The sequence below is a fragment of the Ursus arctos genome, unplaced genomic scaffold (genome assembly GCF_023065955.2).
Source record: "Ursus arctos isolate Adak ecotype North America unplaced genomic scaffold, UrsArc2.0 scaffold_2, whole genome shotgun sequence".
NCBI classification, from domain to species: domain Eukaryota; kingdom Metazoa; phylum Chordata; class Mammalia; order Carnivora; family Ursidae; genus Ursus; species Ursus arctos.
In genome coordinates this window covers 41,123,825-41,194,431 of record NW_026622874.1, presented here as the reverse complement: position 1 = coordinate 41,194,431, position 70,607 = coordinate 41,123,825, and the positions used below count along the sequence as shown (strand labels likewise).

Sequence of the window (70,607 nt, the reverse complement as noted above, 5' to 3'; positions counted from 1 at the left end):
TCAAAGAAGCACTATGTTAATAAGATTTATTAAGGGCTAACAGAAAGAGGATAATTGCTTGTTAATTATTATTTGTATGTTTGCCCACAGTATATTATACTATACCGTATACTTTTAAATAATAATGGCCTCATTTGCAACTTCAATATTATTTCTAATAACTCTGAAAAACTGATGTTATCATCCTTTTACGAGAGAGAAACTGAGTCTCAGAGGAGTTAAGTGTCTTGCCCAAGGTCATATATTCACACCCAGGTTTCTCTCAGCCCAGTGCCTTCCTACCACGCCTAGAGCCAGATGGAACAGCTGCCCAAGGTGCCCTATATAGAGAACACAAAGGCATTGCTGAAATGATCAGAAATATGGTGCCTGTTATCTCAATTTTGCCCATGAGACAACTTACATTACCGCCCAATGCTAATTGTCTACTGAAATAGATAGTATCTTCCAGTGGACATTTAAAAACATGCCTCCCAGGCGCCAGTCTATCCCTGATGGTATCTTTGCAACATAATTACAGGCAACAACACCAACCCTGAGATCCGCCAGCACCAGAGGACAGTCTCCTGAAATCCGCTCTCCTTCAGCTAAAATCCAGAAACTGACTAATGGACAGTGTCATGCTGCTGACCGCACTATACTGCATTTTATTACGTTATCTAGATATAAAATCTTTTCATGTGGTTCCCAAGAAAATGACTGGCTTCGGGAAATTAAAAACAAACAAACAAATTGAAAGAAAACAGAAATTGCAGAAAAGTGAGAACAGTTTGGCCAGCCAGAAAAGATTTTTTTAACCATAATTTGAAAGACTTTATGGCAATATTCACGTTTAGTTAAGTGTGAGTGACTAATACTGTCGAGCTATTGGTGACTTTTTAAAAAAAGTTAAAATAATTCCAAATGAGTTTAAATGTTATGTCATACTCCGTGCATGGCAAAAAAAAAAAATCCCTTATTTTGAACATTATTGAAATTATTTTCTCTTAACTCCTATCAAAGGAATGCTGAAGAAGTAGATAAAGAACGTTGCGTTAAGGGAGCTCTAGGTTGCGGTCGGCTGGGACTACCGCATGTTTTTCTGTCCTCCACTCTGCCACGGACGGTCACGTGTGAGTTTCAAGTACATTACTAAAGTTGTTGACTACCTCACAGATTATTCAGAAATGAAGTGTTTGGTTTTTAAGAGCTAGAAACCTGTGAAAAGAAGCGAAATAAATCCGTCAAAGACAAATACCATGTAATTTCACCCGTATGTGGAATTTAAGAAACAAAACAGATGAACATCGGGGAAGGGAAGGGAAAACAAAACAAGATAAAAACAGAGAGGGAGGCAAAGCATAGGAGACTCAACTGTGGGAACAAACTGAGGGTTGCCGGAGGGGAGTTGGTGGGGCAATGGGGTCACCGGGGGACGGGCATCAAGGAGGGCACTTGATGCAATGGGCACTGGGTGTTGTATGTAAGTGATGAATCACTAAATCCTACTCCTGAAACCCAATACTACACTGTATGTTAACTAACTTGAATTTGAATTTTAAAAAATATATAAAAGAAAACAAAAAAGAAAGAACTCTGTGGAAAGAAAAACTAAAGTTTCAAAAGAATAAATACCCTGTTAAATATGAAATATTTACTAAGATCTCCTGATTGCCAGGCCAAGATCCAAACCGTCCTTCTGTCTAGGTTCAGGAAGGTTGGGGTGGAAAAATGTCCCCAAGGCCTGAGGTACTCCTGGGGGAAGCTTGGAGCGCAGGAGCCACTGATCCTTCTCCCTGTAATTCCCAAGCTGTGGAGGACAGAACAAGTCATCGTGTGCCCACCTGTGCTTCTACGTTCCGTACGTCTTGCTCTGCTTAGAATCTGGGTTATCTTCTTCCTGTATCCGGGTCAAAGATGGCGGTCAGGATCATTTGGGACATCCTAGGGCATCACTGGAATTCTCCTGCTCCCACTGGGCATGATCGCCAGGCTGCTTCTCCAAGCAAGGCAGATTCTTCCTCTTTGACCTCAATAAGTAAGAATCCCCATGTCCACTTTCAGAATGAGGCAACTTAGAAAACTCTTCTTCTGGGAAGTCTCCGTAAGTCTCCTCATGGAGCTTAATTATTAAAATAATAACAATTAAGGCGCCTGGGTGGCTCAGTTGGTTAAGCATCTGCCTTCGGTTCAGGTCATGATCCCAGGGTCGTGGGATTGAGTCCCGCATCCCCGGCTCCCCACTCAGTAGGGAGTCTCCTTCTCCTTCTGCCTCTCCCCCTGCTCATTCACGCACACGCACACTCTCTCTCTCAAAAATAAATAAATAAAATATTTAAAATAATAATAATAAGCACAAGCTTTAGAGATACACAGACAAAGATTTGAATCCCACCTCTTTCAGCTGGTGGTCATAATTAGCCTCTTCTGATCCCCCAATTGTCCCATTTATAGAATAGGACAATAATGCCTTCTTCGTGGGGCTGTTGGGCACACAGAAGATTCAATAAACAGAAGCTTTTATTATTATTATCTAATGTCAATTGAGTTGGTGGTATAGCAAAATGAGAAGAGAAATACTCAGAATACAGCGTTTGGGATGATAGGAAGGACTAGTGAATCAAGAAGCTAACAGACCCAGGTCTGTCCTGGGTCTCACTCATCAGTGACACGGGTGCGGCTGAAGTCGGACAGAGCTGTGCAGTGAGGAGGACCCGCTGGCTTCACGGATAGGTCTCCACGGGGTGAACACACCTGCCCCTGAGCCTGGCTTCATCCTCAGAGGCTCAGAAACTCACTCCCTTCCAGAAATCATCTCAGGGAGGTTGACTTGGACCCACAAACTCATTCAGGCCTGTGCCTAAGACCAAATGGGCCCAACAGACATGTCCGCCTACCCAGCACATTCGCTCCCTGGGGCAAGCTACACGGGAAGCCAGGTGATCAGAAGGTACCCAGGGAGGTTAGAATCCTAACGGACAAGTTAGTTTTAGAACTTGAAGATATAATGGTACCAGGTCTAGTTATTCAGTGGCACAAGTCTCCATAATAGGGATACCTGGCAGCCAGCCAGATATTCCCCGAAGATTCTGGTGTCCACCAGACCGAGCCCAAAGAGGTGGGGCCAGCATACTGTCCGAGTCTCCTCTCTCTGCCTCTGAGGTTGACCCACTTCCCTGCAGATGCCTTCAGCCAGTCTCCTGCCTGGGGACTTCTCATTAATGATCATGTTAGAGCTTAACTCCGAGAGAGCTACGGACACAATAGTATTTCCAAGTCTTTGTGGAGAGGCAGGGATTGTTGGTGGGCAGCGAAGGATGGCCTTTAGGTACAATCATCTCTGCCTTCCTCCCCTCTCGCAGAGCTAAAAAGACACAGAAAATTAGAACAGAATCATTTGTGTTGGAAGGGAACACCTTCATTTTACCTAAGCGACTTCCCCAGAGCCACATGGACAGTTGGGACCACACCCTCAGTTCTTTAAACCAAAATTTCCCCTCTGGCTTCTGCCCTTTTTCTATCTTCTTTCCCTGGTCCTTATTTGCAGTGGAAGGGAGGGGATCCTTTCAAGGAGGCAAATGTGGCAACAAAACTGTAAAAACTAGAGTTCGGTGTTTTCCCTTGATGCACCCAGGTGCAAAGTTAACCCCAGACTCAGGGCACAAGCCCGTGGAGGAATGAGCGGCACGTTGCTCTTTGAGCCTCCCAGCCTCTCTCTAGAGGGTTCCCTAGGGGACCTCGGTGTGAAGCCTTCCGGCTGAATGCTTAGCTGGGTCACAGGCACCTCACCAAGCTGCTTCCTGTGCCCAAAGCAATCACCAAAAAGTTAGGATTATTTATTTCCTTATAAGATTTATTTCTTTGAGAGAGAGTGCATGCACAAGCAGGGGGAGGGGCAGAGAGAGAGAGAATCCTCAAGCAGACTCCCCACTGAGCGTGGAGCCCTACATGGTGGGGAGGGGGAGGGCTCATCCCAGGACCACTTCCCCACCGAGATCAGAACCTGAGGTGAAATCAAGAGTCGGCTGCTTAACCAACTGAGCCACCCAGGTGTCCCCATAGTTATGATTATTTAAAGGAGCATGGCGTTTGGGGCCGAGGAACAGCCAGAGCCCCATGGTGTCACCTTTCCCTGGGTCTGTACACCCCCCCGCCCCCCCGCTGCTGGGCCACTTGCTGTGTCACTTCAGGCTGCATTTTAGGTCACAAAGCATTTTCCTCTCTATCCTGGCACAGTGGTGGAGGCTCTGGAGACCATATAAACCCTTTGCTCTTTTTTTTTTTTTTTTTTTTAGGATTTTATGTATTTGACAGAGAGAGCACAAGCAGGGGGAGGGGCAGGCAGAGGGAGAAGCAGGCTCCCCACTGAGCAGGGAGCCCAATGTGGGGCTCAATCCCAGGACCCTGGGACCATGACCTGAGCTTCATCGGCTGAGCCACACAGGTGTCCGAACCCTTTGCTCTTCTATTTGACGTCAAGCTCCCGAGTCCTCAGGTGATTGCCTGGTGCTGGGTCACCTCTTTCGCAAGTACTTACCGATTCATACTGTAGGTGTCCCCAGCAGGCACCTGCAAGTAGTGATGGAATACATCCTCTGTGTAGGGCTCTGGCCAAAAAATGTTCTTCCAGAATCTAACCTTGAAAAAACAAACAATCCACACTGTGAGATTGTGTACAAGACAATGGCCTGGACTCTTTAAAAAGAAAGTCAATGTTATGAAAAGCAAAAAAAGATTACAGACTGATGCCGTCTGACAGAACTGTCTGGGACGGTGGAAACAGTTACCTCTAGGCTCTTCGCTAGCCAGGTGTGGCACCTGAGCACCTCGAAATCTGGCCAGGATGACTGATGAGCTGATTTTTAAATGTACTTAATTTTAATTAATTTATATGTAAATAACCACACATTGTTACTGGGTCCTATACTGGACACAGCATAGTTCTACGTTAAAAAAAGATGAGGGGCGCCTGGATGGCACAGCGGTTAAGCGTCTGCCTTCGGCTCAGGGCGTGATTCCGGCGTTATGGGATCGAGCCCCACATCAGGCTCCTCCGCTATGAGCCTGCTTCTTCCTCTCCCACTCCCCCTGCTTGTGTTCCCTCTCTCGCTGGCTGTCTCTCTCTCTGTCGAATAAATAAATTAAAAAAAAAAATCTTAAAAAAAAAAAGATGAAAGAGGGGCGCCTGGGTGCCTCAGTCGGTGAAGCGTCTTCCTTCAGCTCAGGTCTTGATCCCAGAGTCCTGGGATCGAGTCTCACATCGAGCTCCCTGCTCAGCGGGGAGCCTGCTTCTCCCTCTGCCTCTGCCTGCCGCTCCCCCTGCTTGTGCTCACTCTCTCTCTCTGACACATAAATAAATAAAATCTTTTTTTAAAAAAATGAAAGAAATAAAACAACCAACCACAATGCATGAACTTTGTATTTGAGATCAGAGGCAGGAAAAAATATTTCAAAGGCTATAGAAATCTGTAAAGTACACCGTGTACGAGATTCCTGAACTAAGGTTAATTTTCTTAGGTGTGATCATGGTATTTGGGTTTTGTAAGCAAATGTCATTCTTAGGAGCTGTGGGCTGAAGTATTTAGGGATGAAGTGTGTACTACTTCCCTTCACGTGGTGCCATACACACGAAGAGATAAAGCAGATGGAGCACAGTGTTAGTCACTGAAATCCAGCTGAAGGGCGGACTGGTAGGCATTGTACTCCGTTTTTAACTTTTCTGTGGGTTTGAACATTTTCAAAATAAAAAGTGAGAAGGAAAAAGTAAAAAGGAGGGAGGCAGACAGCCATAGGAAGTGTGATAGTAACAAAGCAAGGCTTACCACTTTCCCCAGCTTCCAAACAACCGTGTTCCCAACACGCATATGCAAATCAGTTGCTTGGCTCTCTGAATGGGCTTTCCCTGCCTCTTATTCCTAACTGCCTCTCTGGGAAACTGCAACTTACTGTTGAAGAAACGCTCCCGGCCCCCAGCAAGGGAACTGTCCCTCCTTGGATAGAAACTCTGTGATTTGGGGGGACACCAGGAACTTGCTAATCTTCACTCTTACATCTTTGCTCCTCACATTTCTGATTTGGGAAACTTCGGGGAAGTTTTCTCACGGACAACAGGGCCCCAAAGCAAAACTTCGTATTTGAAGTCCTTGTTTACTTTGCAACATGCTGCTTGCTTGTAAGTTACATCATGATAAATCGGTCACATAGGGGACTACAAGTCAAGCAGTTCATAATGCTACAGGTTTTGAGGGCTGCAGTGACAAAGGAAATGTTCACGGAGGAGTTGACCCTTAAGTCAGGCCTTCCCAGCATTTCTCAAAGTGGAATCTGGTCTAGGAATCCCGTTGGTACTACACAACAAGACAGATTCCCCTGGATCAGAATGTCCGTATTTAACAAGTGCCTCGGGTGACTCTTACACACATGGAAGTTTGAGAACTTGAATCCAGGGAAGAGAGGTATGTGAAGAGCGGCCTGAAGGGTATTCTGACAGCTCAGGTACCCTGGGCAAAGGTGCAAATTCAGAAACGAAATAGGGCTTCTAAAGAGTGTAAGGAACTGTACGTTGTTGAAGGGGGAAACTCCCATTTGAGATCAGGTGAGATAAAGTTGGTTAGGGAGGGTGGGGCTGGCGCGTACAGGGTTTGGGACGGCAGCTCAGGGAGGCTGCCAAGTGATTGGATACTTGCAAGGCAGTTGAAGGAACAAACAGTGATGTTTTAGAGAAATCATTCTGGCCAGTGTGTAAGATAAACTGAAGATAAAAGGAACTTGAATCAGGGAGACCAATAAACAGGTTATTGAAGACGATCCAGGTGTGAGGTAATGAAAGCTAAGCAGGGAAGGGACACTGAATATGAAGCAGAAAGGCCGGTGGAGAAACGTTTTCTAAAGGAGAATCAGAAGACGTGGTGACAGGGGCACCTGGGTGGCACAGCAGTTAAGCGTCTGCCTTCAGCTCAGGGTGTGACCCTGGCGTTATGGGATCGAGCCCCACATCAGGCTCCTCTGCTATGAGCCTGCTTCTTCCTCTCCCACTCCCCCTGCTTGTGTTCCCTCTCTCGCTGGCTGTCTCTATCTCTGTCGAATAAATAAATAAAATCTTAAAAAAAAAAAAAAAGAAGAAGACGTGGTGAACGACTTTTTTCAAAAGGAGGGGGCTGTAAAGTGATGTGTGTAAAGTCAGTGTTCATAATGCTCGCCCGCAATAGCGAAAAACAAAAATAAAATGAATAGCATGATTAAAAAATGGGCTAAGGATGTGAACAGACATTTCTCCAAAGAAGACATACAGACGGCCAACAGGTAGATAAAAGAATGTTCAATGTCACTCATCATCAGGGAAATGCAAGTCAAAACCACAGTGTGATATTATTTCATACCTGTCGAGATGGCTATTATCCAAAAAAAAAAAAAAAAAAGACAACTGTTGGCAAGGATGTGGAGAAATTGGAACCCTTGCACACTGTTGGTGGGAATGCAAAATGGTGCAGCCACTCTGGAAAATGGCATGGAAGTTCCTCAAAAAATTAACAACAGAACTGTCATATGATCCAGCAATCCCACTCCTGGATAATTATGCAAAAGAACTGAAATCAGAATCTCAGAGAAATATTAGCACTCCCATGTTCATTACAACTCTATTCACAAATAACCAAGACACGGAAGCAACCTAAATGTTCACTTACAGACGAATAGATAAGAAAAGTGGTATATGCCTACTGTGGAATATTATTCAGCCTTTTATAAAAATGGAAATTCTACGGTAAGCAACCTTAAGGACATTATGGTAAATGAAATGACCAAATCACAGAAAGACAACTACTGCATTATTCTATTTATATGATATCTAAAATAGACAAATTTAGGGGTGTCTGGGCATCCAGCTCTTGGTTTTGGCTCAGGTCATGATCTCAGGTGGTGGGATGGAGCCGCCAGTCGGTCTTGCCTCCCCCCGCCAAGAGCTCAGCAGGGAGTCTGCTTGAGATTCTTTCTCTCCCTCTGCCCAATCCACGCCCCACCGTGGGCGTGCACACACACACACATGGCTGCTCTCACGAGCTCTCTCTCTCGCTCTAGATAAATACATCTTTACTTATTTTTTTTAAGATTTATTCATTCATTGAGAGAGAGAAAGAAAGAGACAGAGAGAGCACAAGCAGGGGCAGAGGGAAAGGGAGAAGCAGGCTCCCTGCTGAGCAAGGTGCCTAATGCAGGACTCGATCCCAGGACCCCAGGACCACGACCCGAGCCGAAGGCAGACACTCAACCAATTGAGCCACCCAGGCGCCCTAGATAAATGCATCTTTAAAAAAAATTAAAATATGGGGCCCTTGGCTCCCTTCAGCCCAGGTCATGATCTAAGGGTCCTGGGATCCAGCCCTATATCAGACTCATCAGACTCTGCTCGGTGGGGAGTCTGCTTCTGCCTCTCACTCTCCCTCTGTGGTCTCTCTCTCAAATAAATAAATAAAATATTTTAAAAAAATAAAAATAAAATAGACAAATTTATAGAATCAAAGAGTGGAATAGTGGTTGCCAAAAAATGGGGGGGGGATGGGAGTTACTAACCAATGGGCCTAAGTTTCAGTTAAGCAAGATGAGTAAGTTCTAGAGATCTGCTGTAAAACATGGTACCACTATTGCACACTCAAACATGTGTATTTTTTGTATTGCATCACACATTTAAAAATTTGTTAAGACAGTAGGTCTTATGTTAAGTGGTCCTGCCACAGTGAAATAAAAATTTTTAAACGCTGAAGGTTCAAAGCCTGAGGGGCAGGAAGAAACAATGAGACCAGTGACAAAAATGGGGAACCTGAGAAAAGGAGCTGTTTTGTGATGAGGTAGTAAGAAGGAAGCTGTGAAAAGACGTCCAAGTAGAGGCACCTTCATGGTAGTTGAACAAAACTGATTGGAGATAAAAATATAAATAAAGTCAACACTAACAGATACAGGAAGCCAAGGACAATTCAGTAAGGAGTTTAAAGAATGAGGGACGCCTAGGTGGCTCAATCGGTTGAATGTCTGACTCTTAATTTCACCTCAGGTCCTGATCTCAGGGTCAGGAGCTCGAGCCCCACCTTGGGGTCCACTGTGGAGTCGGCCTGAGAGTCTCTCTCCCTCTCCCCCTGCCCCTCCCGCTAGTGTGCACACTCTCCTCTCTCTCTTTCTCTGCCTCTCTCAAATAAGTAAATAAATCTTTAAAAAAGAGAGAGAGAGAGTTTAAGGAATTAACTCAGGGATCGAGAATCAAGTCTTAGAAAATAGCCCGTTCTGGGGGCAATGGGATGGAAAGAAACCATAAAAGCAAAAGGTGGTTATCATCAGACAAATAGGAGGACGAACAAGAAAGTCATGTGAGAAATAAACGTCAAAGAGTAGTTAACTATGTCACAGCCAATGGGAACTGAGAAGAGACCACTGGAAAGGGCTCTCAGACATCTGGGAAATGGGTAGCCAGCCTGACCTCCCATACCTGGGTAACAAACATTTTGGGTTAAACACCTTGAGAACCATGCTGATATTCTTTCCTCAAAGGGTATAAGTTATAGCCTCTCTATCAAGAGACCTGGGCAGAGCTGTGTTTCCCATGGCCTTGCTGTTTTCTCATCTCTTCCTGGCAAAAGCCCAGAAAACGGAGCTATTTTGCTTGCCATGAAACTCACGACCCCTTAACTCTTTAACTCATGATGGGACAGGTCAGAAAGGTTATAGGCTGAAGATTTTAAGTCATTTGCCAAACTGTAGTTTAACGATTACTTATGAACAACGCAGCAGCTGACGGAGGAGGACTCCCAGTGTCCTCCAGGTGACTTCCAGCTCAAACGATAGACTGGGAATAGTGGAAGTGAGAAGGAAGAACTGTCTCTTGTTTTCTACCTCTACTGCTGTGGCCAGTTATCAAATGATAATAACTGACATCTAATGGCATGAGTTTTTCTAAGAGTCAGTCTCTCCATCAGAGTGTTCCTGAACCTGACTGATACTGGGTCATATGGCAAATAAAAGAGCTAGCCTTCATATTCATAAGAGCCTAGGTTTGTCTGTCAAATTGAAGACATAGCAAACGGACTTCGCTAGGAGCATGAAGGATGAGGCTTGAGCTTCTATTAGTAGAATAATATATGGAATCTATGGAATAATTTTTCGTCTTAGTTCCATAAAACCTTTAAAGAATGAGAAATCTATCTGGGGAAGGATTTAGGCAGGTGAAATTATGTGGAACAAAGAGTCTCCAAGGGAGCTTTCTATTCCAGAATTACTTTAAAATAAGATTCTGAACCGTTGAAGGAGTTTGAAAACCTTGAAACTTTGCGCAGATTAAATTAAAGACAGAGTTCATAAACTACATTTCCCAGGAGGCCTCGCGGGCGAGTTTCTGCGCTCTGCTAGGTCTCTTCGCCGCGAGGTAAGCTGGAAAATGTAGTGCGCCAAGCCGCCCGGCACGTCACGCGTGCCGAGGAACGGGGACCGAGCGGCCCGGGGCGGTCCGGGGTCCCGGGAATCCAAGTGTGAGCCGCTCTTTCCCCCGAATTTGGTTTGTGCCCTGCGGGGAAGACCCCACCATCTGAGCCCGACTGTGAAATGAGCTGGTCGGGGTTCGGTCGTTCTCTGGCCCCGCTCCGGGGAAGCCCCGGTGGGCGAGGCACCGCTGCGTCGCGTCCCGTTTCTCGGCAGCGGGGCGGGGTGGGGGAGAAGGTGCAACAGCCGGGGGGTTCAGAGCTCGCGCCCTGTGCCCCACCCAGGCTGCGGCCGCGCGGGGAGGAAGCGCGTAAAGGTTGAGTGCAAAGTTTCCCTTTCTGCTTTCTCGTCAGAACAGCCTCAGCCGGCGGTGGGCTACAATGCCGAACTTCAGTTTGTAGGGGTCCGGAGCGAAAGGGGTTAAAACAAGAGACTCCTTCCCCACCCACCCCCCCATCCCGCCGCCTCCTTCACAAGTCCAGCCCGCCTGCCATGGGCGGCCGCGATCACCTGTTCAAAGTGCTGGTGGTGGGCGACGCCGCGGTGGGCAAGACGTCTCTCGTGCAGCGATACTCCCAGGACAGCTTCAGCAAACACTACAAGTCCACGGTGGGAGGTGAGATGTCGCCGCGAGGGCCGGGTGGACCCCAGCGGGTTGGGGCCGGGGGCCTCCGTGTCCTTGGGTCGTTCCTCGGGTCAGGAAGTAGGTGTCTGGGATCTTGGAGGGAGGACTTGCCGGGTGTTTGATTTGCACATGTCTCTTGCGTTTCCCCAATTCGGTTCACCCTGTCCGAGCTGACCGCCTGGAAAGATATTGGGCCGAGGTGTGAAGAGGAGGAATGGGGAAGGGAGGTTGAGAAAATACGCAATTGTTGCGTTTCTCGGGGGAACTGTGAACTCAGGTCTCCTCCTGCAACCTTCCAAGCGGTCACCCGCCAATCTCTGAGATCAGCCGAGGCCGCTGGGACCCCTCCGGGAGGCCCGATTAAGTGCCAGCTGGGGCTCTTGGTCTGCCTCTCACAGCTGATGAAGGAACGGAAAGGTATTTAGTCTGGACTCAAGGATCCTACCTTTGTTTTCGGGGATGCCTGAATGGGAGAGCCCCTGAGCCACACAATCCGATGCTCAGCAAGGCTGATGAGCTGTGTGTATTTTTGTCCACGGATTGCCTAAATAAAGGCAGCTAGAAATTATTCAAGGAGTCTGACCTATCTTCCCACCCCCCTTTCTCTCAAGCTGACGAGGGGGAAAAGGAACACCAAGAAGTTCATACATTTCTTTCTAGGGATGACCTTGGGCTCAAGTTTTTTGTTTTTTGTTTGTTTCTTGTTGTTGTTGTTGTTGTTGTTGTTTTTCCCAGAAGTAGAAATGCGTTTTTGTTAAGGTCCTTAGCTGGGAAGAGCTAAGGACCTTAAGGTGAAGGTGAAGAGGGAGGGTTAACAAACAGTAAGAGAACTTTTTTTAGGGGATAAAAACCTGCACTGATGTAAATTTTGAAGGTGGGTGCTGGTGTTCATTATGAAATTTTTTAAAAAAATTAACAAGCATTAACATTGCAATGAAAACATCCTCCTTGAGAACATCCAGCAACATTTAGGGTTTAAAGTTTCAAAGACTATTTCCCTGCCATTCTGTCCCCCACTCCTAAATAATAGGAGGGCTCCTATTTCATGGGTTTGGTTCAAAGCGTTTCGCTAATTAGTTTTTAGCAATTGCTCTCCTTTAACTTTAGTAAAGAATAATGGCCCTGGCTAATTTTTTTTTCAGTGTTTATTCTAAATTCCCCCTAGCTTTCATTTATGACACAGATGTGGAAAAATGTATTTCCAAATCTGGGAAGTTACTCTGTTTCTCTCCTCAAAACGTTTCCCTCCCGGCCTACTCTTTCAGGCTTAGCTCCTGGAGTCTTAGCATCTACAGATTCCAGCACTGCTCTCAAGCACCGTCCATACCTTGTCTTCTTCCTTGGAAGAACCTCTTCCCTTAACCCTATTCCCACCCAAAATAATCCCTACAGCCTTATGGAAGGTGTAGAATCCCCCCCCCCCGCAGTGTTTTTCTCATAATACAATTGGATTAGAAACCAACAGTGAAATTGAATGTGGAAGATGCAAAAGCCACCACACTTACCTCATTTCCCCCTTTTGCCCTATCATCCCTTCCCCTAGAAAACCCCCTAGACCTTCCAGAAGCTGTTTAACTTGAAATTAGGAGTTGTTTTCATAATTGCTCCCACCCTTCTATCCCCAGCCTTAGAGACAAGCAGTATCAAATAAATCAGTTTGTCAAGAGCGTGAAAGCTGAAGACCCCATCAGAGAGTGGTGATGAATTATCTGTGCCAGAGGCACCGGGAGGCACCTGGCTGCCCCAGTCAGAAGACCATGCAAATCTTGAGCTTGGGGTCGCGAGTTCGAGCCCCACCCTGGGGGTAGAGTTCACTTAAAAAATAACAATTATGATAATGATAAAATTTTAAATGTTTTTTAAAAAGGGGGCTCCTGGGTGGCTCAGTTGGTTAAGTGACTGCCTTCGGCTCAGGTCTTGATCCTGGAGTCCCGCATCAGGCTCCCTGCTCAGCAGGGTGTCTGCTTCTCCTTCTGACCCTCCCGTCCTTTGTGCTCTCTCTCTCTCTCTCTCTCATTCTCTCTCTCTCTCTCAAATAAATAAATAAAATCTTTAAATAAATAAATAAAATGTTTTAAAAAGAAAGAATTGGCTGTTCCACACTTAATGCGTGCGTGTGGGCTCATCTCAACCCATTGAGAGCTTAAAAATAAATAGATACATAGGATGGGAGTGGTGTGTCTCTAGGGTTATAACTGCATATTTGATCTGAGCTTATTCGTGGATTTTATAAAGGTAAGTTTTATTCAATTGTACGTGTGTTTTCAGTGGATTTTGCTCTGAAGGTTCTCCAGTGGTCTGACTCAGAGATGGTGCGGCTGCAGCTGTGGGACATCGCAGGTAGGCGGGGAAGGCGGGAGAGCCGCAAGGGAGGAAATTTTGGTTTAATCAGCAAGCTCTCAGAAAAAGTGGAGTAGCAAAACCAGAAGTTTGTTTTTTGGGGTTTTTATTTTTTAAGATTGTATATATTTATTTGAGAGAGAGAGAAGCACGAGCGGGGAGAGGGGCGGAGGGGCAGAGAGAAGCAGACTCCCCACTGGGCAGAGAGCCTGATGAGGGCTCGATCCCAGGACCCTGGGATCATGACCTGAGCCGAAGGCAGACGCTTAACCTGCTGAGCCACCCAGGTGCCCCAAAACCAGAAGGTTTTTTCTGGAGCTGGAATGATTGAGTTGTTCAGAGGATTCGTAAGCTGGGCGGTTGTAGAGTGCTTGTAGATATTGTCCGTAGATGTTTTGCCCTGGATGAATGGGGGGGGGGGCGGCTAGCAAGGTGGTAGACTGTCCAGACCATAGATGGGTGCTCTCACAGCAGAGGGAGGGTGCTTTTTCCAGGGTTCCAGCTGATCTTGGGGAGAAACAAGATCCCCGGAAAATAGATACAATAATAATAATAATAGGTGGTGTTTACTACGTGCTAAGCACTTTCCTGAGCATTTGAGATTCAGTGAGTCATTAATCCTCATCACAACCTTGTGAGAAAAGCTACTGCTTCTATCCCCGCTCTACCGATGAGAAGTCTGAAGCACTGAGAGCTTCACTTGCCCAAAGTTCATAGAGATAGTAAATGACAGAGCAGGGATTTGGAATTGGGCGGTCTGGGTGCAGAATCTGGACTCAGCCACGGTGCCTAATGCCCTCCCCAACAACGAGGTAGAAAGGGCAGGGTATCCGAAGCGGTTCTGAGACTGGTTCTTGGTATCCCCTTCTCGGGGGCTCCCTCCTTTCTTCCCAGGGCAGGAGCGCTTCACCTCCATGACTCGACTGTATTATCGGGATGCCTCAGCCTGCGTTATTATGTTTGATGTGACCAACGCCATGACCTTCAGCAACAGCCAGAGATGGAAACAGGACTTGGACAGCAAGCTCACGCTGCCTAATGGAGAGCCCGTGCCCTGCCTGCTCTTGGCCAACAAAGTATGTGGTCAGTCTGGGAAAATGGCCCCTGGCCTCTCTCTGTGGTCAGAGAGTGAGCATGTCTAAAATGCTCTCTGATTCCGGGCATCCATTTCCCCTTCTCAAGTTGGCAAAATCATCTCTACCTTCTTTCAGGGGATGCTGGGACTTTCTTTGGGAAGAATGTTGGCCAGATTTTAGATGCTGGTGTTCTAGCCATTGGTGGAAAGGTTTTACATCCAGAAGTGTCTGAGCAGTGTTACTATTCTCCAGAAGTTTATGGTGTTGCCTTGTATGTACTCTCTTTGCCAGTGTGACCTGTCCCCTTGGGCAGTGAGCAGAGACCAAGTTGACCGTTTCAGTAAAGAGAATGGTTTCACCGGTTGGACGGAAACATCAGTCAAGGAGAACAAAAATATTAATGAGGCCATGAGGTGAGTAGTGCGTGTTCTAGGGCTAGACACACAGATTTACTTATCTTCTGCCACGCCCCGTGGACCTTCTTTTCTTGTTTCTGGGCAAACGAGAGCAGACTGAGCCCCTGGAATGCCAGCTCCTGAAGGTCAGGGATGCTCTCCTTTCTCCCGAGATAACTGGGGACAAAGGGGCATTTAAACCTCCTGGCTTGACTGAATGCCATCTGGTGATAAGACAACGTCTGCCATGTCTCCCTTGGTTCCATCCAGTTTATCAGTCTTTTGTTTGTTTGCTTTTTAGAGTCCTAATTGAAAAGATGGTGAGCAATTCCAGAGAAGATATGTCTTTATCCACCCAAGGGGACTACATCAATCTACAGACCAAGCCCTCCTCCAGCTGGGGCTGCTGCTAACAGTGTCTGGCTTGTTCTCCCTCCTGCGTTTAGGAGGCCTTTTCATCTCTTCCCTTCGGATGCCCACCCAGCAATCTTACTAAGTACATTTGAACTGTCTTCTGCCAGCTGTCCAGGGAGGAGGACTGTCGTCACTAAGGAAAGACCTGGGACTCGTGTGTGTCTCTGCATCTCTCCCAAGTTCTTACTTGCTGTTGGCTCCCGTGGCTCAGTGCCTTCTGTATAAGAAAGATCACCTTATCCCTCATCTTGTGATCTAGGATTTTGTGGGAAGCATCAGAAGTCAGCACCTGTGTTTTAAGGATCGTAATTCTCACCTATTTTTGTGTTTCTTTTTCCATTTGATGTGTGTGGATATGTCAGTCTGATCTGACTTTGGAATGCGAGGAAAATGAGAGCAAAGGGCATTTCCCAAAGTCATCATAGGTTATTGCTTTCAGATTCTTTCTGTCTTGGACTTTGAATTGAAACCTGTGATTCTGAGATGGGCAAGGAGTGGGGCTGGATATCCGTGGGTTCTGGGTCACAGGAGGTAACCCAAAAGTCACTCTAGTTTTGAAGCTTCTAAAGTCATAATTGGCTTTCTCTTGTCTGGGCTTCAAGAATAGTCAAGCTTTTTAAACTACCTGTTGCGTGTGACGAGAGCCTTTCTTTCCTCAAAGAAGCAGTTGTCCCATTAGGGTTTTCTAGTATCTCCCTACCAGTGGGGTGGGAGCGGGGTTCACAGGGTTTCTGGGTTGATGTCTTGATGCCTAATGCTGCAGGTGACATCGCTTGGCTGTGGTACCCTGAAATAGGTCTGTTCCTTACAGCCCTGGGGGTCTGAATGGAAGAGGGAGAGGTTAGCAGAACAAAATCCTATGGGGCAACTTGCTTCTGAGCACTTTGGTGCCTAGCACTTACCAACCACAGGAAACAAATTTTATGTACAGACCTTCACCTGAGTGGAGAGAGTAGAGAGACAGAAAATCATTAAGTAATTTAAGTGCTAAATCGGGTAGGTTTTTTAGTATCAAATCACTTCTAGACAGCTTCATTTGTTGAATTCTCACAGAATGGTGATTTATAACCTACCCAAAGTTATGAATATTCTTCGTGAACTCCGAGACCTAGAGTTCTTTGAAAGACACTTTAAGTACGTGTCCTAAGAAAGATTCCCAAATTGAACTTATCAGAACCTCCTGGGAAGTTTGTTAAATTTTTTAAAATAAAATGTGTACGTTTTAAGATTTCTGGGTCTGAAACTCGAGCCTACCAAATCAAAACTTCCAGGGGTGTGGTATGGGAATGTACTGTTGTTGTTTTTCAAAGCTACCCAGGTCATTTGACCAGCCTGGTTTGGAAAACATTGCTGGAGAATTTGGTAAAGATGCAGGATCCAGGCACTCCCTATGTAAATGATCCTGGGTTTCCCTATGCGCTGTTTGCTCTCCAGGCGGTTTTGATACACCCCAGACTTTGGAGACTACTCTCCTAAGAGAATGATCAGAGGCCAAATGTCAGAAATAGACAGGAGCCAGGCCTTCAGGGGTTGGTTGGTTTGTCCATTTTTAATGCCAGTTACTAACTTTTGCACAGTGTTTGAAGACCTTGAAGTTCTCTTTTGTGTTACCCTTTTCAAATAGGTTTTTATTACAACGATTCTGAAAATAAAGAGTGGAATAGCAAATTCCCTTTATGTGAAAAGAAAATGGATTTTTATTTACTGGTTTAAACCTCTGCAAAAGTCACAAATAAAGGCAAAATAAGTCTTGTATTCATGGTAGTTACTGGCTTTTAATGTGAGTTTATTAAAATACTATTTTATACTAATAATTTAAGAGTATCAGGGAAATGGAGACTTTGTTTTTTATTTATCTAATTTTTTTAAGATCTTATTTATTTGACAGAGAGAGAGCACAAGTAGGCAGAGCAGCAGGCAGAGGGAGAGGGAGAAGCAGGCTCCCCGCCGAGCAGGGAGCCTGATGCAGGACTCGATCCAAGGACCCTGGGATCATGACCCGAGCCGAAGGCAGACACTTAACCGACTGAGCCACCCAGGCGCCCCTATTTTTTAAATACCTTCTTTAAAAATGAAGGTAAATGTTATTTTATCTATTAATTTACTAGTATCAATTGCCTAATACTAATTGAGTACTTGATACGAGATTCCAAATACTGCTTGGAAATGTGAGCATTGTGACAAACTGAAGACATTTTCTTTTCCTGTGCACTGGTTCAGGATTTACCTGCCTTTTCAAGCCTTGCTGGAGGCTGGCCCTTCTGGATTTTCGCTCATAAGTGGTGAGTATTGTAGGGCTGAAACTAATTAAAGAAGAAATTGAAATATAACTAATTCCTCTTTGTGTCCCTATCCATAAAGAAAAGGGAAAACAATTGAAGATTTTTTTAAAAGGGGAAATATTTACATGATTAGAAACATCATTATACAAAAAATAATTATATCCTATCATTTGGATGCTATGTCTTGGTACAATTGTTTGGAATATGAATATTGTTGTAGCCCTTCCCTAGAGAAGTTTCCATTTTTGAGACAAGATGCCCCTCCAGCCACTCAGCTGGTCTTTGGACAAAAAGAAAACATAAGCATTTCCTGCAGAGTGTTTTTAAGAGACCCAAGTAAGGGCTGAGAACAGAGCTGTGGGATTGTGACTGCCCTGGCTTTGGACTTTTTTTCAATTTTTTTTTAAAGATTGATTTATTTATTTGAGAGAGAGGGCATGAGAGGGGGCGGGGAGACTCCTCACACAGACTGCCTTCCAGACGTGGAGACTAGTGCGGGGCTTATTCCAGGACCCCGAGATCGTGAACTGAGCTGAAATCAAGAGTCGGACCCTCAACCAATTGAGCCACCCAGGCCCCCCTGCCCTGGCTTTGGACTGAACAGAATAGCTGAGTCACCAAACAAGCAGAGAAAAAGAGACTACAGGTCAAGGAAGGCCCCTCCACAGTAAGTGATGATTTGCTCTTTTGTTACTATTAATGAGCCAGAATTACTCCCAAAATGATTTCCCAAATTCATTTGCCTTAGCTATTACTAAGGTATATTTGGGTTCCTCGTTTTGTCCTATCATCTCCGGGGACACCTGGGTGGCTCGGTGGGTTAAGCGTCTGCCTTCAGCTCAGGTCACGATCCCAGGGTCCTGGGATCAAACCCACATTGGGCTCCCTGCTATGCAGGGCACCTGCCTCTCCCTGCACTCCTGCTTTCCCTCCGCTAGTACTCTCTCTCACTCTCTCTCTCTCAAATAAATAACTAAAATCTTACCAAAGAAGAAAAGAGAGAGAGAGATTTCTCTGTCCTATCATCTCCAGATTTAATTCTTCTTTAAGTGGTCTGTCTTCTGTCCTCAGGACAGTGTCCCATCTAACATGAGCTTTTTCCGTCTGTTGCTGCCCTTTTGTAAGCAGTAGTCTGCTTTTGACATGATCTAAGGCTATGGTTAGAAGATGTAAACATCTCCATGGTATTCTATAAGATCCATTGACAGATTGCCCAAGGACACAAACCTCAGTGCCCTTTTGCCCTCTACCCTCTTGGTTCACTGTACTCTCTTGAAGAAGCTTCAGCTATATAAGTGATTCATTTATTAAAGCCAAGTAATCCCCAAAGGTGCAAGTTGGAATAGGTAGGAAGCCACTAGAAATTGCTGTGTGTTGGAAAGTACTACATGTATTTTTGCTTCAGCCATAAATACCCAAGACTTGAGAATATATCTACATATGGCCCTCATTGGTGGAAAAACCCTGCCTTCTCTCTGGCTTTCAAGCATAATTTGAATCCTCTTAAATTTAATCTGCAGAGTTTCAGGATATAACGGTATTGCTCTGCATTAGGATTCTCCAGGAAAACACAACTAATAGGAGATATGTATGTACATAAAGGGATTTATTATAAGGAATTGTCTTGGGCAGCTGTGGAGGCTGGCAAGTCCACCATGCAGACCTGATGTTCCAGTTCAGTCTCAAGGCCGGTAGGCTGGGGGAGCTGATATTCCAGCTTGAAGGCCATCACCCAGGAGAATTCTCTCTCACTCAGAAGAGGGTCAGCCTTTAGGTCTCTAGGCCCTCAACAGATTGGATGAGGCTCATCCACATTATGGAAGGTAATCTGCTTTACTAAGTCTACTGATTTCGGTGTTAATCTCATCCAGAAACACCCTCACAGAAACACCCAGAATAATGTTTGACCAGATATGTGGACACCCCATTGCCTAGTCAAATTGACTAACTATCACCTACACTTCACAGTACTTCATTGTGTGATGGTAATTTTTTGAATCATTTAAAGATGTATTTATTTATTTGAGAGACAGAGTGCGGGGTATGGAAAGGGCAGAGGGAGAGAGAGAATCTTAAGCAGACTCCCCGATGAGTGAGGAGCCTCACATGGGGCTCGACCTCACAACCCTGTGATCATGACCTGAGCCAAAATCAAGAGTCAGACACTCAACCAACTGAGCCACCCAGGCACCCTACTGAAATTTGATTCACACTCAGAATCTATGTGATTAGGAACTAACTACACAGTAATGAGAATAAAGAGGAGAGAACAGATAGGAAGAGCAAGGAGATAAGCATTTTATGATTTATCGTGATGTGAGGAGGGCAGCCCAGTAGCACTGACTGCTAATATCTAATTTGATATAAACTCTTCCCTCAGGTCTGTGAGTTGCCTATGCTTCTTACGCTATCTTTGAAATAAGAAAGCAAATAGTTCACATTTTATGTTTGAGGGAACAATGTCTCAAAATTTGGCTGAAAGGCAGACGGTTGAATTTGTAATAAAGTCAAGACGTAACTGCAAGTCTTCGAATTTCCCAACTCCATTCTGTCATTTAGGTTTCTGGGAAACATTTGACCTGAAAAATGTATTTTAGAAAATAAGGCCAAGGGTGCCTGGCTGGCTCAGTCCATGGAGTGTGCAACTCTTGATCTCAGGGTTGTGCGTTTGAGCCCCATCTGGGGTATAGAGATGACTTAAAATTTTTAAATACTCTTTAAAGAAGGAAAATCAGTCCAAACATTTAGAGAAACAGAACTGACCCTTTTGGGGTTTGGGACTTCTGGTTTGCGTTAGCTTTTAAGACCATGTTCATGTATGGAATGGAGACATGCATGCTTCCGTATTAAATTCGGGGCCCCAGTAAGTGCAGTTTGAGTAGCATGCAGTGCATTGTATCCTAAGATGTGTACTCAGCAAGTTCCACTTTCTAAGATATGTCACCCAAATGCAGTGACTATCGTTTAATTTTGAATATCAGCTCTCTTATTTGCAAGTACAGGGATTTTAACCACCATTCCATTTTCAGCTGTTGTCGCCAGGAACTAACATTTGAGCGCTGCTATAAGCTAAGTATTCCCCTAAGCACTGCTCATGGATTATTCTTATTTTCACAATGACCCTGTGATAGGTATATATATATGGAAATGGAGGCAGAAAAAAATTCAGGCTTTGCCTAAGGTTAGACAGCTAGCAAGTGGCAAACTGATTTTTAGCCTCAAGCAGTGTGACTCCAGAAAATGACCCTTTACTACAGAATACACTGCTTCTCATTTGTGTGTGTGTGTTTTGGTGGTGACATCCTTGAATTTTTTCCATATAACGAATGCTTAGTATGACAGAAACGAAGAGTCATTTATTAAGTGGGTCTACAGATTTTTTATTTTTTTATTTTTTATTTTTATTTTTTTTTAAAGATTTTATTTATTTATTTGACAGAGAGAGACAGCCAGCAAGAGAGGGAACACAAGCAGGGGGAGTGGGAGAGGAAGAAACAGGCTCCTAGCGGAGGAGCCTGATGTGGGACTCAATCCCAGAACGCTGGGATCATGCCCTGAGCTGAAGGCAGACGCTTAACGACTGTGCCACCCAGGTGCCCCGGGTCTACAGATTTTTTAATACTTTAATGAAAAATTTTAAATCTCATGAAGGAAAATGAAGAAGAAAAATCCAATCCACGCATAGTCCCACAACCCAAACAAAATCTCTATTTACAGAAATCCACCTAACCTTAGCTCTTAACACTCTTTAAAGTAGAGAGGAAGATAGAAATCTGGAACAGAAGGAATATACACAAGAAAATGAAATTAAACATTTAAATTGATTGTGGACCAGTCTTTTTCTGGCTGTGATCTGAGGGCAGGGGAGCATCCTCCTTAACCATGAACCTATCTCCAAGGCTACTCAGCCTCTGGGGTTGTAGAAAGATGAACCAGACGCATAGCCCTTCTGTCCCATCCTTTCTTATGAGTATGGTGGAGCAGAGAGTCAGCAGATTGGAGGTAAAAGTTTTATTTTTTTAAAGATTTTATTTGATTAGAGAGAGAGAGAGAGAGCACAAGCAGGAGGAGCAGAGGGAGAGGGAGAAGCAGGCTCCCCGCCAAGCAGGGAGCCCGATGTGGGGCTTGATCCCAGGACCCTGGGATCATGACCTGAGCTGAAGGCAGATGCTTAACCAACTGAGCTACCCAGGTGCCCCAGATTGGAGGTAGAAGTTTAAAAAAAAAAAAAAAAAAGGCTAGGGGCGCCTGGGTGGCACAGCGGTTAAGCGCCTGCCTTCGGCTCAGGGCGTGATCCCGGCGTTATGGGATCGAGCCCCACATCAGGCTCCTCTGCTATGAGCCTGCTTCTTCCTCTCCCACTCCCCCTGCTTGTGTTCCCTCTCTTGCTGGCTGTCTCTATCTCTGTCGAATAAATAAATAAAATCTTTAAAAAAAAAAAAAAGTCTAGGAGAAGTTTTTTTTAACTTCTTGGGAGGGTCTTCAAAGACAGGTGGCTTGCTATGCTCCTGCGGTCAGTAGAAGTTGTGTCTGTCTTTAGTTCCAGTTGGATGACTTTCATAAAGTCACAGAAGTACAAGTGCCCAGCATAGAGTAAGTGCCCAAAATTTGTTATAAATCACCCAGCTATTATAGCATAGCCTTGAAGGAAATGGGTCTTTGTTAGGGACGGGGAAGAGTCCTCAGTTCGCCACCCCAGCACTGCCACTTCTTAGCGTCTTAAACCCTAAGGGGAGAAGGAAAAGACTGCTTCCCAAAATATAACTAAAATAGTAGGGAAATTAAGAATTGAGTTTAAAAGGCCCATTAAATCTCATTTCCAGGGAAAAGAAATGACTGCCTTTTCTGTCTCCTTAGCTTTTTTGTTTTCATAGTTTTTCATAGTTTTATGATGTGTATTGTCCGCTCAGCATTGTCTGATGGTGCTTTTACAGTCTAGCCTATCGTATGATGTCTTCAGTTTCCACAAACTGCTTGTGGTTGAGACATGTGCCTAGGGCAGAGCATTTGGGGATGAACAAGAGGGAACTGACCTTGAAGACTGCATTCCACATTCTGGGAGCCCGGGAGACAGTACTGGAGCTCCTGAAGGCATAATTCAGTACTTGTCCACTAAAAAGTAAACTAGAAGTTCAAATCTTCAGTTACTTTCTTCTTAAGAGACAGTGTTTGTTGAAATATTTAGTGAATGAACAAGCAAATGGAGGGAAGATGTTAGCTGAAGCTGAAGTGGGGAGAGAGTAAGGTATGACCCTCACCTTGGAAGAGGAAGAGCCTTAATTCAGTGGCCGTCTATCAACTGGCCTTGAACTAAACTAGATGGGCAAGGCCTGGAAGACCGTCCTGAACTTTCCACCTGCCTGGACATGTTGACTATGGCCAGTTCGTTTCATTACCTAATAAATGAGTAACAAGAATCTCTCTGCCTCATCTCACAATACTAAATAAAGCCATTTTCTAAAACAATAGCAATCTTCCCTAATAGAACAACCTTCAGCAAAGTCACTGATGATCACTGCACCACCCCAGTCTCTGCACTGGCATTTTGACATTCATGCTTGACTATATACTTAGTCAAAATATATTCGGACACTGATTCAGGATGCTTACTACCGAAAAACCAGAAGTGTTGGCAAGAATGTGGAGAAACTGGAGCCCTTGCGCAGTGTTGGTGGGGATGAAAATGGTGCAGTTTCTGTGGAAAATAATATGGAGATTCCTAAAAAAATTAAAAACAGTATGACCATATGGTTAGCAATTCCACTTCTGGGTGTATACCCCAAAGAACTGAAAGCAGGGGCTCAAAGAGATATTTGTACACCCATATTCACACCAACATTATTCACAGTAGTGAAAATCTGGAAGCAACCCAAGTGTCCACTGACAGTTGAATGGGGAAACAAAATGTGGTATATACATACATTGAAATATTATTCAGCCTTTAAAAAGTAAAACATTTTGATACATGCTAAAACATGATTGAACCTGGGAGACATTACGCTAAGTGAGATCTGTCAACACAAAAGGATAAACACTGTATGATTCTACTTATATGAGGTTCCCAGCCCAATTCATAAAAACAGAAAGTAAAATGATGGGTGCCAAAGTCTGGGGAGAGACGGAATGGGGAATTCGTGTTTAATGGTACAGAGTCTCAGGAAGGTGAAAATGTTCTGGAGATGGATGGTGGTGAAAGTTGCACAACAATGTCAATGTACTTAATGCCACTGAAGTATACGCTTAAAAATAATTAAAATGGTGAATTTATTGTTTGCACTTTTTTACTACACACACACACACACACAAATTCAGGGAAGAAAGGGTAGAGTGACATGGCTAAAGGGAAAAGATAGTTTGTTTAATGCTTCACTGGTGGACTATGCCATTCCCTTCCTTTAGAGAAGCCAGATTTTATAAGGGGAGATTTTTGGGAGGCAGACAGTGTTAGGTTTGTTTGTTTATGGAGTGTATCTTCAGTTGGTTATTAACAGGCTGTCTGTGGCAGGCACTGAAATTTATTTTACAATGGTGGAGTAAACCTTAGTCATTCCCATAGGGATCCTCAGCTCTAACTCTGAGAATTTTAGGCATTCAACAAACGTTCATGAGTTTAAATGGAATGATCTAAGTGACCCTAGGTTGTTTGTCTTGAGTCTTGAGCCCACTCCTACCCAAGATCAGGTCATCTTTCAAATTCTGAATATAACAAATACTTAGACACTGCTTACTGTGCACGGTGACCGTCCTGGGGGTTTCTCATACTTCAACTCATTTAATCCTAATAACACTATGAGGTAAGTATCTTTGTTCCCCATTTTACACTTGAGAAAACGGAGGCACAGTGAGGTACAGTTTTACAACTACTAAGCTGTGGACCTGAGGTTCAAACCAAAACACGCTGTGGCTGCAGAGCACATGCTTCTAATCATTATTAAGCCCCTGAAGTAATGTCGGAGACTGGGACTCTAATGACCCTGAAGTGGATCTCAAGGTCCAGAATGGAGAATGAAAATTGGGAGTGAAGTTATTCCTTGATTATGATCCTGCCTTTCTGCTCCAACAGTGGCTGGCGCCCCTGAGGGCTAATGCTGAAGCCAGGGGTAAGGACTTAACGCGTTTAAGGTCAAAAATTTTGAACCTATGGAATTTCCCTCCAATTCTGAAGCAGCCCCTTAGTGACGAATCAGCTGCCTATCCCACGGGTTTTTCTATTAGTGCAGATTCTAGATGATCAAGGCAGGCAAAATGAAGCATCATTAAACTACCATTAAATGACGTTGAACCCTATGTAAATCTTTTTTTCTAGTCGTTCCAAGATGCGACCCAAAACGAATCTGCAATTCCGGAGTGGAAACCAGGGGGCGGGCCAAGCAGCGACCATTTTTGTTTTGCGGCCGTGCACTCTCAGAGCATCTTGACTAACAGGACCCCACGGAGGAGGCGGGGCCTATCAGTGCGCGGGGCGGGGTCTGGGAGACGTGATGATTCAAACGGACTAATGAGCTCGGCGCATCTGGCAGAAACCGCCAATGACCGGGAGTGATGGGGCGGAGCCCACAGGCTCTAGTGGGTTTGGTTGCACCGCGGCTTTGGCGCATTTTCGGCTGGTTTGATTCATCCATTTTGAAGAGACGGGGGAGCGGGGGGCTCGTCTGATTAAGGGGCCCTGAACCAAGAAGCAGCAGAGTTTGAGAAGCCAGCAGCTCGGGGTTCGGCGGCAGCGGCCCCATCGGCCGAAGTTGGGGGGGGTGGGGCGCCGAGCGCGCGGGGTGGGGGGGGTCCTGGTCTTTGGCTTCTCGACTCGGTCCTGTTTCGACAGCGAACATGTCTCGGCCTGTCAGGTCAGTGCGGAGTCCGAGGCCTGGAGCGGGATGGAGGGGGTTGGGGGTGAGTGGTGAAGGACTGGGGGACAGAAGCCTGCAGTCGGCCCTCTCCGGTGCCACGCGCGGCCTCCTCCCTTTCGGGGCCCGCGCGCGCCCTTGAGCGTGGGGGGCCTTGCTGGCGCGCGGGGCTGCGCGGGGGTGGCGGCCGCGCGCCCATGCGCGCGCTCCTCCCCGCCCCACGCCGCTGCAGGGCTCCGGGCTGCTTTGCTGCCTCCCCCACCCGCCGCACTGGAGCGGGCGGGGTGTTCCCTGAACCGCCAGCGGCCGGAGGGGGAGGGGTGTGAAGTCAGCGTCCCCACCAGGCCCCACCTCCTCGGGGCCAACCCCTAGGAGCCCGCGAGGGGACCGGCCGAGTCGGACTCGGGCTCGGCTCCCCACCCCACCTTAAGTGAGGAGGGGCTAAGATGCCCGTGTGGCCCCTTGTCCCCTCTGCTTGCGTGGGGGTGAGGGAACTCAGCTCTCTTTCTCTAGCGGACGGGGGTGTTCCATACAAAGGGGGAGGGGCAGCACTGCCACCCGGCCCCGCCTCTGTCCTCCAGGGTCGCTGCAGGGCCCCGCCTCCCGGATTGGGCCGGGCGTGGGCGGGACCCGTTCTTTTCCCCTCCGGCAAAAGTGAGAGCTCGGGACTGGGCCCTGGAAAATAATGACTGCTGCTTCCCCCCCCCCCAGCTCGGAGTTCGGAGCGGGTTAACTGCTCCCCTCCCCCACAGCGAGCTCGCTGTTTCCCTCCGACTAGAAATGTCCTTCCTCGGGGAAATGTCCCTGCTCAGGAAGGTGCGGGTTAACAGCACGACCCAAATCCCGTGTGGTTCTCGTTCCCGCTGCCTGTCTCTACGCACACTCGGCGTACGTGTCTCGGATGTTTTTGTAACCCTCTCTTATCCCCCAAATAACCGAAATAATAAAGGGACTAGATTCAGGCAACCAATAGACTTGATTCTGAGAATTTCAACAAGTTTGCTGTTCCCCAGCGGACGGTGGAATCGCCCTTTGCCGTCCTCCTGGCTATTGTATGGAATGTGCCATTTGTGGAGGGGTGTGGCTTAATCCAATGTGTTGAGGCCTTTAAAAGGAGAGCTGTTGCAAATAACTTACTTTTAATGTATGTCCGTGACGCTTTCGATGTAAGGAATTGGCTGCTTCGCATAGTGTTTTCTAGATAAATAGGTAAAGGTTTAGATTTAAAATGTTTTAACAGTTGTTGCTTCCCCTTCTTCATTCCAAGTTTTGTGAGAAACGGAAGTATTTTGACCTAGAGCTCTAAAGAGAGGTTTGGAACCCGGGAAAGGGTTGTGTTCCACACCGTTGTATCTCCTGACTAGATCATCCGTCTCCAACTGGTGGTGGTATGGGACTGCATACTTCTACGCTCGGGGTGGGCATGAGGAGAGTGCTAACTAACTACCTGACTGCTTTTCTGCCTTCTAATTTCTACCCGCATCTCTGATAACTCATCATCGCCACCGGGAAGAGTTTTGCCCACTTTCTGGCAAGGAGTCTGAATAGATTTTTCACATTATAGTATGCATACTTTTTTTTGGCATGAAAATTGATCAATGTATCCCATCAATTTATGTAGAATATTTTCTTTAGGATCAGGTTAAGTAGACAATATCGTAATAAAGATTTGATTCATCTGGATTGGATCTCCTGTCTCTGGAAGTAAATTACTGTGTGGTGAAATTGGACTATTTTTTTATACCTTTCAACTTCGGTTCACTAGGTTTTGATGACTTTTTATCTTATTGTTGTGACTTTATTATACTCATCTGCCTGAATTTGTGTTCCCAGATTTAAATATTGGAGCACGAACAGAACCTTTTTTTACTTGAAAACCTTGATTTTTTTTTTTTTTATATCACCAGGTGGGGTTATATTGAGCATGGGTCTGTCCGTTTTTTGGAGGCCTTGTGACTTCACAAATTTTTTCTTGTTCATTATGTTGTTAAAAGTATTTTCAACTGTCTATTTGCCCCTAATTAAAGAATGAAATTAATATATTGGCTTTTGGGGTCACTTTCATATTATTAATTTTAAAGCAACTTGGTTTCTGATTATATATCTTAGTGATTAAAGTCTTTGTAACTTTTTAAAAAGTTTTTAATATACTCATGACCAATAATAAAGCAGAAATAATTAAACTTGAGTTTGGTGGTTTGTTAAATTTTGCAATAAAAAAGTCCTGTCTTAGGGAAGTGCTTTTGTTCCAAGGTGTAAAATGAAAAATCTCTATACCTGAGGGCATTTAACAAAAAATTAATGATAGACATTGACCAGATATCAGAATGATCAACCTGTTTAAAAACAAACCCAAAAAAACACAAGTTGAAAAATAAGTGTCAGCGCATCTTCTTTTGGGGCATGTTTCTGCCCTTTAGGGCCTATATATAATTTTGGAGATGTTTCTTGTGTTCATATTTACTGTAAGTATTATTCATTTTCATTTTAATACTAACCTGAGCATTGAAAGAAGAGTTAGAAATGTACTAATGGCTACTTGACACCAATTTCCATGTCTAGGGAATGATGAACTGATAAGCAGGAGCAGGTTTTTGCATAGAGGTGTGTGCAACACACCTAAGTAGTTTTGTTCACACAGAATTGCTGTTCTACCTTTTACAGCATCTGACTCATTGTGTATAAATGAGAGCTCAAATATTTTAGGCCTTGGGTTCAATTTTATAGCATAAAATTATAGTCTTGGAGCGAGAAAGAAATTTAGGCTAATTCATTTTACAAGTGGCTTAATGGGGACCCAGACAAGTGAAGTGCCTTGCATCATACCCTGGATGCAGAGGCTGGGCCTCGAACCTAGATTTCTTAATTCTCAGGCCTGCTTATCCTCACCCTTTCTGAATAATAATCGCTTTACCTTCGGCCTGGTAAGTATTGATGCTGTTGTAGTGTACGGCACTTTTTTAACTTTTCAAAGTACTTTTCGTGATTCTTGTGAGGAAGGAAGGAAAATGCTATTACTTGTAAAAGATGAGAAAGAAAGCTTAGAGATTTACTGACTTGCCCAGACTAGAAACCAGGTTTCTCGAAATTCAGTTTAGTATATTCTCCAAAGATCCTCCTCCCTTATTGAAAATGATCCAAGTCATTCAGATCAATGTTTGCTCCTTTCTTCGGACCATAAATGTACTTGATATCTGGTGGCTTTTGTTTAGTACTTGAGATTGCAAGGAACCTTTAACTTTGAAAGTTTAGATGTGAAAGCATAGGTTCGTGCTGGTTAATATGAAATTATTTTAAATAAATGTTTTAAATAAGAGCAGTTCTGTTCAACTCTATTTTCAGAGATACTTTTTAACTAAATGTATGTTTTTGAAAAACTGAAAAGAACTCATAAGTCCAGTCCCTTCAATTTACCAGTGATGACTTTGGAGCCAAAGGAATTAAAGTATAGAAATAGTAGCAAAACTGTATTTAAACTGCATGAGTTTTAGCTATTCTCCTTTCTACTAGATTTGCATTTACTATATTTGATTCCACATAGAATGTAGTATAGGTCCACAGTCCCTGTGTAGTTTGAAATCACTGGGGCCATGTTTGTTTTGGAAGTTCAGTTTTTTCAAAAATTTTGAAAGTAATGGTGCCTGTACTGTGCATTAACGGGCCATCACCAGTGAATTCCACAGTAGTACTTTTGTAATCAAACACCTTAATATCTCTGTAATAAAACTGAATTTTCACACTAAAAAAAAAAAGCAACTAAAAAGCCCTCTCATTGTTCAGGTAAACCTGAAATATTTGGTTTTCAGAATTTTTTGAATTCCTAAATTGTGGATTAGAGATTGTGGACCTTTAACAGAAGTACTTTTTCAGCCTTCAATCTAGAAAAGATAAAATCACATCAAAACTCAAAAGAACTATTACTGAGCAACTTTTTGTGCCAAATTTTCTGTCAGAAACTTTACACATATTTCACATTCTTCAAACAACGCTTCAAGCAAGATGCATGTTACTCCCATCTCATCTGTAAGGTAGCTGAGGCTTGGCTAAGTTAACAGGCCCGGTTCACCTATGAAGAGGTGAAGCAGGAATTCAAATCCAAGTGTGACCAACCCACAACCAATGTGATCTTCCCCATGAGACACACTACCACAGGGTGTTATTCTTTCTCATGGTAATAGTGCATTTTGCCGTCTTTGGAAGGGGTTACAGTTCATAATAGGACTTTGATGGGGAGGACCAACTTTAAAATGGGGGACAAGGGAGAAAAATTCTTTGGAAGGAATAGGAGAATATGTGACAGAGTTAAAGGAATATAACTTGAGTGGGAAAAGCAGTGAAATAGTGTGACACTTGGAGGAAATGTGAACGTTGCTTTCAGTGTGTATACATTTTGTAATACAAGGGCATTTAATCTCCCTGACTAAATTAAGTGAACAGATTTCAAAGCCACCTGAAGGACACTACAAAAAAATTAATGGACCCATTTTACATACAAGTATAGATGCAAAAACGCCAAACAGTATTAGCTAACCAAATCCAATGTGTATTAAAAATAAGTATGATCAAGTAGGATTTGTCCAGGAACGAAACTTAAAATCTATAACTGATACATCACATTAAAAGACAAAAAGAGGGGGCACCTGCCTGACTCAATCAGTAGAGCATGTGACTCTTGATCTTGGGGTCATGAGTTCACGCCCCACATAGGATGTAGAGCTCACTTTAAAAAAAAATAAAGGTCAAAGAAAAAACATGGCATATGGAAAGTTAACACCCATTATAAAACTTAGTGTGTTAAAATTAGAAGGAAAATTAAGATTGATTAAAAATTGGAGTTGATTTAACTTGACAAAAGTTACAAACTAAGGTAAGTGGTTGAATTTTTAGTGTTTTAAATAAAACTAATTGTTGGGGGGCGGTAACGTGGTGCAGAGAAAGAAACCCGGGGATCAGGCAATGTAGGCTCTGGTCTTAGGTTTATATAATGGAGATATGTTGAACTCCATTAGAATAATAGTAGCTTGCCTTTACGAAGCATTTTACAGTTTTCATAGGTTTCTTTCAACTCTAGAAATAAAATTAATAAGGAAAAAGTAATTTTGAATAAAGAGAGGGCAATGGGTTTTATTTGTTTTTGTATATGGCCTGTCTTCCCCAGACATACAAAACAAGGTCACCACTGTACTGTGTAATTCTAGGACACGACTCATAGTCCTGTGATTGGCGCTCCTCTGGAGGTAGTAAGAATTAGAGCCTGCATGCGCAGCCAGATGGATTCCTTTGCAAACTTTGACTACTTGAACTTAATAATAATGAAGCTATTGAGTATGCTGTGAAGTGTTACTTCTGTTTGCATCTTTAAATTCTCAGCTGCAAAGATAGAAATAAATATGACCTCATTACTCCAGATTATGAAGAAGTAACTTCTGGGATTGTTGAGACTAGAGCTAGCACTTAACAGACCGCCATGTTGTGCACAATAGAAAACACTGGATTTAGCATAGAGCCACTTTGGTCAAACTGGGGCATCCCTTTGTTTTGTTTTGTTTTGTTTTTTAAACTATTTCTATCTAGATTCTGAGTAGAACTGATGGTTAGAGAATTGCATTGCCATATTTTTAGATAACTACTATCTAAATAGCCATAATTACAGGTCTTTGAAATACTTCAGGCAAAGAGACCACAGGTTGCCAAAGAGGGTTTGTGCTTCGTGTTGCATATTTTCAGGTGCTGCTTCGTGCACGTCTGTTTTTTGAATTGTGCACCTCTCCAGTTACTTGCTAAGCAAGGTGATCTTCAAGGAGATTTCATCTGTCAAGCTAAAATGACCCAGAAGATGAACTACTTGAGAAAGTAAACATTAGCTCTACCTAGAAATAAAAAATCCACTCTGCCATTCATTGGGCTGGGATAACAAACATGGCTGGCTGTCTTCCACAGATAAGTTGTAGCTGTAAGACTTAAAACAATCCTCCTTCAAGTGACTACTGCTTTCCTCCTAAGAAATGATTCTCTCAAAGCAGAGACTATCAGAAACTTTGCTGTTTGAAAGTAGTAAGAATGAAACACCACACTTCCGTCAGAGCTAGGTCCCTTTGACTTGGAGAACTCAGTTTACACCTTCAGAGCCTCAGATGAGGAGCTCCTGGACCCAATTCCACAGCCAGCTTAACTTCCCTGCCAAGAAATAGGACCCACTTGTGGTCAGACCAGATGTTAACTCCATTAAACACATTTTCCCTGTGCTTTGAGCCTATCAAGATACTGCTTCGTTTAAATTTCCCCTAAAATCTACCTTTCCCCAAATGCTTTTGTTTTCCTCTGTATGGTGAGGTACTTCACACTTCTGATGGGCCATTGCCTTCATTGTAATAAGTCACTAAACCTGATAGATTTGTGCCTGGTGGTTGAGTTAAGACAACTGCAAGAGTCCACTGAGGTTCCCGAGACACTGCTGCAGACAGGACTCTACTGGGTAGTGTGCGCATCTGAGGCCCCTTCAGTCTGACCGCCTTGAGGTTTCTCTGACCTAAATGCATAGGTTTTACACTCAACTTACATGTTGGGAAAATTCTAGCCCATTTTATTTATTATTTTATACTCCCTGAAATTTGCGTTTGTGACCTTTAAACAATATTTTCCTATATGGAGAGAGTATGGTGGAACTTGAGTATTTTTTGGGAATAAGTGTCATATAAGAGTTAGTATTTATTCATCTAGACTGCAACATGAGCAAGTGGATAAAAGATTTGGTAGGGGAGTATGACAGTGACCTAATAAACACCTGCCTGGCTCATCCTCCAAAACGCCGTCACTCCCCTTTTCTGCAGAAATTAGAAACACCATCTGAAAAACCTAGGAGTGCTTTCCTATAATGTTCACTTTATTTTACTTATTGTTTTCTTGCATCTTGTGACTTTTTGAATTTTGCGTTTAGTTGTAACAGAACGATAACAAGATACAATCAAAGGAATAAATCTTAGCCAAAAGGAACTTGAAACTTAAGATGAATGAAACAATCATAAGAAGTTACCCTTAATTGCGTTCAGGTATCCTGACTTTTATGAACTAATGTTCTTAATGTCCTGAGAAAATTTGGCATATGAATAACCTTTGAGGAATAGAAGAATGGAGAGAGACAAATGTCCTAAGTTTTAAGGGGTAGTGTGGTGGTACAGGAACCTTATGTAGATAGGAGAAGCTTCGTGGTCTCCATTCTATAGAGGAGTTTGATTTGTGAACGATCAGGAAGGGAAGGTTTGAGAGGTGGTACAGGTAACAACAGTGCCTTGTGGAGTATTGGTTCAGATGGGCTGGAGTTGGAAAATTGGCTTTACTACTTAATAACTTGCAGTGTTAGGAAAGTTACTGAGCCTATTTGAGCATTAGATTCTTCAGATAAAATTGAATTCACGTTTATTAGCTCTTCTTGTGAGATTGTGAGGATTAAATGAGAATTGAGGTGAAGTATCTGGTGCATCATACTAACTACTGTTGTGATGATTTTAAATTCAGCGTGGGTTAACAAAAACCCAGTCTCGGGTCAGTAGTCTTCCTAATGCTGGCTTTCGGGGATATCTCAAGCATTGGATTCACATTTTGTTTTTAAAATATTGGTAATTTTAGAGACGAAATTTACACAGGTTTCTTTAATGCAAGACTTTCAGAGCTTTCACTTGTTTAAGGAGGTGATAATATCCAAATTGATCTGGCCAGGAAATCTTTAGAAAACCTGTCTTGACAGAACACAAGTTGGGAAAATCTATAATGAGAAAATTCTTTAAATTTGTAATTATAAGACAACTTCATGCTCTTGTAATGCTGCTTTTACTTTTTACTAGCTGTGTTTTATTTTGTGGTTCCTGGGAATATTTCGGTCAAACAAAAAAGGTTTATTTTTTAAAAGCTTAACTATCATTGGTTTAAACGAACCCATTTTTTTTTTAATTAGAGTAAAAGAATACTGTAAAAATACTGTGTTTCTCTTTTTTATATAAAAATTTTTAAAAGATTTTATTTATTTGTCAGAGTGAGAGAGCACAAGCAGGGGGAGCAACAGGCAGAAGTAGAAGCAGACTCCCTGCTGAGCAGGGAGCCCGATGTGGGACTTGATCCCAGGACCCTGGTATCATAACCTAAGCTGAAGGCAGACGCTTAACCTACTGAGCCACCCAGGTGTCCCTCTCTCTTTTTTTCTCTTTCTTCCCTTTTTAGAGAGTGAGTGGGCAGGTCAGGGGAGAGGCACAGAGAATCTTAAGCAGGCTCCACCCCCAGCCTGGAGCCCCAACTTGAGACTCAATCTCATGACCTGAGTGGCAGTCAAGACTTGGAACCCTAACTGACTGAGCCACCCACGAGCCCCCTTTCACGAGTTTTTCTTTCACCAGGGATTTGGACGGAGTTTCACATGAGGTCCTTATGGGGAAAATGAAGAAATGTAGGCAGAATGCTCGTTCACTGTGAAGGACTTGGACCTCAGTACCCATACCCAGAGAAGGCAGATGAATAGATTGAGGTGTGCCTGAAAGAATATTTCCACTAATGCCTTAAAGGACTTTGTTCTTGGCCTATGTTGAGTAAGTCTGCAGATAATGGGAAGTTGAGAAATATAAATAATATGTTGAAGTACAAAAAGGTTTTAGATCTTGAGAACAGGAGGCTTTAGTTAATGGAATTGCAACATCCAGTACATGGTGTGATATAACAGCCCAAAAGGCAATTGAGATCTTGGATTGCATTAGTATGAACACGGAGTAGGGTAGGAGGAGGAAGTTTGTAATCCTGATCTCCCTCTGTCCTCCACATACACCTTTGTAAACCATATTATGTTGTTATGATTAGGTTGGGGCGCTTCTTGATAGACTTTACTAAATCCCGGGTGGTATGCGGGGTAACGACTAGGTCAGGAGTATGCTTGGAATAAGTCATGAGGAGGAGCTGAAGGAACCCTAGTATTGAGCCTTGAAGAAAAAGTGGAAACTGCCGTATAAAGTAAGGGCTACTCTGGAGGAGGCGTTAGATTTAAACATGGTAATCCAGGAGGTAGACATGACAGAACTGGTGAGTGGACTTTACAGGCAGATTTCACCTTCTTGAAGTATTTATTATTGGAGTTTCTTAGAATAGGCTGCCTTGGAAGGTCATGAGAGGTTCTCAGGATTCCCTTCTAGGGACATTTGTTGCTAGGATAACAAGTTTGGGATAAGATTGGATTAGATTGTCTGAAGTCCAGTAGTTCTAGTACATATAATACACCTGGTGTCGTCATCATCACCATATCACCATACCTCCTGCCCTACCCCTGGCCACCAGACTTAGATAAGTTTTATGAGTGCTTAAGCTTGAAAAAATAAGTGTTTTAAAAAGATAGGAAATTAGGGGTGCCTGACTGGCTCAGTTGGTAGAGCATGCAATTCTTGATCTCCGGGTTGTGAGTTCAAGCCACACATTGAGGGTAGAGATTACTTAAAAAATAAATAAAACCTGGGGCACCTGGGTGGCTCAGTCGGTTGATTTCAGCTCAGGTCATGATCTCAGGGTTATGGGATCCAGCCCCGAGACGGGCTCCTTGGGCTCTGCACTGGGCTTGGAGCCTGCCTAAGATTCTCTCTCCCTCTCCCTCTGCTCCTCCCCACACAACCGCCCTCTCTCTAAATCAGTCAATCAGTCCTTTAAAGGGGGCGGCGCCTGGGTGGTTCAGTCAGTTAAAACTCTTGGTCTCGGGGCGCCTGGGTAGCGCAGTCGTTGAGCGTCTGCCTTCCACTCAGGGCGTGATCCCGGCGTTATGGGATCGAGTCCCACATCTGGCTCCTCTGCTGGGAGCCTGCTTCTTCCTCTCCCACTCCCCTGCTGTGTTCCCTCTCTAGCTGGCTGTCTCTCTGTCACATAAATAAATAAAATCTTTAAAAAAAAAAAAAAAAAAACTCTTGGTCTCAGCTCAGGTCTTGATCTTAGAGTCATGAGTCAAGCCCTATGTTGAGCTCTACAGCCAGCGTGGAGCCTGCTCAATAATTTTTTTAAAAAGGTAGGAAATTAAAATAGGAAGGGATGTTATTCTTTTGCTGCCATGGATCATTAACAACTTGTTTTTTGTAAAGGTAAAAATAATAAGGACTTTAGAAATCTCTTTTTGCAATCCACTTTTTATTCTAAAACAGTGGGTCTCAAACTTGTTTGATGAGGTCACTACACACAAGAACACAAACACCTGAAACAAGCTTCAGGAACTTACTGTTATTTAAGTACAGTTTTCTCTGATGTTTTTGATTTGCTTTGTTGTTTTAATGCTGGTTATACACCAATAAATTTCAGGACCCAGTCGTGGGTTGTGACCTATCAATTGAAAAACATTGTTCTACAGGATCTCATTCATCTGACTGAATGTGATGTTTACCACCCAGGTGATTAGTGAAAAGAGCAATGTTGGTTATTTTAGGTCTCTCAAAACTCAAATTTCAAATGTGCCTAATGAGGAACTTGTTAAATTCTAGAAAGTTAGCAAGGTGGATTGGTTTTTTTTATTCTTCTTCCCTGCATTGACCAGAACTACTTCAGGGTAAAAATGAGAGTATATTCTGTTGATGGAGCTTAATAATGTAATAGATGTACTAAAAGACTCCCCAGTTTGCCTTGAGAAAATGGTTTTGTGCTTTCAAGTAGTATGAAGCTTAGGGTGTCAATAATTTAGTTATATTTGGAAGTTCTGCTTCCTCCCCCAGAACTTCCTTGTTACCCATCTCCATATTTTGATGCGCAGGCTTGTTATAAATTAGAGCTGGATTATGTGGTTTTAGTTTTCTCATCTGTAAAGTTAAGAGGCTTAAGGGCACCTGGCTGGCCCATTTGGTAGAGCATGCAACTCTTGATCTCAGGGTCATGAGTTCAAGCCCTACGTTGGGCCAAGAGCTTACTTTTAAAAGGAGGGGCGGCGGTGCCTGGGTGGCTTAGTTGGTTGAGCGTCAGACCGTTGATTTCGACTCAGGTCATGATCTCAGGGTTGTGAGATCGAGCCCAGCATCAGGCTCGTTGGTCTCCACGCTGGGCATGGAGCCTGCTTAAGGTTCTCTCTCCCTCACCCACTCCCTCTCCCCATCCTCACTTCTCTCTGTCTCCGCCTCTAAAAAAAAAAAAGAGAAGGTTAGGTAACATCTCAAAGTTGTGATAATTTTCAACTCAAACACTGATCCTTGACTTTTTAGAATGTTGGTTGGAGGTACCTCTTGTTTCACGAATATCATTGTTTTGGTCTTAGACAGTCGCTGCTATAAGAAAGAGCATTTGGGTGTAGACTTCTCAGTATTTAGTAGAAAGAAGTTGATGAGTAAGAGAGTGGAAGAAACCTATTGCTTCTCAGTTGCTTGAGTTACCCACATTTGGTGCCAAAACCGGATCTTTTCGTGTTCTTTGTTTGGCTTCCCACTTTACCCTTGGTTTTTGCGCTTTAACCTGAGGCAAAAGCTGGGACTTCTCATCTCAGAGCCCTCCGGTGATCATGCCGGAATTGGTTTATTGTGAGCAAGGGACATTTAGAATCTAGACAGAGCATGTACGTTTTTAAACTAAGAGCAGGCACTTAACTGAAGTTTTTGTGTTCCTATACAGTTGACCCCTTGAACACTGAGTTTGAACTACGTGGGTCTACTTTTATGCAGATTTGTTCAGTAAATACAACACGATACTATAAATCTATTTTCTCATCCGTAGGATTTTCTTAATAACATTTTCTTTTCTCTAGCTTACTTTATTGTAGGAATACGTATGACATACGAAATATGTGTTCATCGGCTATGTTATTGATAAGGCTTCCAGTCAACAGTAGGCTATTAGTGGTTTAGTTTGGGGGGAGGAGTCAAAAGTTACACACGGATTTTCCCTAGGACATACATATTTTAAAACAGTAAATCATCATGTTCAAATAATTAAAAGTGTTACTTGTGTATGTTCAAAACTGCAGTGGTGTTCTGGTGGAACAAGTTAGTGCTTGCAGGTAATGATAGCTGCTCTCTATTGCTTGGCTCTGTAGCTGGCCCTCACAACAATCTTGAGAGATAGGTGTTATTCCAATTTTCCGGATGAGGAAACTGAAGCTCAGTGAGGGGAAGTAACTTGCTAGAGGACATACAACTAGTAAGTGGCAGAGCCAGGATTTAAACCCACTTCAAAAATCTGTGTTTTTAACCTTCTATGCTATAGTGAAAGTTTGCGTTGTCCTCCCAGTTCTAGTTGTTGTCCTAGTTGTTGGTGCTCATTTTACACTGAAGGATTGGTTTAATTTCGGCATTTAATTCCAGGAATGGTATTTTGAGGAAGTAAGGATGTTTTTTTGTTTTTAACTCGAAGTAGAACTTCTCATGCCTGTAGACTTAAATATTACTCATAAATGTTGTGTTTCCATCCTATTATATCTCCTCAATTTTTAGTGTACGTTCATTAAAAGTGATTTCCAGCCTAAGCAAGGTAAATCTGCAAGTAATGGAATAGTATTTCTACTCTTGTTTTGAAGCATCTTTAGAAAGCAGGAAATGAACCAAATTATTATTATAAATCATTATAATGAGTTATTATGAATGACCCTTGTTATCACAGATCCTTTATTTAAATTATTTTTTTCTTTTTCATCTAACATTTATAGATGGATGCATTCTTTTTTTTTTTTTTTGGCCTCGTTATCCTTAAGATAGATTTACTTCTATATTTATGTTTTGCTTAACTTGGATTTTATAGTTTCTGTGATAAATGACATTTATTATGTTCATCAGCTGATTCTGATAATTTTGGCCATTTTCACATAATTGCAGGTAAAATATTTTGTGTTTCAAATGAGGGAGTGGCCTCTGAATTTAATTTTGAAAAATTTATATTTGATTACTTCTATAATATCAGTATAGTCTACATGGCTTTTTTTTTTTGGTAGGTCTGCTTGTTGAAAACTAGAATAGGAGAAAATGTACTAAATAGTTGCCTTTTTAATTTCTTAGGTTTAATATAACTAGTTTTTTCATATGGAGGAAACGAAATTTTCTTTTGTTGTTAAAGGCAGTGGGAAATAAGTGTCTGATAGGCTGAAGCCTGCCACATACATCCTGTCTCATGATACCCTTTCCCACCCTGACCCTTTGCAGATGCCAAGTCCATTTGCTCATCAAATGCATTTCTTGATTTTGGTGTTGTGAATGTAGGAGAGACAACCCCCGTCCTCAAGAAGTTCACATTTAGCTAAGACAGAAATTCAGTAGATTGTATAGTTATACTATCAGTAAAGGATTAAAGTGTTGAGAGGGGCGAGGTTGTATCCTGTATGAGTGGGAGTGATGCAAGCAGCAATGTAGGCCAAGGAGAAGCATGACCAACTGGTATGAAACAACCTGACTGGAGGAATTACAAACCTCTGGGTTGCTTGATTAAGTGGCAAAAGATAAGGCCTTCAAAGACTTTAAGGAGATTGGATATTATCCTCTCAAGTATCTTATAAAATTAGATTTCTTTTTTTTTTCTTTTTTCTTTTTTTTTAAGATTTTATTTATTTATTTATGTGACAGACAGCCAGCGAGAGAACACAGCAGGGGGAGTGGGAGAGGACGAAGCAGGCTCCCAGCGGAGGAGCCCGATGTGGGACTCGATCCCGGAACGCCAGGATCATGCCCTGAGCCGAAGGCAGACGCTTTAACGACTGCGTTACCCAGGCGCCCCTAAAATTAGATTTCTAACAGAGCTCTTAAATTTGGCCCTAAGAGCAAAAAATTAGAAATATTTGAGTGTCTGCTTTTTACCTTGCTCTGTGGTTAAAAAAGGAGGGAGGGAGGGAGGGAGGGAGGGAAGGAAGGAAGGAAGGAAGGAAGGAAGGAAGGAAAGAAAAGAGAAAAATGTGGGGGGGAAATGGACATAAGACCATTCAAGAAGGTCAGATTAGTGAAGAAAACAAATGGTACAGTGATATGAGTTAAGATGTGTGATACACAGAATGATAGTTGACCATTTGCAATTGAGGAAAACTTTTTCCTTGAACTACAATAATAATTTTATTTAAATTTATGGCATAGGGGTGCCTGGCTGGCTCAGTTGCAAAAGTGTGTGACTCTTGATCTCGGGTTTATGAGTTCAAACCCTGTGTTAGGTGTAGAGATTACTTAAACTTGAAAAAAAAATTATAGATAACTTTTTAGATCTGTCCAGCAGTTTAGGCCATCAGTTCCAGCAGAGAAGGATCTGAGACCCAGAGAAATTATGTGATTTGCCCGAAGTTCTAGAACTAGAACCCAAGATTCCTATTAACAAAGATTCTATACTTTTTACTTTAGAATTCCATTCTGGAGTATTCCTAGTGACAGACTAAGGAAGTAACTATCATTAGCAAACTGTTACAAAGTTGTTTATGTTGAACCCACACGTAATCTTCTGATCGGGAAGCTAGTAAGCCAGTATGTTTATTGCTCCTTTGTTTTCAAAGCTTTAGAGTAGCTAACATGTTTTCTCTTTGGCAAGTTAAAAATTGCAGTTCATTTAGTTGCTCTTCATATGATACACCCTTCACCATTCTGGTTACCCTTTGCCGCTCTGTTTACCCTTCTTCATATAGTCTCACAGAATATATCTATTGGTAGATGGTACCCAGAAATTGTACCATTATTGCAGTTGCAATCCCACCAGCATGGATAAACTAGAATTACTGTGCTTGCAATTTCAGAACCTGTATATTAACTGTTAAGAGATTAAGATTTCAGACTCCCTCTTCTGGATACTTTCTTATTCTGGTTACATGTCCTATTTTTCTTGATCCTAAATAATACAGAACATAGTCATAATACTGGTTTTCATAGTTTCTGTCATTAAAAATCACTGTTTTGTTAAAACACAGTAGACTTTTAATTTTCGGCCCCCCAAATAGTCTTTTTTTATAGAAAACATTTTATTTTGTTCTTTTTAAATTGTGATAAAATCACATGAAATTTACCATCTTAACCATTTTTAAGTGTACGGGTCTATAGTGTTGCAAGCATTCACACTGTTGTGCACCCAATCTCCATACATGGCATTAACTTACTCTCTCCTTCCCCTAGCCCCTGGCATCCACCATTCTTATTTTTTTTAATTTTATTTATTTTTATTTATTTATTTTTGAGAGAGAGAGAACACGAGCGGGGGGAGGGGCAGAGGGAGAAGCAGACCCCACTGAGCAGGGAGCCTGATGTAGGACTGTATCCCAGGACCCTGGGATCATGACCTGAGCCGAAGGCAGACACTTAACCGACTGAGCCACTGAGCCATCCCTCTTTCTTTTTCTTTTTTTAAAGATTTTTTTTTAAGGTTTTGTATATTTATTTGAGAGAGAGCATGCGCACAAGTGGGGGTGGGGGTATCTCAAGCCGACTCAGCTGCAGGGCTCACTCTCCAGACTCTGAGATCATGATTTGAGCAGAAACCAAGAGTCGGACACTCAACCGAATGAGCCACCCAGGCGCCCCAGATTTTATTTTAAGTAGTCTCTACCTCTCATGGGGAGCTCAAACCAAAATCCCAAGATCAGGAGTTGCACACTCTACCAGCTGAGACAGCCATGCGCCCCCACCATTCTTTCTGTCTCTGAATTTGACTGCTCTAGATATCTCATATAAGTGGAATTGATAGTGATGTTTTTAAAATAAACTTTCCTAATACAGTGGTATCGTTTGTTTATAGAATCAGCTGCTTTTAACAAAATATATTTAGAGCATATTTTATAGTTTTGCATCTTGACTTACTGAGGCAGTACGATGAAAAGATAATTCATTGCTGGTAGACCAAAGAAAAACAGAAGCAAAATCCCTGTAAGAGCCTATCTTCTCCAAAGCCAAGGGTATGTCTGTACCTTCCTCCACATCTAAGCCCCATGTTTTCAGAATTCACTCCTATACCGTTCATTTTCACATATTACATACAAATTGTATGTATGCTTGAATTCTGAGCATCCTGTCTTTGGATATAAATGGCGTCTTAATCTATAAAGTTAGGAGTATTCCTCTGCTCAGGGTTAAGTGTAGTTGGTGGCGTGTTTCTTTTAATGATTTCAGTTCACTTATTCAGTATCTAAATGGCACAGTACTTTGAAGGCTCTTTTGAAAGCCAGGCTATTTGGATACTAACATGGAAGCTTTTATATATCTCTGAAGGAGGAATTTTAAACGTTTAGAGTATGAAGTAGGAAAATGGAAATTAAGATTGGTTCAAGTTGTTAAAGATGCCTTACCTAATAGGAAGTACTTAAAATCATTGAGTCAAGTAGATACCTAAATTTGTGAGACTTTCATATTTTTAGTTATGGACCATTTAATAAAAAGCATCTTCTGAATGGATCAGTTGTTTCTTCTATGTAAGGCTTAATCTACTGTCACCGTAATTTGTATATTATAGTGTAACTATTATATAAAAATCACTCTGCCTTGAAAAAACACAGTAATAATTTTATCAGGTATACACGTGTATGTGTATATAGCAGTAAGAATAAAAATGTAAAACATTTACAGTTTTTGGTGCACATGTGATATTTCTGTGTCATTAATGAATACATAGGGTAGTTTGGCTCATTTTGCTGTTTAAGCGTGTTTTGGGAGGTGGGAGGTTTTGAGGGAGAGACTAGTATTTGAGCTATCATTGAGATGAGTTGTAGGAGAATTGTAGTTTGAAATACTTTTGGTTTAAACTAGGCTTTTCTGTAACAACATGTGAAGTCCTACATTTTTATTATCTTAATTAGAGTCTCTTCTTTCTACAGAAATAGAAAGGTCGTTGATTATTCACAGTTTCAGGAATCTGATGATGCTGGTAAGTTTCATGATTTCAATAAATTGTAAATTATGTCAGGCTCTGTGTCACCCAAAACAAAAGTTGAACTTGAATGGATTTTAACTTTCCTTAGTGAGTCATTGATAATAAATACTTAAATAATTTTTTTCTTCTCTGATTTTGGATTCCATAGTTTAAATGTTCAGTAATTCGGATGTAGTATTTATTAGTTGATAGTGTCTCCAGCTATAATCACAGCAAAACTCATACCTTATATTAGTTTAAGTTTTTTGCATAATAAGGTAAGATGAAAGTATTTTGTGAAACATCTTGGATTGTGAACTAATTTGTCATGGAATGAATAGTATATCTTTTTTTATTATTTTTTTTATTTTTATTTTTTTAAGATTTTATTTGTTTATTTGAGAGAGAGAGAGAGGGAGATCACAAGCAGTGGGGAGGGGTAGAGGGAGAAGCAGACGCCCCACTGAGCAGGGAGCCCAATGCGGGGCTCAATCCCAGAACTGTGAGGTCATGACCTGAGCCAAAGGCAGACACTTACCTGACTGAGCCACCCAGGCACCTCTGTCTTTTTTTTTTTTTTTCCTTAAGATTTTATTTATTTATTTGTCAGAGGGAGAGAGCACAAGCAGAGGGAGTGGCAGGCAGAGGGAGAAGCAAGCTCCCCGCTGAACAGGGAGCCTGGGATCATGACCTGAGCCAAAGGCAGACACGTAACCAACTGAGCCACCCAGGTGTCCCTGAATAGTATGTCTTAAATCTGAGCTGTAAACGGTTTCTTTAGAATATGCCTTACTCTCATTATTTTCCAGATGCATTTACTATTTTTTTTAATCTAATTTTACTTATAAAAGTAATATGTGCACTTTGGGAAAACTTAGAAAATGCAGAAATGTAAAGAAGAATAATAACATATAATCCAACCTCCCAGAAGAAATACTAACGTTTATTAAATGCTGCTAAATATTTGCATTTATTCATTTAATCCTTAGTAGAGCAGTCCTATTAAAATGGGGAATACTGTTATTGCTTACAGATAAGGAAATTGAGGCAGAAATATTATTCAAGGTCCCTTGGCTAACACATGGTCATTTTAACCTTTTGTTTAAAAATGTAGTTGAAGTCTTGCTGTAGAATTCTGGGTTCTGTCCCCCTCCTATCCCACTCCTACTTATGAGTATATTTCTCCTGTTAATAAAAGTTATTTGAGAAACTCCTATTAATGGTTGTGTGATATTCCATAATGGAATTTATAATGTGTCCAACCATTTATTACTTGCTGAAGCTTCAGACTACTTCCAGATCTCTCCCCTGTTAATATAATGGTGTAGTAAACAGTTTTAGAAACAGTCAATTTTGGGGGCACCTGAGTGGCTCAGTCATTTGAGCATCTGACTGTTGATCTTGGCTCAGGTCACGATCTCGGGATTGTGGGATTGAGCCCCACGTCGGGCTCTGCGCGGGGCGTGGAGCCTGCTTGAAGATTCTCTCCCTCTCCCTCTGCCCTTCCTCCCTTTCATGATGTGCACCCTCTCTCTACAATAAATAAGTCTTTAGGGGCGCCTGGGTGGCTCAGGTGGTTAAGCAACTGCCTTCAGTTCAGGTCATGATCCTGGAGTCCCAGGATCAAGTCCCACGTCGGGCTCCCAGCTCAGCAGGGAGTCTGCTTCTCCCTCTGACCCTCTCCCCTCATGCTGTCACACTCTCTCTCAAATAAATAATAAGTCTTTAAAAAAAGAAATGATCCATTTTTAAGATTGGATAATTTTCTTTAGTTCTATAGGACTTTTGAAATTGGAGGGATTTTCCTCAAGTGTCACAATGCTGCATTTAATACTGCAGTTTAAAAGTAATTTACTTGATAACAGTAATTGTGTTAGGATTGTAGAATTGTGGGTTCTCTACATTCTAAAATGCTTGTATTGCTTTATTACTGTAATAGTTTTCAAGTAAATAGGAAGATGTTGAAACATGGCAATATCTTTAAGAAATTAAAAGGGTATGAAATGGTAAAGAGATATTTGGCTATGGGTATATTAAAGTAAACGCATGAGGACTAAAAGGGACTGGGGTAGAAAACAATTTATTTTTTAAAAATGAAAGAAAATTATTTGGGAAATCCTGCCCCCTCACTTTTCAATAGCTTGAGAGATATTTATCTCCCAAAATAAGCAGTGGTGATTTCTACATGTAAAAATCATAATATAGTTCATTGAATTTGAAAAATGCTCTGTTTAGATGAAGATTATGGAAGAGATTCAGGCCCTCCAGCTAAGAAAATTCGGTCATCTCCCCGAGAAGCTAAAAATAAGAGGCGATCTGGAAAGAATTCACAGGAGGATAGGTAAGAGGCATTGTTAATCTCTTCCTGCTTACTCTGGCCCACTGGAGGTGAGGGTGGTCTCTGATTTCTGAATTGGTGGAATCTCTGTTTACTTTGGGAAAGTGCTTATTGTCCATTTCATGTTGTTTTGCGTATTTCTTACTATCTCAGGCCTTGCTTCTTGAGTCTGCACGTTACCCTCTTTAAGGTCACGAGGCTTACTTGAACTCAACCTGGAATCCAAGGTGATCTCCAGGAATGCCTTTGTCACTGCCTCAGACCTCCGAACATAAGCAGAGAGATTGTTTAAGTATGTAATTTGTTACCTAACGTTAGTATTGACATTTTCATCGTAGTGCTAGCAGAATGAGTGACCTCTCCCTTTCAGTCACCCGGCACTGGCAGAATCGTAACTAAAGCTTTTAGAATCCTAAGTTGTGTAGCCTGCTGAGTTTTACTGTCTATAATCAGTTCTCCTTTGTTCAGATACCTTAATCATTCATGGGTTTTTTTTTTCCCCTTTCCTTTAGTTTTATAAACAAGTTCACAGGAGCTGTGATTTTGACTGTAATTGCTTCATGAAGCTAGGATATTATAATTTTTGCCTCTGCGATCATGGATCCACACACTCTCATACTTCGTGTAGCATAACTGTAAGACCTTCTTAATGATGGTGATGGTGGTGATGATGACCTCTACCATTTATGATTCTTTGCCAGTCTCTATTATGTGCTACTTTATATTCATTTTCATTCAGTACTCGTAACACCTTTATTAGGGTACTGCTAGTTTAGAGATGGTCCAGCGATTGATCCAAGGTTTTCCAGCAAAGGGACCACCAGGTTTTGGAACCATGTCTGTTGGACTCCAAAGTCCACGTCTTAACCATTAGGCAATACTACTTCCAAATACTACTGTTAAGTAGGAGAGTTCAAAGAAATGAAATCTTTCTTATCAGTTCTTCCAAGATACTTACCTTCAAGTACTAAAATCTTATAAAATAAAGCCCCACACAGAAGTCTTTGCATTCTGAATTCACAAGATGCTAAATTTGTAGAAATAACAATATTTACCTCCAATATTTTCTTTCCTGGAAAATTTCAGAGACGTGGTTTTGATGAAAAATCAGACAAGATTGTGCTGTGGAAGACAAGTCTTTCGTGGTTTTGTAGTCTGTCTCTCTAACCCAGTTTTGTATAACAGCCCAGTTGCGGTTCTCTTTCGTTATATTCATTGTTTAGATTTCTCTTAGGAATGAATTTCTCTGTCCCTTGCTGCCTGTTAAAATGTCTCATCAATATAATTCATATCTAGCCTAGAGTTTTCCTTGTTCTAATCATTCGGTTTTATTTTTCTTTCCTAAGTGTCAGGAGTGGCTGAAATACGGTTTTGTTGCCGTTTATATTAACTGCCTCGTACAGTTTATTCCCTCAGACTGTTGTTGTGTGGAGTTTTCTATTGGTCTCTACTTAAAAGTTGAGCTTTTACTTGACTTTATTGTAATGGGACTCAAGGATTAATGGTCCCTATAAACCCGATAGTAAAAGAACTAGAGAAAGCAGTCGTTCTTCGTCATTGTGACTTGTGAATTCAGTGCTTATTTTGCAGAAAAACATTTAGAATAGTCACAGGTTCCAGAATTACAGTGTGTCTTAGATTGCTTAGTAAAGAAATATATTTGGTTTTTCTCTTTGTTCAGGAATCTTGGTTTGGTAGTTTGTCATTTGAGTGTGGTCTAGATTATAGGAAATACCAAAAGAGATTTACAAGACCTGCTGTTTGAAAAAGCTATGAAGGCAATTTTTATGTATGAGCGTTTCTTTTTTTTGTTTATTGGAAACAATTCTCATTGAATCATAAAATTTTAGCACTGAGGAGTACGAGGTGATTTGCTTGAGATCATACAACTAATTAATGACAAAGACAGGACACTAGAACCCAGATTCCCCAGTTCAGATTTGTAAGGACATAAAGTGTGCATCTTTGTGACTTAAAAAAACTGTTTCATAAAACTTTCCATTGAACTTTGAAGCACCGTCTCCTTATTTTACTTTGCAGTGATCTTGAGCTGACTCTTATTTTCTCCATGATACAAGCAGGTCTATGTGTTGGTGTTTCTGATGTATTACAAATATTGGAGGCAGAAAATATAAGGAGATAGTTAGTTGATTTATTTTCATTTTGTTTTAGATAAATTTTCAAGGATATTGTAATTTATATAATTGCACTCTGGTTTCCTCTAATAATTGTGTTCTAGGTGTTTTTTGCGTCTATATTTGGTGCTATCCATTTAATTGCCTACTTTCCCAACATTCACACGTTATGTAATTTGTTTTTAGTATTTTTGTACTCTGCCTCTGACAACAGAATTGTTTTTTATTATTAAATGTTCTTGTGAACCAGGCCTTATCCACAGGTGAGACATTTTCAGGCCGTGTTGAGATACCTTCTTTTTTTCCTTTGGGTCTTTGAAAACAGTATTTTCCAGATGTAGATAAAATGGTGCGTATTCATTAGCATGCCTGCAAAGTTAGGGAAATAATAGAAGCAGTTTCACTCCTCAGCGTCTGTTTGACTGTTACATCTACAACAGAGGCGTTCTTCAGTGGTCTTCCCTGTCAGAGACACCGGGATCTATGTTCACTTAGATTTTGATCTAAGATTTTTAAACTTTTCCCCCCTTCCCTTTCTAGTGAGGACTCTGAAGAAAAAGATGTGAAGACCAAGAAGGATGATTCTCACTCAGCAGGTAGTAAACAGTTTTTAATATAATAGGGGATTGATTCATATCTCTATTCATTGGACATTTTAATAAGTGGTTTTATAATAATTCCAGGCACTGTTGTAAATACTGGCATTACAAAGAGGTTGCCATCTTTGAAGAGTTCAATGCTCGTGGCTTGCTACAGTCTCCTGTGAGGGTTTTTGTTAACATGCTTACACGCTCTGTCCCACCCCAGGATTTCTGATTCAGTAGGTCTCAGTGGGACATTGGGGCTTTGTTTTTTAAAAATATTTACAGATTATTCTCATGCATAATTAACATTGACAACCACTTACATGAACAAATAACAGACATCAAACTAAATAGGTTTTTCTTTTTTTTAAGATTTTTATTTATTCATTTGACAGAGAGAGAGACAACCAGCGAGAGAGGGAACACAAGCAGGGGGAGTGGGAGAGGGAGAAGCAGGCTTCCCGCAGAGCGGGAAGCCCGATGCGGGGCTCGATCCCAGGACCCTGGGATCACGCCCTGAGCCGAAGGCAGACGCTTAACAACTGAGCCACCCAGGCGCCCCCAAACTAAATAGATTTAAAAGAGCATATATAACACCAAGAGACATAGAGCTCTAAAGGGGGGGGCAGTGATGAACTCTGGGGTAAAGAGCAAGCAAAGGGTAGTTTTGCACTTACCTGTTTCAGCTGGCAAGTAGTCCTTTGAAACAGTAGCCACAGAGAAGGCTTTCTCAGTAAGAATTTTTTTTTTTTTTTTAAAGATTTATTTATTTATTTATTTGACAGAGATAGAGACAGCCAGCGAGAGAGGGAACACAAGCAGGGGGAGTGGGAGAGGAAGACGCAGGCTCATAGCAGAGGAGCCTGATATGGGGCTCGATCCCATAACACCGGGATCACGCCCTGAGCTGAAGGCAGACGCCTAACCACTGTGCCACCCAGGCGCCCCTCTCAGTAAGAATTTTAACACAAAAGCATTAATAGAGACTCCATGGCCAAATGAAATGTTAAATCCTGATTACTTGTTGGTATTTATATTTCTGAATTTAACTCTTCTCAGTATTGAGGGTTTATTCCGTGTTGCTCCCAACCACTTTAGTTTTGACCTACACTCCCCTGCTTTTGCCTTCCTGGATCTCCCTCTACATGAGATTGCTGTTAGCTAATATGTGGAGGGTAGACAAAGTTCCACTGAATTCACTCCCTTGAGCTGTTTGCTTTCATTCCTTTTCTAGCCTGTTATCTGACTGCCTAAGTTGAAAACACATATGTTTTATAACTTAGAATAATACCATTGGAAGCCAGTCTTCCCCTTTTCTATTTAAAAATATTTTTCTAGGGGCACCTGGGTGACTCAGTTCGTTAAAGCTTTCGACTCAGGTCATGATCTCAGGGTCTTGAGATCGGGAACCGCTCATCTGTGTGGAGCCTGCTTTTAGATTGCCTCCCCACCCCCACCCCACCCCTGCTAGTGTTTTCTCTCTCTCTCTCTCTCTCTCTCTCTCTCTCTCTCACACACACACACACACACACACACACATACACACACACATACACACACACACACACAATTCTAACTTTAGTTTCTAAAAACCGTGAACGTCAATTGAAATGTAATTGATCATTTTCGGGCGACGCAGTGATATACAAGTTTAAAATACAGTATAGGAAGCATGTATTCACACCTAAATTCAGCTTTATGATTACTTAAAACTACATGCCTATGCTATTTTCTATGCAATAATGAGGACATAATCTTTTTTAAGTTCATTCTTTGAATTTTAGCTCCTCTTTTATGTATTTGGTAGGAATTGTTAAGGATACAATTACGCCACTGAATGAGGGGAAGCCGCAGGCTCTGTCTCATCTTGGCTCTTCTAGTCAGCTGTCAGATAAATGCACAGCTCTCTGATCGCTGCGTTGTAACTCTGATATTACAGAGGACAGCGAAGATGAGAAAGAAGATCATAAAAATGTGCGCCAGCAGCGACAGGCCGCCTCTAAAGCAGCTTCCAAGCAGAGAGAGATGCTCATGGAAGATGTGGGCAGTGAGGACGAGCAGGAGGAGGAGGAGGAGGCACCATTCCAGGAGAGTACGTGGCGCTGTCTTGTTACTTGGGTCGTGATCATAGTTTGTGACCTTTTCTTCTGCGTTGTTGTGGCCGCTAAAGGTTACAGCCAGTGTCTCCAATTAGATGTTTGCTATTAGAAGAAATGGGTGTTTTTGATATTGGTTGATATTTTAAAAGGTTCACGGCTCCTCTTGATTGTGATGTCCGTCATTGGAACTCAAGTACTAAACAAACAGTTGTTAAAGTAACGGTTACATGGTGGGTGTGGTGATTAGGATTTGTATTTTGGCCTGGGAGCAAAAGGTAGAGACGTCCTCCCCTGACAACAAAAAAAATGTTAATAGCAGAACGTAGGTGTTTCACACGTTACTCAGATTAATAAACTATGTATTTTTGCTTTGTATTTGGCTTTAATTTCATTTATTCGTAGTTGGGCCAAAAACACTAAATTGTTTCCGTTTCATTTCCGTGGTCTCCCCAGTACTACAAGGGAACGATGGAACTACCAAAAGTTATTTGCTGGGAAAAAAAGAAGCTATGTGATGGCTTCAGTTTTTATTCAGATTAAGTTTTATCTCTTCCTGTTTTCAACCGACTCTTTGAACAAGTCAGTGGTGCAGCCCTGGTGTGCGTGCTAACCCCGCTCTACACGTGGGACTGGGGATGACTCCAGCCAGACTGGCCGCACAGCTGCCACCAGAATCCAAGAGTGTTTGACTCCCAGATCCCCTCCTCCCGTCATGCTTAGCGCTGTCTCCCTTCGTTCCCTTGGGAGGATGTATACATTAAGTTGGACTTTGAAATTCTTCTTTCCTCTCAGAAGATTCTGGCAGCGATGAAGATTTCCTAATGGAAGACGATGATGATAGTGACTATGGCAGTTCAAAAAAGAAAAACAAAAAGATGGTTAAGAAGTCCAAACCTGAGAGAAAAGAAAAGAAAATGCCCAAACCCAGGCTAAAGGCCACAGGTGAGTTGTGCACAAGTGAAATTAAATGGCTGCTTTGAAAAATTTCAAGAACCAATCAACTTTCTCTACAGAAATTCTTCATGAGGGCTTGCCATTGGCCACATACCTCACAAGAATAAGAGAGTTCTGCGAGGCTCCGGTCTTCCACACTGGGAAGGATCACTTGTTTATTAGTAAGGCCCGTGGCCCCTGCAGGAGTTCGGCGGCGCAGCCCCATCCCGCGGCTGCCCCCTCCCGCAGCAGGGTTGGCAGCGACCCGGCGGCAGGAACCCCGCAGCAGCAGAGCCGCGCCTGCGCTTTCCCCGCCCGCATCACAACCCCAGCGGCCAGGCAAGACCTGACCTGGTGAAAATGCACACCTGTAACCACAGGTTCCAGGACTGCTGTCTGATCCTTACACCATCCTTGTGCTAGAATAAAACCACACTTGGCAACCTGGATTCATTTTCTTGGAGCCATTGTGGGGTGCCAGATACTGTCCTAGTCACAGCTCGTTTGTCGGGAAATCAGAAAGCTAGATTTGCTTTGTTTTTCTCCTGGCCGATAGAACTGGTGGTTTTTACATTTCTTACTGCTCGGAATCATGGAACTGTCAAAAGTTCCTTGATGAGGGCACCCAGCTGGCTCAACCGTAGAGCATGCGACTCTTGATCTCGGTCATGAGTTCGAGCCCCGCGTTGGGCATAGGGTTTACTTAAAAAAAATAAAATAAATGACACATCCTTAGAAAAAAATTTTTTTTAAATTTGATGACTCCAGTTTCTGTTCACGTTGTTGTATCCATTCTTTTTGACCCGCTTTTTAAACATGACTTTTATCATGAACAGCTTGTGTTCACGAGCCACTAAGGATGGTGTGCAGTTTTGCAGCACCCTGTTCCTTTATTACAAACGTTACTGCGTATAACAGCACCATAGTGCTGGCAGGAGTGATTGGAACCAGTGCCCACCTTGAGTTTTAGTCAGCTGGGGTGTGGTCTTTATTTGTTTTGTTTTATAGCCGATTTTTATTCAAAGATCTTCTCTTCCCTTCCCCACATTGGTATTTTTCTTCTCCAGTGACGCCAAGCCCTGTGAAAGGCAAAGGGAAGGTGGGTCGCCCCACAGCTTCAAAGGCATCAAAGGAAAAGACTCCTTCTCCCAAAGAAGAAGACGAGGAACCAGAAAGCCCTCCAGAAAAGAAGCCCTCCGCAAGCCCTCCACCTGAGAAATCGGGGGACGAAGGGTCCGAAGATGAAGCCCAGTCTGGGGAGGATTAAAAAAGTGATCATGGTTTGGGGAGAGATTTTATTAAAAAAAAGAGAAAAAAAAAGAAAAAAGAAAAAGGGGGAAAAAAAAGAAAACCTACTTAAGATAGAACATGGTTTTGGCTATGGCTTGACTCATGGGCTTTCAGTGCTTTTTTTCCTTTTCTTGAAAATAACATATTCTCTCTCTCTCTCTCTCTTTTTTTTAAGAAAACCATTGTAAGTTTAATTTACCTTTTTGTCCCTTGGTCCTCTCTTTGCCATCACCCCTCTTTCCCACCCCTTCCCAATGAAAGCCATGTCAAAAAGTAATCACTGGATTGACTGCTTCACCTTTTTATTTTTAATGGAAGGTATACCACAGTTGTAAAGCAATAAGATTTGAGATGAACACTATGGAAATTTTGCTTTTTGCTAAATGGTAGCAAGTTGAACCATAATCAAAAAACGTAGAAGGGTTTTAGTTAAAAATGATTGCTTCTTTCTCTACCTGGACTTAAAAAAATCAATTGTCATCTAATACAAGTTTATATGTCTATATACATAAGTATAGATGTCTAAAAAAATCATGATGTTAAACTTCCATTGATGGGGCAGGTAGGACATAAAGATGAATTCTGAATTGTTACTAAAAGTATTCGTATTTTTTACCTTGGGGGCAAGGCAGGGAATGGTATTACCTGACCTTGTTTGAGCGTGTGGTTTTGGGGTTTTGGGGTTTTGGGGGTTTTTTTGTTTTGGTTTTTTTTTTAATTTCATCACTTGTTATCTCAAAGAGACCCGGAGCCAGTGATCCTTTTATCCTGCTACAGCCTTTCAGGAACTTTAAAAGAACAAAAAAAAGGCAAAAAAAAAAAAAAAAAAGGCCACCAAAACTTAAATCACTCTTGATTTCCTATTTCATTCTCTAATGGTTCATGTTTTTAAATATATATGTATCTAGTCTGTTTCTTGGATAAAATTTAACCAAGGATCAAAAAAAAAAAAGAACCCTAGAATTTAAATGGCAAGATCTATACCAGAGTGGATTTCTTCTTAACTGACAATGTTTAGGTTTTAAGCAAATAAAGTACCAATTAATGTGAAACTCAATCACAAAGACTTGAGATTTTTCCTTTATGAAAATAGGAAATTGAAATTCTTTTATGCCAAAAATGTGCATTCAGATCCCATGAACCATGCTCTGTTTTTATCTGGGGATAGAATGTTTTTTTCACATACCTATCTTCCCATTTCTTCATAGACACATGAAATGCATCTCTCAGCTTCCTGCTCCTAGATAGGATACCACTGCATACCCCCTCCCCAGAGCCTGCTGGCTCTGCTCTGAGACATGATTTCTCCTGGCTCTCTTCTTCACTTTACATTCTGCGCTTGACTGGGAGTATGGTAAATGCAACTTCCAGACTGTTCGATTTGCTTTTGTCTTTCTCCTGGTACCCCTGCTTACAGCTCACGTTGCTTAAAGCAAAAGTTTCAGGGGCCCAGGGCCAGAGAGACCATGGGGTTAAGAGCCTATGTGCCACGAGAACAGACTTCACATGCCTTATGAAAGTAGTCAGGAGATAGTTCTGTAGGTTTGATCCTCTGCATCCTGATACCATGAGCTCATGGGAGCAAGGGTTAGGGGTCTTAGTGTGCTAATAAGTTGAAAAAATAGTGAAATCTAACCTCTGCCTTTTTATGTAGTGTGCTGCTTCGATATCTTATGCAGTTCGCTTTCTGTCTTTTAAGTTAGAGCATGTTTTTCTCTTAGACAACATGGCTTTCTTGCAGATGTTCCTAGAACAAAGGGTTATTTAAGGAATATTTTTACTCTGATTTTTAAGACACTTTAAGGACTATCCTTACTGTGGGACTTTCTAAAATAACACCCGGCGGCAGAGTCCTTTCACTGTTGCGCACTGCGCGTGCTAGAGAATGAATTTGGAGATTTTAGTACTTGGCCAAAAATGCAAACCTTGAACATAAGTTGCAGTTGGATTATTATCTTTCATGAAGGTTAACTTTAGAGTTGTAAATTTTGTAATGAGGGTGTTAAAGATTATTCTGTCTGCTTTAGTGGTGGGTTTGGGTATCCAATTGTAACAAGAAGGTTCGTGTTCGTCTAGTAAAAGACCTCTCAGTGTTTCCACCATGCACGTCTGTTTTTAGGGGTTTATAACTTTAAGTCCTACATTCCTAATAACATTTGGACTTTTCTTAGATTATGTTTCGTGAAGATGGGGGGGCTCTTTTAAAACTTTAGCCTCGGTATTTTATGTAACACGGTCTCTTTAATATATTACTCTGCACTAACATCTCTGATATATGCTCATTCTTCAGAAGCAGTCCTGTCTTCTAGGTTACTTGTGTGCATTTGGTTGTGATCCCTTTTTTAAAAATTAATTCATGAGATTGAAAAATGTCTTATATATTTCTAATGGACTAGACAAAAGGATCTGTGTCCCCAAGTGAGACAGGCTCTGAATGACCTTTTTTTTTTCACTTTTTATTATTGATTTAAAACACTCTAGTCTTCCCCTCAAATCATGCATGCGTATAGGAGGACAACTGTGGTGTCTCAACTGGAAACAGGTGCTCAATAGTCAGGCTTGGTAGCAACGTCAGGACCAGGTGACAAGCTAGAAGCTAACAGTGACTGGCCATTGGCACCACCCTTGACTCAACTCCCGTTTTTCCCTCTAGCGTGCCTATGGTGACCTGCCGAGCGCGTCGTTCGCGGTCTTGTTTGCAGTGCTCAGGAAGTGGGACGTTCTCGCAGAAGGTGCTTGTGGTACCTGAATTCTTAGCTCTGTTAGGCTTACCTCTGGAACATGGACCTCGGCAGCTATGCTGCCTGACACTACATTCTAGTTCTTGCGATTCTGTGTTTCCGTACTTCCCTCCCCAACACCCACAGCTAGAAATGGGTAGCTTGCATCTAATTAAATCCGTAACTTGCTGCTGCTTTTAGCCCTCCCACCGCAGGTGGGAATCAGTGGAGCGGGCCCACAGGATACATTTCAGTGACAGTAGGTTTGTCTTGCTTTCTGAAGCCTCTCTCCCTTTCATAGCCCCACGCCCTGTGCAGTCCACGAAGGGAAAGTGATGGGTGTGTCCTCCTTTAGGGAGGTAACAGTGCAAGTGTTTTCCTCTGGAAGAATAGTAGTCGATTTCCCACGAAGGAGCTTGGATCCTGTTTTTTTTTCCCCCCACAGTAACTGGTTTGTTCCATTTCAGTCCTCAGTTCATACCTATCCTTGGCACTAGTTGAAAGAGCATTTTCTTATAGGTAACGCGAATCAAGAGTGGAATTTGAGGTTATAATCCAGTAAAGTTTTTGGCACTTGTGGATATGGTCAGCTAGACTCGATGCTTTTTTTTTTTTTTAATGTTTCTTCTTTTATCCATGAACATACAAGTAACAAGTGGATTTTAGAGTACTAGTTGGGAGAAGGAGGGGCTTATCTTTAAACCAGTTTAAGAGATGCTTTGAGAGTAGTAGGAAGGCAAGAGCAGAATTTACCAGGAGCAATAGAGAAAGCTTTATAAAAGATTATGCGGCCATTGTTGCTGTTCTGAAGAGGGGGGGGTTGGATTTGACCAGTTCTTTCTGTTTCTGCATCACCAGTAGCTGCACTGTGAAGAAACGATCACCTTAGGAGTTTGGAAAGGACAACACCTGGGCTCTGCTCTTTAAAGGCATTCAGATAGATACGTAAGCAGAACAAGTAATAAACATTTCCTGCTGCGGGATAGGGAAAATAGAGCAAGCTGTTTGCTCTTGGGGTCAGAAAATTGTCTTTTATCTGTGCATAGAGCTGGGTTTATTTGAAAAGGGACTTAGTTTGAATATTGGGACATCAAGCTATCTATAGCCAAGTTTCCATCTGCAACCGATTTTCCCTTCATCTTGGGATGAACCTGATACAAAATGACTCTTTGAATCCCAAATCCCTAAGTTACACTTTTTTTCAAAGCCTAATTCACAAAATTCACAGTGGTGCTGACTGTGTATTAGCCACTATTGGGAAAAGCCCCGTAAACCTGCCTGTTGCCATCCAATGGAGGGACTGAGCTGGCGACAGCTGTCCGAGCATGCTTTGTGTGGCTGGTGGACTGCCACCATTGTGCATACACTTTGTACATCAGGGGTGAAGGGAGGGTTTTCTAGATTTATGGGGGGAGGGTAAAATTAGAATTTTCTTTCTTTTTTTTTTTTTTTTTTGGTTGTTCCTTTTTCAATGGGGTGTAGGGGTATAGTACTCAGCTTATGCCCTAAATAACATGTATAAAACCCCCGGAAATATTGTGTGGGTGTGTGTGTGTGAGTGTGTGTTTGTATATGTCTGGCAAGTAAACTTTCGTCTTCGGGAAATTAGTGAATTCTTTTCTTCTTTTCCTCCAGAAGTATTTGTTACAAGATTTGTAAATAAGAGCTCTAAGTAGAGTTTGTTTACCATGAACATGTTGCAGCAAACCTTATACACCTAATTCCTGCAAGATTTAAGGAAAGACTTGAAGACTTGCCAGGTGAAGGAAGCAGCAGCCAAGTTCTCAGTAATTGTTTGCCTTGATTCATCTTTCAGACTTCGTTTTTGCCAGTTCGAAAACTCCCAGTCTTCCTTGATTTTAGTTCTTAATCTTCTACGTTCTGAGCAGGAAGGATTATAGAGAGGAACCTGTTTAAATGTATTTAATTAGTCCGTGGGCTGAGACGGGGGGCATCCCTTTCTTAATACTACAGTGTTGCTAGATACGTGATCAGACACCAGGGGGTTGGGCGTCCTTGCGACACCTTCACGGTGCTCACATCGGCAGCGTGGTACTAAGGAAGTTGAAGTTTGAATGTAACCACTTTATTTAAAAGATTTCTTTTTTAATTTAAATGAAATGAGGTTGAAGTGAACATGATTTTGTTGACCATGTTCGTGAATTATAGATGCAACATGCATTGGTAGACTTGTGTGATGGTCTTTTGTGATACTTAATTTTTACATATCCCAGTCTCTGTATGTATCTGCATAGACAAAGAAAAAACAAACTCCTGCTTTCTTTCATTGAAGGGTCTCCAGGACTGCGCGTCTGCTCCTGAGCTCTGTTTTGAGTATGTGTATCCTTTGCTTGTATTTTGTATTAAAAAAAATAAGAAAAAGAACCCTTTATTGTTGAGCATGTTGGCATTGTCCCCTTTATTTTTTTCTCTTTTTGGGACATACGAAGCAAGTTATTCTTTTTCTGTATCTTTTTTTCTTTTGTAAACTTTTTTTTTTTGTTTTGTTTAAAAATGGCTTTATAAAAGGGCTTTTATAACCCAGATGTGTGCTCTGTGTACTTCTTAAAACACTCTCAAGCAAACACACTAATTCTACAGTTGATCACCTTGACCTGTCCGCTCCCGGTCCAGCCTGACTCTAGGGTGCAACTTGCTTCCGGAATGAATTCTTTAGACACTATCACTGTTGTTGGTGACAAGAAAGGCATGTCTTGTCTCAAAAGTCAAAAGGAGTAATTAATAGTTAAAGAGCATGGAATGAAGAGGTAGTCGATTTCCTAACTTCTGATAATTGGGGGAGCACTGCACTGGGTGCACGAGGATTCCTAGTTAGCATTTTTCCTCATGTTCACATCCAAGGTTATGTAGTTGTGGAGGGCAAAATCCTTTCAACAATAATATATGGGAGAAGATAATACTTATATTCAAAAAACACATTTGCATTCAATTTCAGATACCCATATGAACGACACTAACCTGCAATTTAGGCTAAATATTACTTAGATATATGGTATAAGATCCATCTTTAGGGCGCCTGGGTGGCTCAGTTGGTTAGGCAACTGCCTTTGGCTCAAGTCATGGTCCCAGGGTCCTGGGATCAAGCCTTGCATCTGGCTCCCTGCTTGGAAGGGAACCTGCTTCTGCTCCCCCTGCTTGTACTCTTTCTGTCAAATAAAATCTTTAAAAAAAAAAAAAATCCCTCTTTAGAATTGGGCTGATATCGTAGCTATCGGGGCTTTTATTCCTTTCTTCCTTTCCCCTTGTTTTACATTCTTGCCTTGTCATCTAAATATTGTAATTAACATACCAACTCAGCTTGGCTTTGAAATTTGCATGCTATTACCACTCAGTGACTAGATAACTTTATTTCTTACAGAGTTGTTTATCCCAGGTCAAAGTTGACTTCAGAAGAACCAGCCACTTTTCCTCAATCTCTAGGTGTTTTGGGGCCCCTGGGTGGCTCAGTTGGTTAAGTGTCCAACTCTTGATTGCTGTTCAGGTCATGATCTCAGGGTCATGAGACTGAGCCCCGTGGAAGGCTCCTTGCTGGGCTTAGAGCCTGCTTTTTTTAAGATTCTCTTTCTCCTTCTCCTTCTTCCCCTCTGCCCTTCCCCCTCCCCTCTCCCTCCCTCACGTGCTCCCACTCTCTTAAAAAAAAAAAAAGAAACTAGGTGTTTTACGATTAACATACTGAATTTCTGTTTCAGTACAATGCTGGAGAAATGTCATCTGGTGTAAGGAATTTCAAAAACCATCGGGAGGACAAACATCAGAGGACAAACAAATAGACCTGGAGCTCCCTCCACTCCTGTCCATGAGCATTAATTAGCACCCTGTAATTTAACACTGTAGACGTACAGCACTCTGCAGTATATGGAGAGTTTCTGTCTACATAATACCTCGTTGAGTTTTCCCAGCAACTGCCATTGGCCAGATGTTTGTGTTCCTCTGGTGTCATGGCGCGTGAACTGGTTCAGGTAGGATGCGGTTTGCCGGGGCTGGTATTAGGCTACAACAAGGCTTTGAAATCAGGTCATTAGCTGCGTGTGCTTTGAGTTGTCACAGTTATTGTTTCTAAAACCAGCCCCCACTATCTTGTATAAATGGACCCCTTGAGCCTCCTTCCTGATAACCTTTTGACCATTTTGCTGTTCATCTCAGTAGCGCTGATAACATGCGCCAGTCCAAGAACTAACATCAAAGATTTAAAAGGAAAAATCTCTTTTCGATAAGATATGAAAATTTGTTGTTAATTTACCTGAAAGTCCTTGTGGCCCCTAGATTGAAGCTTCAAGTTATTAAAAGCGCTGATTTTCGGAGTGTCTTAAGATAGTGACTGACCATTGAGGAAAGTGGTGGTCATCTCGACACGGCCCTTCTCCTCTGCCAGTAGAGGGCAGTGTCTGTCCTCCAGATACTCAGCTAAAGGAATCGCGGCTCCCCAGCTCGTTTTTATTTTTTATTTTCTTATTGTTATTATTATTTTTTTTTTAGTAAGCTCTAGGCCAAATATGGGTCTTGAACTCACGCCCCCGGGATCAAGACTCACATGTTCTACCGACTGAACCCAGACAGGCATCCTCCCAACTCACTTTTAGATACTGTCCCCTTGCGCTCACGTCCTCTGTATCAGGACACCCTCCCACCTACTCGCGTTAGAATGGTTCTGTGGTCTGCCTGCGCGCCTCACATCCTAGTGTATGCAGCAGCGGTCTGTTCAATAGTCTAAGTGGGAGATGGGATCTCTTGATTCATGCACATCAGTCTGCTTATGTTCTCTTTTCACAACTCCCAAAACCTACATGGATAATATCCCAAAATGAAAGGGTATGTTGAGACTTCAAAATGCAACTGTGAACTCTCAGCCCTATTTTGAAACAGGTGTTGTCTTTTGAAATTGCCCTCCAGCTCAAAAGCCTTGTCTCTTGCACAAGCAACACGAACACATGTTCACATACAACGAATACTGAAATTTGTTTTCAAGGCAACCTGGTACCTTTTGTTCCTTTATCTTGATGGCATGCTTCTCATTCCCTCCGTTATCTTAGTAGAATGGACAGGTACCCATTTTGACATGTTTTGGCTAGGAGAAATCAGCCTTACTCATGGGCGTGCCCCTGTTTCAGTACGAAAGTCCTGGACAAATATTGTGAAACAGAGAGCATACTAATTCTGGGGTCAGGGAGGGAGAGGGCCCACCCAGAGTTTCCATACTAGTAAAGCAAATGATTACTTAAAAATATGATAACAACATGTTGGAAATAATAGTTTGCCTTGATTTAGCTCTAAGGCAGCACCTAGAAATGATTCGTCTAAAACTCTGACTTTAAGGGCTAGCTTGTGGGAGACTGTGTATATTACTATTATTGGTAATGTGTTAGCTAGTAATAGATAATAATATAGGGGCGCCTGGGTGGCTCAGTTGGTGAAGCGTCTGCCTTCAGCTCAGGTCGTGATCTCAGGGTCCTGGGATCGAGCCCTGGTCGGTGGGCTCCCTGCTCAGTGGGGAGTCTGCTTCTCCTCCCTCTGGCCCTCCCCCAGCTTGTGCTCCTTCTCAAATAAGTAAATAAAATCTTTTTAAAAAAATAGAAATGGGGCGCCTGGGTGGCTCAGTCGGTAAGCGTCTGCCTTCGGCTCAGGGCGTGATCCCAGGGTGCTAGGATCGAGCCCCGCATCGGGCTCCCTGCTCCACTGGGAGCCTGCTTCTTCCTCTCCCACTCCCCCTGCTTGTGTTCCCTCTCTCGCTGGCTGTGTCTCTCTCTGTCAAACAAATAAATAAAATCTTTAAAAAAAATAGAAATAATTTATGTAGTGAACACACACGCAAGTCCTTTTAGTAGAATGTGTAAGACCACTTGCTTGGCCCATGTGAACTGTAATGTATCTAATAGGTGTACTCTTTCCACCCCAGGTGGGAGCAGGAATATGCAGTCTATATGTGGTCAGTGCTCTCCCGACTGCAAGAGATTAGGGTGGATGGGTTAGGTAGGGCTCTGAAGAAGGTAGAAAGTAATTGGAGCAAGAACAGTGATGGCCTAAACTTCTAGGATGAGAGTGACGATTTGGTAACTCTAGCTGATTGGTTCCATGGCGAGGAGTGATTCTCGTCCACGGTGAACTGAGTATGTGCACTGATAGAATCAATATCTACACTGCGTGGGAACAGGGACATACACATACACGCTTCCTCACTTCGGTTCTCTTGTAATTCACTAATTCAGCCCAGTGGGATAAAACACTAAGCCTTTTTAAAATGTGGTCCTTCTTCCAAAGTTTTTAAGAATAATACATAGCAAAGCTCTTTCATAAGACTGTCTTTTTGGGTTGAGGACTCAGTTGACATTCTGTTTAGATCTCGGAACATAACCTGGGGCTTCAGTAACCTCACTTCATATCTAATGCATGCCACATCTCAGTTACAAGCTCCAAGCCCCGCCCGTTTGCTCTTTTTCTCCTGCCTCTGACCTCCTTTATCACTATCGCTCTTTTCCTTCTCTTGGTTTTGTGAATGAACGGTTTCCATGGGGATGCTGTTTCTGGGACAAAAATATCGTGTATGCATGAACCAGGTATGCCTAGAAGTGGTTGGGGTAGGTCCTGTCCTCTGGACGGCCACAGCACTGGCTCAAATACAAGACAAACAGCATTTCTTGGCAAACCTGGGACAGTGCAGAGCTGAGCTTCCAAAGCTTCATTGTCGAGAAGTGCTGGTGCGAATGCGGGTGTGCAGGGCAGACACGGCACCGCGGTACAGAGATCAGTTGTTGTCCCAGGCCTCACACAATGGGCCAGTCTCAGGGCATCAGCGAAGCAGGCCGTTCCTCCTCTCATCTTGCTTTCCCTCATTCTCTCCCCACGCCCTCGAGTGAAGCAACAAGACCTAATATTTGGTTCAGGGGCCGCTCAGTCTTCTCTAGGCGCCACACCGCGGAGCAGTCACTGTGAGCAGATGCCCCACGCTGGGAGATTCAAGTCTAAGTGCAGACAGTAATGATGCCAGACCGGGGGATGGGGGGGTGGCGCCTGGCTGCCCCAGTCAGTAGAGCACGCGACTCTTGATCTCGGGGTCATGAGTTCAAGCCTCACACTGGGCATAGAGATGACTTTTTTTTTTAATTTAAGAAATAAATAATGCCAGACAGTAGAAATGGGAGTTTCCAGAACACTTGTTGCTTCTAGACAGCCCCTCTGAATTAGCCGGCAATATATTTTTTAAAGAATTTATTTATTTAGGGGTGCCTGTTGGCTCAGTCGGTTGAGCGTCTGCCTTCAGCTCGGGTCATAATCCCAGGGTCCTGGGATTGAGACCCGCATCGGGTTCCCTGCTCAGAGGAAAGCCTGCTTCTCTCTCTCCCTCTGCTGCTCCCCCTGCTTGTGCTCTCTTTCTGTCAAATAAATACAATCTTTTTTTAAAGATTATATTTATTTGAGAGAGCGTGTGCGCGAGTGAGAGAGAGAGAGCATGAGCTGAGGGGAGGGGTACAGGGAGAGAAAGAAGCAGATCCCCACTAAACAGGGAGCCCAGTGTGGAACTCGATCCCAGGACCCCGGGATCATGACCTGAGCCGAAGGCAGACGCTTAACTGACTGAGCCACCCAGGCGCCCCTAGCCAGCAATATTTATTGACAATGAAAATTATGGTGACTATATTCCAAACCCAAAATTGGGACCTGTGCTATAGTGAAGACTTTTGTCCTACTCCCCGATAGGAAACCCAGTGAAAGACATACTTTGGATCTCAGTGGCATTTCTGGGACATTTTTATGGTTTAAGGAACTAAAGCATGAAATATTTAAAATTGGATTCTTCCAGAAACTGTATGCATTCAGCAGCAGAGTTGACAAGAACACATCATGCCAAGTCTAGCACGAGCAGTCCTTTGTTTTACTGACTCCCCCCCCCCCCCCCCCCGCCACCGTCGTCTTTCCTCCTCTTGCGACCTGCTCCAAGAAGCTTTGTGGCTGATAGTGGCTGAAGCAGAAGGTCAGTTGACAGGGTGATCTCAGGCAAGTCACCTACCCACCTGCCCCCCGCACCTCCCCCCACCTCATTCTCCTTTTTATAGAAGGGGGACACTAAGGGCCCCGATTCTCCCGTGCACCTAACGCCTGGGAAAGCGCTCGCCATGCACCCCAGTGCACCCTAGCCACCTAGTCCCCGTTGGCACTGGGAACAAAAGCAGCAAGGTCCCTCTGGGCAAGGTATGGGCGGGAAAGCTCCTTCCTCCAGAACTGAAAGCCTTTAAGCTTTGTCTCTGAAGTACAAATGAGTTATTTATTAGTAAGAACACTCTCGCAAAAGGGTAAACTTTAACCAACCCCACAATACAGGGCAGCTTTTGAAGGGAGGGAAGAGTGACAGCATCGCCCGAGTCACCGCACCCCGAGAAGTGCGTTTTCAGTAATAGGAGTGCACAGAGCTGATGGGAGTTCAATGTGCCTTCAGCTTCTCAGAGGACAAAAATGGCCATCCCGCGGTTGCAAACTGTACTAGTTATGGGGCGTCTCTGTCACTGAGGGCACACACATTTGGATGACAAAACGGATGCGAAATATTTGCTGGTTGCATGTTTTGGGGATATGAAATCAGCATAGTTTTGTGTCTTCGGTCTTTCAAGTTTCACACCAGAGAGGAAGCCATCGAACTATCCCCTGGAGCCATTTTCGGGGACAGAACCCAGGGGCCTCAACTGAACTGTTTTAGTGATGCAGCGAGGCCTCCTGTGTTCTCACGATCCCGGAGCCTCACTATTCTGCTTTTTTGGACGGCCCCTATCAGGACAGCCTTCTACAGACGGCTTGGCAACTGAGGGATAAACTACAGCGGGTTGGATGCCTCCCTCCTCCCCCGCAAATTCTCTTCAGCTTCGGGGAAGAAAGACCCAATTTCAACAGAGAGTGAGGAGGCCTTTAAAAAAAGTTTGGTTTATGTAAGTTCAGTAACGGTCAGACTATAAATCCTGACATTCTGGTCAGGAGCCTGTCATCTTGTTAACAATCTCTTCCATCAGATTTTAAAGAACATCCCTTGTGCTTCTTGTGGAGATAAGATAACTCCCAGAAGTCGAAAGTTCCTCTTGTCATGTTATCTTGTTCGAGCGGCTAGAACTGGTCCTTTTGGCTTTAGTAAAATTTTCACTTTTCTCAACCCAATTACCATCCCTGAGTTCTGTGAAAGTACATGACACATGCTTCCTCCTCATTAGGCATTTTGGACAAGTGTCAGCATTTAAGGTCGTGAGAACTGAGTTTTTGTTCCCTCTTATGAGTGTGGTATTAAGAAAGCTTCGCTGTAAACTAGGAACGTTGAAGCCTTCTTGTCTGAAGACAAAGTCGCAGCCTTCTTGCGGAGTCAGAGGCACAGCAGGCAGGGCTCTCCACAGGAAGGCAGCCGGCGTGAGCGACTAGCGTGAGGAATAAGGAACCTGCCTCCTGAGGCCCTTCGCTCTACTCACTTGATAGTATGTCAATCAGACTTTCAAAAAAGATTTCTTCACCCAAGGGTTTTTTTTTCCTGTTTTCAACATAAAATTCTTTTCTTTTTTTTTTTTTTTAAGATTTTATTTATTTATTTTTCACAGAGAGAGAGCACACATGTAGGGGAGGGGCAGAGGCAGAGGGAGAAGCAGGCCTTCCACTGACAGGGAGCCCAACTTGGGGCTCGATCCCAGGACCCTGAGATCATGACCTGAGCCGAGGGCAGACGCTTCACCGACTGAGCCACCCAGGCGCCCCTCAACATAAAATTCTTAATTGATAATACACACCTTTATTTTCTAATCAATGTGGCAGAAGAGAGTAATCATTAATAACTCAACGCAACTGTTACATGCATTGGAAAGCAAGGTATGAAGGGCTCCGCAATTTGACACACTTCGCGGCCCGGAGGAAAGTGCTTTCAGCCAGTGGTCTCGAAGCGTGATCTTGGGACCAGCCGCTTCGGCATCAGCCGAGAACTTGTTCCAAGTGCAGAATCTCCGGGAGCATCCCAGACCTACCGAGGCAGGGACCCCGGGTGGGGCCCCACAGAATGGGTTTCGCAAGCCTTCCGGTTGATTCTGGAGCACACTGACCTTTGAGAACCACTGGGGGTTAAATCATGCCAAAGGATCCGTGGGACCAAATCTTCACCCTTCTGTCCTGATCGGAAAAGGCCACTTGGCCTGGGCGGTGCTACTGAGACAGAGCAGTTATTGCGTCCTTTTGGGGTTTGGCCTAACAGCACCCATGAAATCCTACAGCTGAATCCTTATTCGCCTTTCCTGGAAATAACTACCTTCATCCTTGGAGGCTTCACCTCTCTGTAAGAGTCCCGGAGACAAAACTGATCGTTTTCCCTTCGCTGAATCCCACACTCACAGACCTCCTCTGACACCTATCGCCTGTGACTCAAGGATGCTGCCTGCTCTTGGACTCCAGGCCTTGGTTTTGAGGCCTTTGTTCATTCTCTTCCTGGAAAGACAGCTGGACCCTGAAAACGTCTTCGACAAACCACAGATGTTCACGTTCAAGAACGGAGCAAAGAGAACATACGTGGTAACATCTTTCAGTAATGTACATCTCACCCTGGGAAACTCATTTCAGAGGTCAACTTCTACTGCTTCTGACGTCGTGTTAATAATAACAGTAACTCCTGTTTTTGAGTGCGCGGAACCGTCTCGAACATTTACCACGCCTTCTATCCTTGAATCCTTCCGACAGTCCCTTCACACATGGGTAATATCGCTATCCCCAATCTACAGGGGAAGAAACGGAGGTCTTGACATGCTTGAACCATGTACCCCAGATCCCATAGCCCAACAGCCACGACGCTCTGCAAGCTTTTTACTAACAAGGTTAATGCCGCTCCCCTGCATTTTGCTTCCCTTCATGGGCTTCCCAGAATATCCAGCCTCTAGTAGAAGCATCAGGGGGCAATGGATTGACGGAAAACAGATGAAAACAAAGATACAATGAAAAGCAAACAAAAGCTCTAGACAGAAATTCAGGGACCTGGGCTTGAGTTCTGGTTCCCCACCGAACCAACCAGCTGGGCCCTTGCTTCGCAAGACACTTCGCCTCCCTGGACTGTTTCTCAGGCTGTTGACTATGTCAGTAAGGTCTACTTCTCAGTGCTGGAGTGAGGGTCCTAAGCGAAAGGGTCTAGTCTGAGGCCTCCCTGTGGTACTTCCACCCCCGGGGCTGACAAGTCAGTATTGCATCGGTAGCACAGGCTAGGAGCGGCCCCAGCCGGGGACTACAGGGCCTTCATTCTTGGTGCCGAGGGAAGTTACACGTCTCCGTGTTTTCTCTTGAGGGTGGGATGATGGTGCAATCTGCAGGAACAAGGGGATGGGACGAAGGGGTGGGAACCACCCAGCCTGCTTGCCTCAGCGCTCCTGGCCTCCTGGCACCTTATCCCCTGAGCCTCCTCAACGCCTTGCTTCAGGCCTATCTGTTTATTTATTTTTGTCCTACGAAGTAGCTGGCAAACAACAGGCTTCTCTTGTACATTTTGGTATTTGTGGATGGAGCCAGACAGGGTCTGTGTTGGAATGCTGGAACATTCTGGAAGGGCACAGGCCAGGCCTGCTCCAGAACAGCATTCTCCAGGCCGCTCAGATCTCTGTGGTTAAGGGTGGTGGGTGGTGCGTGGTACACACCATAGGTAACCAGTACCCCTCGTGAGGCGGTTCACATGGGAGCTCTGCGTGGGAGATAGGGCTGCACTAATGCAGGCTGGGGGTTGGGAGTCATGGGAGCCCCCACTTAGCCCTGCCTCTCTCACACTGCAGTAGGTCCCCACAAAGGAGGGAGTGCTGGGTGTGGGGAAGCCTGGAACTGACATCCACACCTGCAGGGTCTCGGGATGGCTGGTGCGAGTGGAGAGTGAACATGAAAGGTGGAGCAGTGAAGCCAGTCCCGCACAGGACTACCTTCCTCTTGGTGGGGGGGGAGGGAGGCGGTCCTGCCTCTGCCTTTCTCCCTCCACGGCTGGTGGCAAAGGCGAGTGTGGCCCCAGGTGAGGGTCCGAGAGAGAAACAGGCAGAGGACCCGGTGTTTGTGTGTTTTGGAGGATGGGAGGCTGGAAAGGGGGCTTCCCCTCTCTTGTCAGAGTAGCTCCATGCTGGATCTCCAGGTCCCCCCCACCCATTTCCGCCAGGCTAATTACAGGCCTCTTTGTGAAAGGAAATAGTTTCCCAGTCGAGCTGGGAAACCCCAGGCCCCGGTGCCCCCTCGTCGTGGGTATCAGGGGAGGGACAAGAAGGAAGCAGCTGTCGGTCCTCTGTGCTGCCCTCCCCGGGGTGCCACCGGCTGCATGTGTTTCTCCTGCCGGTGCGGGCCTCTGTGCCAACCTGCCGCTGGGCTGGGCTGCGACACAGGGCCACTGTCAGGAGAGCGGAGCAGACGATGAGATGGGGTGGTGGCTGCGTCGGAGAGTCCCCGGGAAGAGGGCTTGTTGATCCATAGCCCCTCAGCTGCCACTTGGGAGTGAGAGCGAGTGTGGCTGGCCCACCCCTGCTGTGTCCAGCTGCTGGGGACAGGCGGCTGCCTCCAGCTTGGCTGGGGGGGCGGGAGGGGTGGGAGGGTGGACACAGCAGGCAGGCAGGGGAGTTTGGCGGAGGGCCTGGGCCGTGTGGCAGGCTCTTCCTCCCTGGGGGCCTCCCTCGGTGGCCCAGTCCCCGGGAGGCGGTGGTAGAACACGGTGCCACGTGGGACCCTAGGTGAGGGGGCCTGGAGTGAGCAGCGAGGGGAGCAGGAAACAGCTGTTCTGCTGCTTCCCTGGAAGGGTTACTCATGGAGCCTGTTCCAGGATGTGAGGGTTCTGGGCACCTTTCCTCTTTCCACCGCTGGAGAGAGGGAGAGGGCGCGGCTGGGGGAACGGTCTCTCGGGCCTGCGGAGGGGAAGAGCCAGGGGGCGCCCAGCCAGGGAGAATTCTCTGGTTCTCTGGCCTCTTCTCTGTGGCCTTCCTCCGACACCCTTAATCTTGCGGGGGGTGGGGGGACCCCCAAGGTTCTAGGTGACTCCCCTTCCCAATTCTCCCTTAACAAAATGCAAAGTCCAGGAGCTTGGGATTGGGGAAATCAGGAAGAGGCATGAAGATTAACCAGAACTGGTGGCCCTTCACTGACCACACAGTGATTTCCTCCGGAGAAAAATGAGAAAAATCAGACCACGCATTTATTATGTCTCAACAACGTTCTGCCACCCCCAGCCAGAGCCGGACAGAAGGAGAGGAAAGGAACAGGGGACACACAGAGACTGTGAGGCCCTTGAGGGCAGGAAATCTCTCAAATCTTTTTTTGAAATTGAGATCATTGTAAATTGCCAGGCAGTTAGAAGTAATACAGAGAGATTGCTTATACACTTTGCTAAGTGGTAACTTTTAGCAAAATTTAGTGTCCTATCCCAACCAGGATATTGAGGCAGATACATTTCACCAATCCCACGCAGACGGCCCATTTGACTCACCGGCGGCATGCGCGTGTTTGCACTTGTGTTTACTTTTCTACAGTCTTGTCGCCTATGTCCACCTGAGCTGTCGCAATCCACATTCTGAACAACTACCACCCCACAGGGAACAGGATCCCGCATGTTGTCCTTCCGTAACCGGCTCCCCACTGCCCATCCCTTATCCTTGACAACCGCTACGCTGTGCTCCGTTTCTCAAAGTTTACTTCAAACATGTTATATGAAAGGAATCAGACAGCATGTGACTTGTGGGATTGGCTTACCTACCTTTCAGCATAATTCCCTGAAGAGCCACTCAAATTGTTATGTGTATCAATAGTTTGTTCCTTTTCATTGCCAAGTGTAATCCCTGGCGTGTTCGTACCAGAGTCTGCCTAACTGTGCACCTGTCCAAGGACATCTGCATTGCTTCCAGTTTGGGTCTATTACAAATAAAGCTGCCGTGGATGAGGGCGTCCACGTTTTATGTGAACAGCAAGTGGTTTTCTATCCAGTGACAGCATCCTGTGGGCACACAGTGGATCCTCAGTCCCTGTTCCTTGGTAATGACAAGGGACAGACAGCACTTCTATCCAGGTTCCGGTGAGGGAGAACACAAGACTCACCGTGCATGATGGTGTGACCTCCAAAAACCAACCAAAAATCAAGGCACCTCTGAAGAAAGGATTGATCGGAAGATGCCCGGTCATCATTAGCGCGAAGCAGTTGGGACAACAGGAGGGAAACCAAACGTAGGGCTCGATTTACGGGCGGAAGAGACTGAGAACAGCCAACAAAGAGCCCAGGACAGTGTGCACCGACACACCAGGAAGTCACAGAGATGCCGAGGCAGCTCTAAGAGCGAAGGGAAGGGCGGCTTTGGGAGCAGACCTGATTCAAATCCTGCCAGCACCGCATTTTAGCTGTGTGTTCTGGGCAAGGTCCTTAACCTCTCTGAGACTCCACTTCCTAATCTGTAAAAGGAACATAAATATTTTTCTCGTAAGAGTCATAAGGAACAAATAAAACAGAATCTACAAAGTTCTTGACTCCAAGTGACCCCCGAAGACATGTTAGTTTCCTTCTTCTCTCCCTTCCCAAAGCGGAAGGAGGGGCAACAGACATCAGAGCCGGGCTAATCCTCAAAAGACTTCAGAAATCTGGTCTAAAGGAAGCCTATAGAAGCATAAGAGTAGCAGGGAGAGTTTGAGAAAGGTGGGGAGCTTGGACTCAGCAGCCGATCGGATTCCATGCAGGCCGCCTCTCTCTCCTTCTGTGGCACGGGCATTGGCCTCAACGCAGAGCAGGATCCGGATCCGGCCAATGGGGTTCCGCCCCAAGGGGTCGTCAGTTCCACTACGGCTCAGCTGGATATGCTGTTCTTTCTACCTACAAAGGTGTGCTTCTCCTTGCTGTGTTAGAGGCTTGAGGTGGGCAGTGGCTGTCCCCCTTTGGAACAGTAACGGGACTGTGCTGGGTAAGATCCCTTCCCCGCCTCGTGCAAGTGAACTGTCTGCCAACCCACCCCTCCCTTCAAATTCCAAACTCCAAGTAGCCCAAGTCCTTGATGCCTCCAAAGCCTTCCAGAAACCATTTGCCCCTTCCCGGCCCTCCTCCCAGCGGAGACTTTGACCTGACAAAGATGCTTAACCTTTTGATCCCATCATAGGACTGTCCCCAGCCCTTGGCCACTGGAAAGGGAGAAACAGAACCCTCCTTACTTGTTCCCATTCTTGTTTCTTTTGAACAAGGGGTAGCTCCCTTTGGGTCTCTCTTCTGGAAGAGAAGGAGATCGCAGACTCTTGACACCCTGTTCCTTGTTCTTATCTCCTTCTCCTGCCTCTGGAGTCTTCCAGGTGCAGGCTGGGGCCAACAAGGTGGTTGGGAAGAGCCCCTGGTCTTTGAAAGCAGTCGCTGGCATGGCAGGGGACAATAGGACACTGTTTTCCCAAATGCCTCCTTCTCTCTGCCAGTTCTCTCTCCCATCTCCTTTTGGGTCTCAGAGGACTGGCCTGCTCAAGCGAGGGGTGGTGGCAGGGGAGGAGAGAGAAGGTGGAGACAGAGTGCTCCTTGGGTGTATCCCCTACGCCATTTAGGCCCTCCCCATGTTGCTCCAGTCCTCTCAGCAAACATCCTGTTTTGTTTTGAACTTCTTTTTTTGCTGGATTTATTGATATTTCTCCTTGGCAACTCCATACCTCCTAAGTATCTTTAAAAACATAAATTAGGTCATGTCCCTCCTCTGCTTGACTTCTGGCAGTGTCTTCCTGCTGCACAAGAATGAAATTCATATCATTGGTTTCTACTCACTTTTCCTGCCCCATCTCTGCCTCCTTCTCTTGCTCTGGCCTTCTTTCCATTCTAGTCCTGCCTCAGAGCCTTTGCACTTGCTGTTCCATTTTTCCAGTCAGATCTTCCAGGGGTGAGCTCCTCCTTAGTTTTCAGGATCTAGCCAAATGTCACCTCCTCGGAGGGTCCTTTCTTTCTTGACCTCCCTCCTCAGCCCCTCCCACAGGCCCTTTAACTCACCATTTTGTTTTTCTTCCTTCACAGCCGCCGTAAATTATTTAGCTATGAATCTGTGCCATTTCCCTGCTAGAATGTATTCTCTAAGCCATGGGGACTTTGCTGGTCCTCTTCACCCGTGTGTCCCCAGCATCTAGAAGGGGCTTAGCCAGTATTTTGTTGGATGACAGATAAATCCCCCCGAGGTTGCACTGGCCTGGAAAAGGCCCATAACGTGAGCAGAATGCTGGCTTCAGAGACCCGACAACCCAGTGGCGGTATACATCCCAGCTTAGCCATTCAGTAACTGCACAACCCTAGACAAGTCACTCTACCTCTCTGCGTTTCCCATTCCTTGGATGTAAAACAGAAG

The 70,607-nt window shown here is 43.7% G+C and overlaps 2 protein-coding genes across 9 annotated transcripts; both read left to right on the top strand.

The window, feature by feature from the left end:
• Positions 1 to 10,353: 10,353 nt before the first annotated feature.
• RAB29 (RAB29, member RAS oncogene family) lies at positions 10,354 to 17,043 on the top strand. 7 transcript variants are annotated; one of them, XM_057315178.1, is made up of 6 exons: positions 10,373 to 10,387; positions 10,794 to 11,056; positions 13,334 to 13,405; positions 14,300 to 14,481; positions 14,773 to 14,894; positions 15,178 to 17,043. In XM_057315178.1, exons 2-6 carry the CDS (start codon positions 10,933 to 10,935, stop codon positions 15,287 to 15,289), a joined length of 612 nt encoding a protein of 203 aa, XP_057171161.1. In that variant the 5' UTR covers positions 10,373 to 10,387; positions 10,794 to 10,932; the 3' UTR covers positions 15,290 to 17,043. The 7 variants fall into 7 exon arrangements, with proteins under 7 accessions (XP_057171162.1, XP_057171161.1, XP_026336288.1 ...); XM_026480503.4 differs by lacking the exon at positions 10,373 to 10,387 and adding an exon at positions 10,388 to 10,490 and having other exon boundaries at positions 10,799 to 11,056; XM_026480502.4 differs by lacking the exon at positions 10,373 to 10,387 and adding an exon at positions 10,402 to 10,516 and having other exon boundaries at positions 10,799 to 11,056.
• An 8,063-nt stretch (positions 17,044 to 25,106) lies between these two features.
• On the top strand, positions 25,107 to 56,838 carry NUCKS1 (nuclear casein kinase and cyclin dependent kinase substrate 1). Of its 2 annotated transcripts, none has more exons than XM_026480507.4 (7): positions 25,107 to 25,413; positions 42,161 to 42,210; positions 44,431 to 44,536; positions 47,209 to 47,264; positions 49,192 to 49,344; positions 50,147 to 50,293; positions 51,352 to 56,838. In XM_026480507.4, the coding sequence occupies exons 1-7, from the start codon at positions 25,397 to 25,399 to the stop codon at positions 51,549 to 51,551; spliced, it is 729 nt and encodes a 242-aa protein (XP_026336292.1). In that variant the 5' UTR covers positions 25,107 to 25,396; the 3' UTR covers positions 51,552 to 56,838. The 2 variants fall into 2 exon arrangements, with proteins under 2 accessions (XP_026336292.1, XP_026336291.1); XM_026480506.4 differs by having other exon boundaries at positions 25,134 to 25,413; positions 50,144 to 50,293.
• Positions 56,839 to 70,607: the final 13,769 nt, after the last annotated feature.

What these genes read in the sequence shown, in the direction of transcription:
- RAB29 (XM_057315178.1), top strand. Translation starts at nt 10,933, where the DNA reads ATGGGCGGCCGCGATCACCTGTTCAAAGTGCTGGTGGTGGGCGACGCC. An exon ending in CTACAAGTCCACGGTGGGAG is followed by an intron (nt 11,057 to 13,333) that starts GTGAGATGTCGC and finishes GTGTGTTTTCAG; the next exon opens with TGGATTTTGCTCTGAAGGTT. An exon ending in AATATTAATGAGGCCATGAG is followed by an intron (nt 14,895 to 15,177) that starts GTGAGTAGTGCG and finishes TTTGCTTTTTAG; the next exon opens with AGTCCTAATTGAAAAGATGG.
- NUCKS1 (XM_026480506.4), top strand. An exon ending in AAGAATTCACAGGAGGATAG is followed by an intron (nt 44,537 to 47,208) that starts GTAAGAGGCATT and finishes TTCCCTTTCTAG; the next exon opens with TGAGGACTCTGAAGAAAAAG. An exon ending in ACCCAGGCTAAAGGCCACAG is followed by an intron (nt 50,294 to 51,351) that starts GTGAGTTGTGCA and finishes TTTCTTCTCCAG; the next exon opens with TGACGCCAAGCCCTGTGAAA.